Here is a 72089-nt window from a genome sequence, read left to right as displayed (position 1 = left end):
AAAGCATAGCCATTATTTCCGGATCTGATTGCTACAGTCCCGGAGGCAGCAGCCAAATCTTCCTCTACAGAAAGCTCTGGCTCACTCTGCGATGCAGCAATCGACATTCGGTCATCGGGAGGAGCGCCAAAGGATACTGCTGGTACGCTCCTTGTAGAGGGCCCAGCACGTTCCATTGGCAGCTCAACTGGTTGCGGAGTGCAAGAGGAGCGATGGTCCCCAGAGGGTTGGTTCCCTGGAGGGTTTGCCATAACTGTTAACATCAGACCACCCATGCTACTGTCTGAAGTAGCCCCCGCCATGACGAGAACTAGATCGAGGCAGAGGCAACAGAGCTCTGCCCCTTTGAGGTAACGGAGCTTGGCCCGCGACTCCAAGATGATCATCTTCTCGCAATGAGAACATGACTCATCCACAAATGTAACCTCAGCATGCTAAATGCCCAGGCATGTGAGGCAGCGATCGTGACCATCACCCAAAGCCAGGTAACGACCGCATCCAGAAACGACCGGGTGATACATTGTCTGTAGTAAGACCCACATCGTCTGTACAAAGACGTAACGTCGAGTTTGCTAGACGCAACATCGTCTTTAAAAAGATGCACCCGTGAATACTCTTTTTGGGAAAAAGCTCTTTTAGCGTGCTGAAGTACACAGGGGAGATGGTCACCTGCAACACAAACAGGGGGTAGTGCAGCCTGATGTGTGCAAACCACTCAACACGGGAAACCACCACCGCTGAAGCACCGTACCGCCAACACGAAGAGCTCTCAAAGAGCGCGCTGAACTTGTTCAGTCTTCTTCTCTCAGTAGAGTAGTCAGGAGCAAAACGATGTGATCGCTCGGCTCTGAAGCGAAAAGCTGAATATGTGTTGCACCTGCTGCCTACTTATACTCACGCTGTGATCAGCGCCAACTGGATGCAATAATCGCATGCCAATGTGCATTGGCTCGTTTAGTTTACACTCGAAGTGGATTGGCCTCTCTAAGCGAGATCCCAATTCGTCGGTCATCCAGCGTGACGTCGAGAGTGACCGACTGAAAGGGAACTCTTTGTTTGTAACTTTTCTTAGTAACATACAATCGCAGAAATTACAGAAAATGTTCCAGAAAAGGAGGAAAACACTGAGGACAAAGGAAAGCAATAACTCAACTGAATTACAGGTGCGCGCACACATATCAGATCCACAGGAGAGTACTGGCAACTTTGTGGCAAAATAAAATTGAAAAATAAGCAATAATATCTTTCTGCAGCTCGAGTAGGCATGGAGAGCAAACAGTTCCACAGACGGTCATGCCAGAAGGTGCAGATAGTCTTCTGTTGAAGAAAAATCCCCATTGATACTGAACAGTAAGGGTGGGCGGCATGACAAAAATACTTTGACAAAGTATGAGTCATTCGATATCAACGATAAGCATCTGCTAAATGACTAAATGTAAATGTAAATGTAACAATATTATTTTTGCTGGAAATTATGATATAGGAAAATTGGTTGTGCCCGCACATCAGTTTAATTCTACATTAATTCTGTATAAAAATTGTGGGATTGTAAAGTTTATTTCATTTATTACATTTCTATTCGGCATTAGTATTTTTAAAACCATCACAGAACATTTCCTACAGCTTAGTATCACAATATGATATCATCATTTCATGTCAGACAACTTTGGACAAACTCATCTAAATTTGTCTCTATTCCCTGTATTGTGACAGAATAGTCATGATATTCACAATGATTTTGCTGGAAATATAAAAATAACATTTAATTTGTTTTTATTAGGCTAAGTTCCACAGAGATCATTAGATCAGATCCCTATAGATCAGCATGAAACAGAGTTGTTCACTGACATTAGGGGTCTTACTTGGGAGCCCCAATCACCTCTGAGGATTGCAAGAAACGGCCAATGACTATTGGTGAGTGGAATTTGCATGCCAAGCCACTCCCCGTACATACAGGTATATAAGATGGCGGCATGCATCCACTCATTCAGATTTTTGCTGCGATTTTCGCTTCGTGGGCGCCTTTTCAACTAGAAAAGAACTACAAAAACTACAAGAATGATGGTCTGCAGGAAGTTGGATTGTTACATATGAGACCGCTTCAGCACTGGTTGCACAACCGAGTCCCGAGATGGGCATGGAACTACAGCATGCACCGGGTGGGCGTTACCCTGGGTTGTCGCCACCTTTTCAGCCCCTGGTCAGACCTTGCTTTTCTACGGGCAGGTGTGCCCATGGAGCAAGTGTCGAGGCACGTTTTTGTCACAACAGATGCCTCCAGGACGGGTTGGGGTGCTGTATGCAACAGGCATGCAGCTTCGGGCTCCAGGACAGGACCTCGATTGCAGTGGCATATAAATTGCCTCGAGGCAATACTGCTTGATCTTCAACAGTTCCATCTGCTGCTGCAAAACAAGCATGTACTCATCTGTACGGACACCACTGCAACAGTTGCATATATCAACTATCAAGGGGGGGTACACTCTCGTCGCATGTCGCAACTCGCCCACCATCTCCTCCTTTGGAGTCAGACATGGCTCAAATCGCTGCACGCCATTCATGTTCCAGGGGAGCTCAATTGTGCAGCCAATGCTCTCTCATGACAGCTTAGTCTTCCGGGAAAATGGAGACACCATCCCCAGGCAGTCCAGCTAATTTGGAGTCAATTCAGGGAAGCCCAGGTGGACCTGTTTGCTTCCCAGGATTCATCCCACTGCCAGCTGTTCTACTCCCTGACAGAGTCCCCCCAAGGCATGGATGTGCTGGCATACAGCTGGCCCCAGTGTTTGTGCAAGTGTGCCTTTCCCCCCAGTGGGCCTCCTTGGACAGACTCTGTGCAAGATCAGGGAGGACAAGGAGCAGGTCCTGTTGGTTGCGCCATACTGGCCCACCTGGACCTGGTTTTCCAATCTCATGCTCCTCACAACAGCCCATCCCTGGATAATCCCAGAGGAAGGACATTTTTTCTCATGGGCACCCACGTCCCGATCTGTGGAACCTGCATGTCTGATTTCTGGATGGGATGTGGCAGACCTCACTTGCCAGACACTGACAGACAGTGACAGACAGTCACTGTTAAGACAGCGCTTGTGGTCATGCTCACATCCATCATGAGGGTTGGGGACCTGCAGGCATTTTCGGACAACGAATCATGCCTTGAGTTTGGGCCGGCTGACTTTTACGTTACCCTGATACCCCAGCCTGTTTATGTGCCCAAAGTTCCCACTACTCCCTTTTGGGACTAGGTGGTGAACCTGCAAGTGCTGCTTCTGGAGGAGGCAGAACCAGCTCTTTGTCTGCTTTGGAGGTCAGCAGAAGATAAAGGCTGTCTCCAAACAGAGGTTGGCCCACTGGCTAGTGGATGCCATCGCCTTGGCGTACCAGACACAGTGCCCCCTGGGGGTGAGAGCTCACTCCACTTGGAGTGTTGCCTACTCCTGAGCATTGGTGCATGGCGCCTCTCTAGCAGACATCTGCAGAGCTGGTTATTTAAGGAGAATTGGCCTATATGAGATGTTTGTACAAAATGTCCCAGAACTAAAAAAAACCAGGTGAAATCAGGTCCCCAGTCATAGGCACATGGGCACCCATTGTCTCGCCACAGTGAGGCATTATGAACCAGATATATTGATGTTGAATTCTCGTGCAGATCTAAATTGTCCAAAATAAAAGCACTATCTGCTATATGAGAACTGTTCACCACTGTTCAGAGTTACTGGAAAATGCAGGGAAGAGTGCAAGACAACCCTAGAGAAAGTTCATTTCTCAGTAGGGCTGCAACAACAACCAATTATTTTGACAATCAATTAATTTAACGATTATTAGAACAATTAATCGACTATTCGTTGATTATTTCACAATTTAATCAGTAAGCTTTGATTGATTATTCAGCTTTTGCAATTATTAAAAATATTGAGTTCTTATATTCTAATAATCGAATAATTCCAATAATCAATGTACTACATTATGTTAATGTCGCACAACGTCGACAACATGAACTCTGTTTCATCGGCTCCCAAGAAATGCGATGCTTTCTTCCCCGCCATCGTTCCTAATCTGCGTATTACTGCAGGTGTGTGTCATGTCATTCATGTACGTCATGAGCACATGTGCACTTTGGTCAGAGTGGCAATAATGCGATTAAGGTGTTTACATGCCTGCATATTTAGATTAAAATCGGCGTACGCCACCTATGTTAATACGATTATGCTTGCTGCAATTATGAGCTTAATAGCATTATTTAGATTGAAGAATTGTATTTAGATGAGGTAAATTTGAATCGCAATATTGCCAAAATCTCATTATAATCGCATTAAGAGTGTGCATGTAAATGCACTCATTGTGAATGTATAACATTATATAATCAGATTTTCCACATATGTTTCACCACATGTAGTTCGAAATCCTTGAGGCATCCTTGATAAACGTCTGGTTGTAAATATTCCACTAAAAAGGTAAAAGTTTCCAGGTAAAGGCATGACAGATTTCTTAGGTAGACGGTTTGTATTTCGATTGGTTTGTCAATCAAGGTCTATCAGATATGGATCCAGACTCACATGTATAATTTCCTATTTGTTATTTTAATCTTGCTTCAAATTTTTCTGTTCTTTCTCACCGTTATGACATATACTGGTAACAAAACCCTGGTATAAACACAGTAGAGTCTGAAACATTACGTTACATTAAGAGCAGTAAGCTATAGGCCTACAGTCTGTCTCAAACACTCATTATAGCCTCCTGTTTAGACACCAGTCTACCCTAGTCAAGTATGAAAACTATTCACTGGCAGTGGACTTTAAACCTCAAAATGTTAGGTTTCTGTACTCAAACAATAAAGCAAACACAAAGCCAAATTAAAAATGCAACTTAAAAAGTTCAATGAAGTGGAAAATGAGTAGGGATGCTTCGATCTGCCTTTTTCACCTACAATACCAATTCCGATACCTAGGGGTCAGTATTGGCCGATACCGATCCGATACCAGTGAAGGTTTTTTTTTTTTTCATTTAAATAAATGTAGAATTTTTATATATCTGTGTGTGGAACTGATAATCATTCTTTCACAGTCTACTAAATACAGACTTTATAAATAAAAAATAAACAATAATTACAAAAGAATTTAAATTAAAAAAATACAAATACAGTCTCTCGTCGTGTACTGATGTTGTAACCCGCTGTTCGGTGAGTCTAGTCAAGTCTGTTCTTGTCAAGTCTGTTTATGCCTAGTCAAGTCTGTTCATGCCTCGTCAAGTCAAGTCTGTGTATCTAGTCTTCATCTGTTTGGATATTGTTTGGATCACCTGTAAATAAACTGCACTTGGGTTCTTCACTACGCTCGCCTTCAGTGGACTAATTCGTTACAGAATACACGACCCCATAATGAACCCAGCAGATCGCCTAGTTCGCCTCCATCAAGGTAATCGCTCTGTTAAGGAATATGTGGCAGATTTTTGTGAACTGTCTTAAAAAGTTCAATGAAGTGGAAAATGAGTAGGGATGCTTCGATCTGCCTTTTTCACCTACAATACCAATTCCGATACCTAGGGGTCAGTATTGGCCGATACCGATCCGATACCAGTGAAGGTTTTTTTTTTTTTCATTTAAATAAATGTAGAATTTTTATATATCTGTGTGTGGAACTGATAATCATTCTTTCACAGTCTACTAAATACAGACTTTATAAATAAAAAATAAACAATAATTACAAAAGAATTTAAATTAAAAAAATACAAATACAGTCTCTCGTCGTGTACTGATGTTGTAACCCGCTGTTCGGTGAGTCTAGTCAAGTCTGTTCTTGTCAAGTCTGTTTATGCCTAGTCAAGTCTGTTCATGCCTCGTCAAGTCAAGTCTGTGTATCTAGTCTTCGTCTGTTTGGATATTGTTTGGATCACCTGTAAATAAACTGCACTTGGGTTCTTCACTACGCTCGCCTTCAGTGGACTAATTCGTTACAGAATACACGACCCCATAATGAACCCAGCAGATCGCCTAGTTCGCCTCCATCAAGGTAATCGCTCTGTTAAGGAATATGTGGCAGATTTTTGTGAACTGTGCTACCAGGTGGCTTTTAACAATACCTTTCTGAAAGACATTTTCCATTTTGGTTTGGAAAGAAATATATCACAGTTAATGCCACGCAATGCCGCACACTGGTCACTTGAACGATATATAGACTTTGCTCTGCAAATGAGTGACTCTGCCTTCACCGTGGGTGTCATGGAGGAGGAACATGACACTTCCCAAAAGTCTGCTCATGTCAAGCCTGCTAACGCCATGCCTGCTACTCCAGGACCTGCTCACATCATGCCAGGGTCTGCTCACGTCACGTCTGCCAAGCCAGAGCCTGCTCACATCATACATCATCATCACACTCAGGAGATTCTTCACAATATGGCCGCCATTGAAGAGCTTCGTTGCAAGATGGCCGCCACACAAGAGTCTCTTCACAAAATGGTCACTCTTCTAGAGTCTCGTCACGTCTCAACTGATCTTCCAGAGTCTCATCATAAGATGGCCGCCACGCCTGAGTCCCCGGCCAAGATGACCGCCACGCCTGAGTCGGACACGGAGCTTGGGCCAAGACTGAAAGGTTTGATTTCTAGTGTGATGGACCCACCTCTGATCTCGGTGCGAGCTGTAGGCATCCCGGTGACGTCAGCACTCTCAAGCCCCGCCATCTTAGAGGTCATGCCACACTCTGCTGCCCTTACTGTAATGGCAGTCGCCATTTTAAGCGTGTGGGCTGCACACTGCGCTCCAGAGTCCTCTCCTGTCCACGAGTCTGCTTATGAGGCCTCTTCTGTCCACGAGTCTGCCTCAGAGGCCTCTCCTGTCTATGCGTCTGCTCCAAGGGCCTTTCCTGTGCCTCCAGAGGTGGTGGCGTCCACTTTCGAACTCACTGCCTGCCCTGTCACGGCCATGGAGGCCGTTCTTGAACTCACAGTCTGCCCTGTCATGACTAAGAGGGCCGTCCATGAACTCACAGTCTGCCCTGTCACAGCCATGGAGGCTGTTCTCAAACTCACTGTCTGTCCTGTTCTGCCTGATCCACCATGGCTCCCTGATCTGCCTGCACCGCCATGGCCCCCCACTCTGCCTGCTCCGCCATGGCCCCCCCGCTCTGCCTGCTCCACCATGGCCCCCCGCTATTGCCTGCTCTGCCATGACTCCCTGCTCTGCCTGTTCCGCTTCATGGGCCTGGCCCTCCGTCCCTCCCAGTTCCGCCTCCACTCCACCACCCTCCTGGACATGTTGGGTTTTGTTTGTGTTTGTTTGGGCATCTGGAGCCGCCCATAGAGGGGGGGATATGTAATGTGGGGTTTGGTGTTTGGGTTTTGTTTCATGTTCATGTTTTCCATGTCTTTTATTTTGTAATTGTTTCATGCTGTCAGTGTCATGCTTCCCTGCCCTCATGTATCTCTGCCTTGTGTATGTGTCATGTTCTGATTGGTAGTCCTAGTCATGTGTCTTGTTTCCCATTGGTTTGTTCTTGTCATGTGACCTGTATTGTTTGCTATAAGTAGCCATCATGTTGCCATTGTCTCTCGTCGTGTATTGATGTTGTAACCCGCTGTTCGTTGAGTCTAGTCAAGTCTGTTCTCGTCAAGTCTGTTTATGCCTAGTTAAGCCTGTTCATGCCTCGTCAAGTCAAGTCTGTGTATCTAGTCTTTGTCTGTTTGGATATTGTTTGGATGTTTGGATCACCTGTAAATAAACTGCACTTGGGTTCTTCACTACGCTCGCCTTCAGTGGACTAATTCGTTACACCGGTGTGCAGAATGATGCGCTTGAAGCAACACGGAGTCACAGCATGCAGCGCTTTGCATTAAAAAGTGCAAAGCACAAAGGGAAGAGAAATTGATGCGTAGTGTATTATATATTCGCAACAGTTATTGAGCCTTTCATTTAACAGTTTTAAATTTCAGTTACTGTGCGCGTTAAAAACAATTTATAGTTTTTTTTACGCCAGTGTTTTGTTCTCACAGACAACCGGTAGCAAGTAACAAAACATTAAACTCCGGCAAGAAGATAAAGTCCTTTTTGCAAAATCATAGACATTTATTTACAAATCAAGTATAATAATGGGAACACAGAATGATATTGGAGAGAGCTTTACCGAGCTGACTGTCGTAACCCAATGCGACCAGGGTTTAAAGGCTGAACGAATGACTGACACCCACAGCGGAGAAAAGAGTTTCTGTGAACTTTAATGTAAGGACTTAAATATTCATATGTAGCTAACATTAAAGGGATACGGTTTCTACGTGTAGTTACGCTTTGATTTGAACGAAAACAGCGCATCCGTGCCACGCGGCTGACACAGAAGATGGCACAAAACAAAATGGCGCTACAGTGATGCGCAGAGACACGGAGGAGACGAATTGTTGAATAAAGTCGTTATTTTTGTTTTCTTCTCGTACAAAAAGTATTCTTGTCGCTTCATAACGTTACGGTTGAACCACTGATGGCAGATGGACTATTCTGACGATGTCTTTCATACTTTTCTGGACCTTGACAGTAGTGCTGGGCGGTATTTTACAAAATTATACCGGTTTCACGGTACATGACTGTATTTTTTTTTTCATGCATGACCGGGTGTTAACCATAATTTCTACTGATTGAGAGAGGAAATACTGCAGTATATTGACTTAGAATGCCCTATTTTTCTGTCATGATGAGTGAATATTGTCAAAAAATACCACACTAAATAGTGACTAAACACGACCCCTTTTAATACATATTAACCAGGAGTCACTCTCATTTATAATCGTGGCATCGTCTGATAAAATCAACAGCAATCTACACTATGCGGTTGTTTTGCCTATATTACTTTTTTTTGTCTCATGCAGCACACTGCCTGCGTCTGAGTAACAAACTAAAAAAAACAACAAACTAAAAAGTGCATGTGATATTAACAGACGAACTATGCTCATATTTATAATTCCAAACAATCAGTAAGCGACAGGTGCTAGGAAACGCTGTTTTGTACTCATTTATTGACGAGTCTGCTGTGGTGCGGCCAACTGAATGTGCTGCTTCTCTGCCGCTCACTGCACAGAACAGACACCGAGAGAGGTGACACTTCTCCGGGAAATTGTCCGCGGGACAGCACTGGTGAAATCTTCCAACTGAACCATAGCTAAGGTTTATCCAAAAAAGTCGCTAGGTTTGTCAGTATGAGTATTCTATGGAAAAAAGCTGCTAAAAGGGTGTGAAAGTGGCTAAATCTAGTGCTAAAGTCGCGCTCGTGTGTGTGTGAGATGCGGGAGCTGATGGCAGGGGGCGGTGGATATTTGTGGCGGTCAATGTGGATATTGTGAATGAGTTCTTCTGTGTCATCATGTTCTATTAGTTCTACAGCTTCAGTTTCTGAACTCTCACGCTAAGTAACACACACAGCTGTTCCCTCACCACAGTGCACCAGTGAAAAGGGACGCCTTTCAAACAGTGTCGCATTCCGAACATTGTTTAAGCGACATACACTGGTATTGCGGTATTTTAAAAATTTTTATTATAACAAAAATAAACACCGGTATTCGATATGAACCGGTATACCGCTATGTGTGTGTGTGTGTGTGTGTTTGCGCGTGTGTGTGTGTGTGTGTGTTTGTGTGTGTGTGTGTGTCTGTGTCTTTGTCTGTGTCTGTGTCTGTGTCTGTCTGTCTGTCTCATCTACCCAAATCTGCCTTGTTGTGTCTACATTAAATATCTTTATTGGAATCCTCGTCATCCTGCCTTCCTCCACACACCGTGACAGAATAACCAACCTAAAAAGTAAAGTATAGCGGCGTCTTTCCCCTAGTTTGTTTTCCCGGTTTTTGTCAATTTTTATCATGGATTACCCCGCCTTCCAAATCCTCCTGCTGGAGCAGGGGGAACACTCTCTTGAGGACCACACAGACGACTTTCTGTCCCTGGCCCACCTCACGCACTACCCGGACAACTGTCTCTGTACCTTCTATCAAGTTGGACTAAACGCCACCACACGAGCGCAGTTGTCTGGGGATGGTCTTCGAGAGAGCCTCGCCACCTTCATCGAGTGGGTGCTGGTCCGTGGACATCGCGGACAACAACACCAGCCCCACTCAGGATCCTGAGCCCAGCCCACCATCCCCCCACAGTATGGAGCATAAACCTGAGCCCACCGATGACGGAGAGCCATTTCCCGCTGCGATCTACGAGCCGGAGCAAAGCCCCAAGGCTGAGTAGAGGATCACCTCGGATGTTGAGCCCAATGCGTCAGACCAGTTAACGCGTGGACAGTGTGAGCGCGAAGAGGAGCTCTGCCCCCGTCATCATGGCTGAGGGTGAGCTCATTTTGGCCCTGAATACCCTCCATAGTACGGAGGAGAGACCGCGGGATCCCCAGTCCAGCCCAGGAAGGGCTCCTGTTCCCCAGTCCAGCCCAGGAAGGGCCCCTGATCCCCAGTCCAGCCCAGGAAGGGCTCCTGATTTATCGTTAAGCCCAGGAAGGGCTCCTGATCCTCAGTTCCGCCCAGGAAGGGCTCCAGCCCAAGAGCTCTTTCCAGTGCCCGCTCCTCAAAAATAACCCGCCCTCCCACCCGCTCCGGCCTCCTGCAGCATCACCACGGTCGGAGTCTCCCTCACCTCCGCCTCCAGGCTCCGAAGCCTGGACTCCACCTCGGTCCGTAGACCCAGTGGCTCTACCTCGGCTCCGAGCGCTCTCGCCTCCATCGTCACCCATCGATCCATCAGCTCCACCGGGCTCCCTCGTCCCTCCGGCTCCGCCTTGGTCAGGCGTCAACCCACCATCGCATCTGGACTCCTCTCTGCTGGCTGCGCCTCTTCGCTCTGTCCTACCATCTCCGTTGGGCTCCTTCCTCCCGTCAGCTCCACCTTGGTCCTCAGTCGCTCCGGCTCCACCGCGGATCTCTGGATCTCCGCTTCCGCCTCGGTCGCCAGAGCCCTTGGCTCCACCCTGGCCCCCCGGATCCTCGGCATCCCCTTGGCTCGTTGGTTCTCCGGCTCGGGCTCCTCCTCCACCTGCTCCGCCGCCGTTGGTCGGCTTTCAGGAGTCGGTGGACATTCCTCCTCCATGGCTCCTCCTCCTGCTCCGGTTCCCTCCTGTCGTCTCCCTGGCTCCTCCCTCCATCGGCACCTCCCTGGACTCTGTTAGCCGTCCTCCTCCTGGAAGTCCGTCCTCTGCCGAACCTCCACCAGTCTGGTCTGCCTGCCCCATCCCCTGTCACCATCTCACATCCACTGCTTTTTCCCTCTTCCTAGTCCCCCTCCGCCCCTCCCTCTGTTTATTATGGAGGGGGGAGTAATGTAACGCCCCTGTGGACTGTTTATTGTGGTTTCTTCCCCTTTTGTTGGTTTAGCCCGTTCAATCATTAGTTAATTATCCTCAGTGTGCTCACCTGTCTGCCCCTCGTTATATGCCCTATAAGTTCCTGTCTCTTGTATTGTCGGTTATTGTGAATGTTACCCAGAGTGTGTGTGTGTCTCATCTACCCGAATCTGCCTTGTTGTGTCTACATTAAATATCTTTATTAGAATGCTTGTCGTCCTCGTCATCCTGCCTGCCTCCACACACCGTGACAACCGCCCAGCACTACTGTAATTTACTAGGCAGTCAATGGGACAGTCGCAAGCTTCCCGGTTTTCATCTAAAATATCTTAAATTGTGTAAAAAAAGCTTTTGCGGGTTTGGAATGACATGGGGGTAAGTGATTAATGACAAAATTCTCATTTTGGGGTGGAGTAACCCTTTAAAAACAACCAGCAGCTGTAAAGTGGATGTTACCAAAGCAACTACTGTGTGTTTGCGCTTTCCAATCAGTGGTAATTTGAGGAATCAATACCCCCTACCACGACCCAACAGAAGTGTTGTGTCTTGTCTCAAGATAGGAAATGGCTTTTCCTCTAAGCTCACCTCCACTCTTTCACCCCAATTTCAAAGAAAGACATTTCTTCTGTCACTGCCTCAGTCTTATCTGCTCCAATAAATCCAAATCTCAAACAGCTCAACGTTTATGGGACGCAACGACAGTCTCTCTGCAGGAGCGTTCCTTCAGCTCTTGCTTCAGTGCTCTTTTCCTCCATCTCAGCCAGCCTGCTGGCGGCCGAGCGAGTGTCTGAGTAATGTGACAGCTATGGCCCTGTGAGCTCAGTGTTTCCAGCCCTGCGAGCTCCAAGAACAGCTCTGTTGTCATGAACACTGGTAAAACAGTCTTCACCCTCACTAACACGTTAAAGATGGCAAACACTGTCTATGGGCTGAAATGGTCATCACAGAACTTCTGAAGTGTAGTGCACCGCTTGTTTTCTTAAGGAACAACGCTGCTGAAAAATATCTTAAACAGGTTTGTCCCTTGGTCTCCCATCTTAATCAGGCTGGTCTGTTTTCTAGTTTTAGAGAGATTTGGGGCACTATTTAGCTGGTCAAATAGGGAGACAAACTGGGTGGGCAGCTAAACACTGGCTTAGCCAAGGCTAGAAGACCAGCTTAAACCAAATTAGACAGGCAAACCAGTTTAGGCTTAGGCATTTAGGCAGGGTAAGTCATACGAAATGCATCATTATTTCTCACCATCATGTCATTCCAACCTTGTATTGCTTGCTTTCTTCAGAGGAACATAAAAGAAAATATTTTAAAGAATGTCTGTCCAGTAGTTTTCAAATCTCTAGCAATTGGGTGGTGCAGTTTGGTTGTGAGAAACACAGGAACTGTTTGGTGTCACTGGAATCAAACCTAGCACATTGTGTCTTCATGCACCAAGTTTGAATATGTGGAAAAACACATCGGAAAGCGATGTTTGGAGGGGAATAGCAACTTCAGTCTTAAAGCTATCTTAGGCCTTCAGAGGATTTGGTATATAATTCATAAGGACTATTTTTAGTTGTTGTTTTTTTTTACCTGTTTTAAACATTTTAACCCAACATTTTCATAACTTATATATATATATATATATATAATAAAAATGATCTAAAAATGTTTTTAAAGATTTTTATTTAAAAATACATATTTTTAAGATTCAATGGTAAAAGTATTTTGAGGTCATAACATAGAATTGTGCAAGAAACGGTGCAAAAATAAGACTTTATTAACTGATAAGCTGCATCTGTCATAATAATTTGTGCGAAAACGATTAAAAGTCATTGGTGTTTTACCGAAACTACTGTTGAATTCAGCTGGAAACTGTATGTTTTGGAGTTTTGCAAAAAGGTAGGTAAAGGCACGTTTTTCCAATGACCCTATGTTGACTGTGGGAACCCATAAAAGTAACTTTTTCTGATACTTTTATAGTGTTGTGTGTGTGCACTGGTTTGGGTGGTTTATGAGGGCACTAATTTGTATAATAATATGGATATGACATAGGTATTACAATGTGAAGGTGGTTTATGAGGACACTTCCTGTTTCCCCGTAATTCAAAAGGTTTAAAAAACATACTACATGGTGATTTTTGAAAATCTAAAAATGCATAAAGTTTTCTGTGAGGGGTAGGTTTAGGGGTAGGGTTGGTGTTGGACGATAGAAAATACAGTTTGTACAGCATAAAAACCATTACGCCTATGGATAGTCCCGGTAAACCACATATACCATGTTTGTGTGTGTGTGTGTGTGTGTCCTTTTTAGAACTGTACAGTCCCTGGTTACTGCTGCTGTTATCATATGGAAAAGAGCAGTGTGAACATTCTTCAAAATGTCTCCTTTTTCAGTTTTTTAAAAATTGAGTTAGTGATGACAGGTTTTCCATTTTCGGCTTAGCTTTAAACCTACTGTATGGAACAAACAAAGCACCCTAATCACAAACCGAACCTAATTATCTAATTAAGATCATTAAAGCACATCATGCAACATTACCCACATTGCCAAGGGGGCGGATGGATGGAAGAGGGGGAAAAGCAGCTCAGTCTTTCTCCTGTCATTTTACGTCAGCTCTAAGTTCTCACATGCACCCTTCCCCAATCCATGTTACTTCCTTCCTTCCTAGATCAAATTTCTGGGATTGCAAGTTTCTACATTCATGTTCAAAATAAATGCATTGAGCCTAAGTGGGTGAACAATGTGTAAAGGGTGTTTGAGAGAATATCCACCCTCTTTTTCACCCTCTCCTCTTGCATACTTCCAAACAAATGACCTTTCCCTATCCAGATGTGTTTCACAGTTGAGTGAAGGAGACTGAAGTTGGGGGTAGGGAACACACTCGTCTGTCTCAACAATGTTTATTTCCTCCTTTCTCTGTCTTTCCTGTGCTGTACAGAACGTGTACAGTATAATATCTTCTCAGTTCTTATTAAGAGTTTCCTATCAGCTCAAACTCTTGAAATGTCAAACCCTTAGGGGGTAGGTTACCTGTCAGGAAATATAAAGACATCGGCTGCACACAAAAGTGGCTGAATGGACTCGAGTCAAAGTTTGTTCGACCCAAGCACAACTGTAAAATTGTATCTTTATCCACTCAGTTGGTCTGCTTCTCACACAAAGCAATCATATGGCATCAGAAGATTTGGAATATAGTGCATGGGTTGTATGAACCACTTTTAGGATTTTAATCATCATTTATTTTAATTGTAATTGCAGGAGCATCTCCTTTTGTGATTCATGAAAGAAAAAAGTCATATTGGATCTAATAGAAGATGAATAAACGATCCCTTTTAGTCTCAGTTTCAACCAAAACATACACTATAAAGTCACATTGGTCAGGATAAGCAGTTCTGGTGAACTAATGTCAGTTTTTCTGGAGAGCGTATATGGCTGGATGGCCTATGTAATGGCAAAATATACATAACACAATTCAAGTGAAAGCAATCGTGCAATACACTAAATTGCTGAATTTACAAATAAAGTGCAATTTCTGCACCACTAACATCACAGTAAAAATAACTATTTTCAAAAAGGCCCCTCATCTGTTAAGACTCAAACAGATAGTCTTTCCCCAAACTCAGGGTTGAGCTAATGTTGGTGTTGAGCTGCTCAGGATGTTTAGACAGTGTTACAGAGTCACAGTGCTTGCACTTTTCAGAGGACGAATGGCTTTCTTATAGTTGCATATTAAGATGGGATACAACAACGTATTTTAACATTACATACTCCAGCTTCACCCAAGTGAAACAAATTTTACATCATATTCATTCAAAAGTCATTTAAAATGTATTATGTTTATAATCTTACTATCTATGGCTGGACCACGGCCAAATGAGTGACAACTGATCATCTTAAAATATTAGTCTGTCACTGCTCACTATTAATTAAACTATTCATTTGGCCGTGTCATCTTAGGGTATATGTTTTAAAATGGACGATACTTTTGAAAGAATTTTGGTATGTTAATTCCTTGCTTTAAAGGTTGCTTTAAGAGGAAGACGAAAGTGTGTGTCACCTCAAAGGACCCCAGAGGCAACAGCAACCTTCTGTGTACTTCTCTGATAGGGGCCCCTTAATTAACACCAGTGATGAGCTTAGTCAGCCACTGAACTGAACATGAAGTCTTTCAGCTCAGTGAGAATGCATATTCTATATAGCGGTAAAAGCCATTGGGAGAAAATTCTGTGTTATAATCAGAGTAATTTTAACTGCACTTTGCAGTCTGTTAGAAACATGAAAACTAATTTGGAGCAATTTAGCATTATATAACTTGCCCACCAATGGATTCTCTGCAATGTTTGTAATAAAATAAAGAAATAAAAAATAAAAATCCATCATTAAGGCCTTTTTTAATTTAAACTGTTGCTATTATGGAGTCCATAATCCATAATAACGCTTCCTCCAGTGGAAAAAGTCCATCCCCTGTTGTCTCTCACATCAAAATCCACCCACATATTTGTTTAAAGCTGCTCTGGACTGTTTTGAACTTCTTGATCGGTGCATAATTCTTTCCTGCTTCAGACAACTTTTTCAATGAAGAAAACAATATTATGGATAGAGGACTCATATTTTAGCTGGAAGCAATGGTCTGAAGGTAAAAACATCTTAATGATGGATTTGTTTTTTACAAACACACAGATTTTGGAAGACAACAATTGATGGACTGGAGTGGTGTGGATTACTTGTGGATTATTGTGATGTTTTTATCAGCTGTTTGGACTCTCATTCTGACGGCACCCATTCACTGCAGAGCATCTATTGCTGAGATGCTGAGACATTTCTACAAATCTGTTCTGATAAAGAAACTAACCTACATCTTAGATGGCTATTTTTTTATTTTTGGGGGAACTATATCTTTAATGAAATGTTTTAAGTTTATTAAAATGTGTCCATTCTTAACAGCAAAACAATGTAAACAAGCAGATAAATATGTACGTAGGTTAGTATGTATGTGAAGATAGCTATACTTTGTAGACAAACTTGTTCCTGTAAGTTATAGTTCAGTCTACCAAAACCTCCCTTTGTTCTCAATGTCAAAATAATTAATAAACAGTGTTATTTTTTTAAGTTTTGAAGAAGCAAAAAATATTTCATCCATAGCAAGAATAATCTGTAGTAATTATCAGGAGCTTTATATAGACGCAACGAATTCTGTGCTTTGTCCTCATTTGCAGAGCTAAGTAAACAAGTACGTAGTTGTTTCCAGAGTAATTTAGTTGTTTGCGTTAGACAAAGCGCATTAGACTAAACTCTTTACTGTACGGTTTAATTCTCACATGCGTTTAGTTCTAGTTCTGATCACTGTGAGAATGATCTAGTGATATAAAGAACAATTTATCGTAAAAAGAACGTCATTTTTTTCCAGTATGAAAACTAAATGTGAGGAACTGTTCATTGTTTCTTCCAGCCTATAATGGGGAAAACATCTAAACCGAAATGAATACAGTAAGACACAAATAAACAGCAGGGTAAGCATGTGCATGGATTGAGAAACAGCCTTTATTCTGCTCAGGGCTCGGAACTAGAAAATACGTCCAAACAAAAGGAAACTCTTAGCTGGGAATATCTGGGATAATTATTCATTTTTTCCATAAGGGCAGAACTGCTTACCATACATTCAGAGCTCAGCTCAAATCCTGTGTGTAGCTAAATGAGTTTATCCAAAAATCTCACTGTGACCAACTGTGCAAGTAAATAATAAGCTTTAGTCTACCACACCAGCAAACAGTCAATACACAATACTGAAGAACGCTGAAACAGGGACAAATATTCTCCACACTCTAAGAAAAGTCTGTAAAAATAGGGCACAACATGCTGTTAGTTTATTTTTACCAGTATTTAGAATTGTGCATTGCATTCTTGTGTGTTTTAAGCTGAAAGGAAATGTCCAATTTAACAAACAATGCCCTGGCAGAAAATCATCAGTAGGTCTACCTTTTCTGTTTTTCTACTTTTATTTTCCCCACAGAATGTGAAGGTGGTAAAGACTGGCCTAATTCTGGGCATTTATAGAATCCAAAAATGCTTCCCAGCAATAAACAGAATAATATATTTAACCTTTATTATATTATAGTTTCAGTCAGCATATGGATATGTTTATATTTAGATCATAACTTTAAATGTCCCAATAAAAATCACATGTAAATAACATTCTTTGAATCTTTGGGCCGTGCGTTGGATTTTTCTTTTTTTTTAAGTTTACATAAGTCTGGGTGTCGACTAATCCTTTGCAGTCTTGGAATGCCTTAATTTGCCCTGGCAGAAAATCATCAGTAGGTCTACCTTTTCTGTTTTTCTACTTTTATTTTCCCCACAGAATGTGAAGGTGGTAAAGACTGGCCTAATTCTGGGCATTTATAGAATCCAAAAACGCTTCCCAGCAATAAACAGAATAATATATTTAACCTTTATTATATTATAGTTTCAGTCAGCATATGGATATGTTTATATTTAGATAAATAAAAATCACATGTAAATAACATTCTTTGAATCTTTGGGCCGTGCGTTGGATTTTTCTTTTTTTTTAAGTTTACATAAGTCTGGGTGTCGACTAATCCTTTGCAGTCTTGGAATGCCTTAATACGGCATTTTATTTAGTTTGTTTTCCCCACGCAGTGCATTAATGTAGACTGAACATTATTAATAAGCAATCACACAGTGGAATTAGGTGCTGTGAATTCCATCAAATGTGAAAGCTATGAAATGTTTTCAGTGGTTTATTTGAGTGAAATACTCTTCAGAGAAGAGTGCCGCATATAGTTGCAAGGGGCTTCCAATAGAAGTCACAGTAAAATATCTTCAATTATGGATTTTCGAATGTTATTTAATAAGACCAATAATGCACATTAATGTGGCAATGTCCACTTTTACAATACGAAAGGTTGCAATAAAAAGAACAATTAAAAAACAACTGCCAAAAAAAGTGATTTCAAATAATTAACCTGACCAAACAAAACGTAGATTAAAAAAAGAGAGAGACATAAACAATCACATTTAAAAAAAAAATAACTTTCAAATAATGAAAAATGGAAGAATGAATGACTGCAAATTACATTTTTGCAGTTATTATGTCTGGTCTTGATGTCTTGGGCTCAGTGCCTTTATGTAGACATGAAAAAAAGAAATGTCAACCGCAATCATAAAAGGCAGCTACAAAATGATTTGAAAGGTTTTCCGGTGTGCAGATTTCTAATGCACATTTAATGGAAAAGGACAAATTTGTTCTTTGAAGCATAAACTCTTTTGTACCTTTCTTTCTGTAAGTGCATAAGTCAGATTACATAATAGCCATCAACATTAAGCCATCAGATGTCTTATAAAGCATATCATTGAAAAAGTAGATTGAAACGTTTGTAGACAAACTTTAAGTTGGCTTCAGAAAGCCTAGCTAGAAAGTTTTAAAAGCGTGCAGTCTGAAAGTTTTCAGTTTGAAGTAGTTTGAAAGTTAAAATAGTTTTAAAGATTAAAGTTTGAATGTTTTCAAGGCAACACAGTCTATCAGAAAAAACAGGTAGGTATAAAACAAATTGTTGGGTACCTGGGGTGGTTACTAGGCTGTTTCTAGCATGACTAGCATGTTTGCTAACATGTTTTAGCATGATTAGCATTTTACTAGCATGTTTCTAACATGATTGGCATGTTACTAGCATGTTGTTAGCATGATTAGCATGTTACTAACATGGTGTTAACATTTTGTTAGCATTATTAACAAGTTACTAGCATTTTTCTAGTATGACATGCATGTTACTAGCATGTTGTTAGCATGATTAGCATGTTACTAACATGGTGTTAACATTTTGTTAGCATTATTAACAAGTTACTAGCATTTTTCTAGTATGACATGCATGTTACTAGCATGTTGTTAGCATGATTAGCATGTTACTAACATGGTGTTAACATTTTGTTAGCATTATTAACAAGTTACTAGCATTTTTCTAGTATGACATGCATGTTACTAGCATGTTGTTAGCATGATTAGCATGTTACTAACATGGTGTTATCATTTTGTTAACATGATTAGCAAGTCACTAGCATGTTTTAACATGATTAACATGTTACTAGCATGTTGTTAGCATGATTAGCATGTTACTAACATGGTGTTAACATTTTGTTAGCATTATATACAAATTACTAACATGTTTCTAGCATGATTAGCATGTTTACTAGCATGTTGTTAGCATGATTAGCAAGTTATTAGCATTTTGCTAGAATGATTCAAGCATGATTAGCATGTTACTAGCATGATGCTAACATGTTTCTAGCATTATTTACAAGTTACTAACATGTTGTTAACATGATTAGCTAGTTACTAGCATTTTGTTAGCATTATTGGCAAGTTAAAAGCATGTTGCTATCATGATTAGCATGTTACTAGCATTATTCTAGCATTATTAGCATTTACTAGTATGATGCTAGCATGTTTTTCTGACATGTTTATCAAGTTTGATAACATTTTGTTAACATGTTTAACAAGTCGCTAAAATGTTTCTAGCATGACTAGCATGTTACTAGCATGGTGTTAACATTTTGTTAACATGATTAGCAAGTTACTAGCCTGTTTCTAACATGCTTAGCATGTTACTAGCATGTTGTTATCATGATTAACAGTTACTAGCATTTTGCTAGCATTAATCTAGCATGATTAGCATGTTACTAGCATGATTCTAGCATGATTAGCAAGTTACTAACATGTTGTTATCATGATTCTGGCATGATTAACAAGTTAATAGCATGTTGCTAGCATGATTAGCATTTGACTAGCATGATTCTAGTAGGATTAGCATTTACTAGCATGATGCTAGCATGTTTCTAACATGTTTAGCACGTTGCTAGCATGTTTAGCTTAAATACACCATAAGTCTTATTGTATAAATGTTTTCAGCCCCTCAAGAAAGTCTATGAGATTTTATGTGGTTTTGATAGTCTGGTTTACGAAAACCGTAAGCCGAATCAGTTAGAAAAGATACAGCAACCCGAGTCAGACCAATCTGAAGGTCTGACCCGAGTTTGGTGGTTGTAGCTTGAAAAGTCTAGGAGGAGATACATTTTCAAATTTGGTCTCAAGAAGAAAAAGAAGAAGTTTAAATAGGATTTCAGTAAGTTGGCTTTTTCAAGCCAACTTAATTATATGTAGCACATTATATAACTTTTTGTAGATCTGCATTCATTTCTACACAATAAATGTAGCCCGTAGCAGCAGTCCATGTGCCTGATTCCCCACATCCTCCCAGTCCCCTGCTTCACCAAACAGTGGAGCGTGAGGAACCATCAGGTCACATAAGTGTGACTTGAAATGAAAACAACCACTTTTAACCAGGGAGTGATATTACAACCTTGGACCTTTTCTCATAATTCTATGTGACTGAACTCTATTCTGTTCTATTCTATTCTATTTTATAAGACTATATTTGATAATGGAACACATTCAGTAATGCAATAAATACCAATGTTACACATTAGACTTAAACTGAAAATGAAAATGGCTTGAAAATGGTTATATCCTTTCCTTAATTGCATACTAAAATGAACATATTTGAGAGGTTATGCATTAAGATGAGATAATCAATATTACTTTGTACTATGGTACAGGCATATATTTCCCCGCTCTCCATGTTATGAGTACATTGTGTTCTATCGCCCTTATTTGACTTCAAACTGTGAGATGTTTCAGGCGTGGGAAAATGCACAATGCACTCTTTGTCTCAACAACTTTAAACTCCCCCGGAGTTGTTGTTTTTGGAAAGTGCTACCTGTCTCCTAGAGTTAGGCTTTTGTAAGTCCTTGTCAAAACAGGATAAGGGGTCGACAAGATGCAACAAAAAGTGAGGAAGTGCCTTTGAAGTCAGTTCAATGTTAATGATCCTTTAATAAAAATTAAATAATAAATAAATAAATGATTGTAATTGTGGCAGCCTAGCAGGCTTGCGTTGTTATGTGATCTTTACCTAATATACAGCAATGAAAGACCTGTATAGAGGTAGATTTTATTACTTGTATTATATAACTGTCTGAACCTCTGTAGTATATTAGTTATGGTATTTGTGTGAAACGCATAGTATATGATGCTGCCATCCAGTGGACAGAGGTGGTAAAGCATACAGTAAGGCCTGATTGTCCACATCAAGCTGTTATTAGTTTCCAATTGTACCTGAATATGAATCTGAGCCTGGTGACAGAGAATAGGGTTTAATAACAAACGGCAATTTAGAGTTTACTGATTAAAGTGAGTAAAGAGCAGCTCCCTCATTCTCTGGGTCATTCAATTCACAGCACTGACGTGATAGATGCGAGTTTGTCAGAACGTGTCTTGCACATTTTCTTAGACCGCATGCAGACCTCTAGATGCTATGAGCAGCTCTTTGTCTGTTTTAGGGAACAGCGGAAGGGGAAGAAACAAACAGAGAATTGCACACTGGATTGTGGATGCCATTGCCTTGATATACCAGGCCCATGGCGTTCCATGCCCTTTAGGAGTCCGAGCACACTCCACGAGAACTGATGCATCTTCCTCCAACAAGTGCCTCTCCAACAGACATCAGACACAGGTCTAGACGCAGGGTTATTTAATACACAAGGAACTCAGAGCACAAAGTAACAGAAACAGAGCAAACAGCCACCATTACATTCTACAAATGACAAAGTAACAAGGGAAACACAAGGGCTATATATACACATAGGGCAACACGCTTAAAAAGATAACGAGTTAACAAGACAAACCTGGGGAGACTGATCGAGGGGAAAGACTACAACTGACCAGAGATTAGCTGAGTCCTAAAGTTAAGTGCGCACACTTCGAAGGTCAGGCCTCCGAAGTGCACGGAGGACCCTCTGAAGTGCGTGAGATGCTCCGCCTTTGCAGGATTTCCTAATTCCGCCACCAGGTGTTCTCGATTACTGCTTTGTCGCATAGCAACGGTGGGAGAGGAGAGCTGCCATCTTAACAGGATAGGTGGAGCCAGAATTGCTCATTTTTGTTTTTATGTTTTATATCACAATGGAGGAGATGGTAGGAATGCTTCACCCCCGGCGGCATCGGTGAAGTACCTCAAGCGTAGCCAAGACCGAGGCCAGGTAAACTGGTTTGCTGCGTCCTTAGTTGCTGGATTACAACTTTAAATGCAGGTATTGGCTTGGAGCTTACTTCAATAATGTAATCATACATTTGAAAAACTACAAAACACACACACACACAGCAGTTCAAATGCTGAATGATATCTTACAAAGGTGCGATTTTATATAGTTTATTGTATTGACCATGGTGATCATATGTAGACAGGCTTGCAAAAATAAAACTGTGAATAAAAAAAATAGAGCATTGTACAGCTCAATGTTCAGTGGCAGCTGTCACAGCTGAACAGTGCTCTGTTTGACCGGTCCGAGTCCTTCAGATGCAGCCTTTGATATAGTTAGCAAAAATGTGTTAATATTCTGACATAAATGTTGTTACTTTCATTTTCAAAATAATCAGTAGTGGACTGTAAGGAAGTACATTTGTTAAGTATTCTTGTACAAATGTGAAGTACTAAGTTTTTTTTTTCCTCACAGAACAGCAACACTACAAATATATGGTTTTTACAACATGATGCATTGATGTAGATTAAACTACCCAGCAGTCTATGAAGTAGGCAACTTTAAATTTAAGGTAAGACCTACCGCAGTGACTTCTTTCCATGTGTGTATGTATTTTCCACATGTTAACCTCCCTTTGGAAAGGATGTGGCCCCTGTAGTGTTCTTTTCTCTGCATAGAGAAAGGATTGCTTCCATAGTGCTAACTTCTGGTCCGCACAGCTTTAAATTGAAAAACAAGAAGAAAAAAGCTGAAGCAACCTATTCCCATTGTAAGTACTGTCATTTTTGTCCCTACGTGGTACAAAGGAATAGGCTTTGGGAAAGTTGCACTGGTCACTCTGCACACAGTTGCTTGTGACATCTGCATTGCCAAAACGTTGTAGCACGGTTCAGCTTGTTGTGACATTTTCCATAAGGACCCCTGGTGTCAGTACATTGACACAATGCCAAAGTGTACATTTCTGAACAGCACACATTATAACTTAGTGTGGCAGGAGGAGCAAACGACAGGCACAGTGTGTGTGGCATCAGGCATCGAAGAGGCTTTTATTTAACAGAAATAGGGGAATAAAGGGGAATAGAGTGTCCAAGTGGAAGGAGTGTCAAAAATAAACGGGGGATCTGGAGTTCTCGTTGTGCTGGGGAATCGTGAAGGAAGGGCAGAGTTCAGATAGGAGGGGTCCAGGTAAGGGGCAGAGTCCAGCAGCCGCATGTGCTCCTCTCTCTCTGGTCCGGGGCGCAAGGGGCTGAGGCTTCCTCACAGCAGCTCGTCTTCCCTCGCCCATGGTGCTTGAGGGGAATAGCGGCCCAGCATCCTGGCTTGTCAGCGGCATCACAGGTGCTCTTCCAAACTGACGGTGGGTCCGGTGGCTCACGTCTCATGAGGCGTGGGAGTCCCTCCACACTCCTTTCCTGGACCCATGAGGACATCACCGTGCATGCATGGGGAAGCAGACCGGTCTCTCGAGGAGAGGTGCGCTTGACATTAAACAGCGGTGGTGACGAGGCTCGTTCAATTCAGGTGTGCCTCATCACGTGCTGCAAGCCCTGGCTGTTACTGTGCCCCTCCTCTCTCACACACCCACTCCAGTTGGGAACCTTGTGAAGGGCAGCATTGACAATGATATTTAGGGGGAGGCAGCCGTTCCATCACAATAGTTGAAACAGGCTGTATGCGAGTGAACTGGAGAAAACAACCACAATTTATTTTTCTTATAACCAAATCTAACACAATGAAGAGCAGAATCATGAGCGGGTTGTGCCGGCTCGCTTGGGTATGAAGTGCCTTTAACTGCTTATCCTCACAAAAATCTTTCTGCAAATGTCTCCACTGTGTCACCAAAGAGGTCGGTTGGGTTCACAAGCGCATCCAAAAGCAAAAGCATCCAAAAATCTATTCCTAGTCCCTCATCTTGGTTAAGTTCAGCTATTAATAGCAGTCCAGGAGATCAAGGGAACCCATACTGGAGCCAGGTCTGTGGTGCTGCAAAGAAGTAAGTATGGGCAAACCCAAGGCCTGGGCATGAGGTACCTGGACATGAGGTGTGCCAGGCCTTTGTAATATTGTTGTGCTATTCGGGAAAGAAAGAGTTGGGCTCTCTGATAATGGCCTGACTGGAGAAACCATTTATTCAGACAACTGTATGAAGATTCAGCAGGGGTTGACCACTCAAGACCAAGTTCCTCCACAGCCTAGGAAAGCACTCTAAACAGCTTTGCTTCTCTCCTGAGAGGGAGCTCTCCTGAGTTGCTGTGAGGGTCAGCAGAGTCCTCCAGGGGGCTGCTGGACCAATCCTGTCTATATAAGACCACCACACATGGCATTATTTTTATCCCCCAATCCACTGAAAAATTTACATTCAACCACTGGGTTCCATTGCATTTTTCCTCCACAGTTCCTGGGAGGCTGAGAAGGATGTTTGCGGAAGAACATAAGCAGCAGGCTTATCCCCCAAGATGAGAGACATTCTTAGGAAAAGAGTCCAGAAACTCAGTCCTTCACAGTCTATAGTTAACAACATTAGTATTTTCCTGGTTTTCCTGTAGGCACAATTCTTCCATGCTTAATCATGGAATAACATAAAGTTGTGCTCAAAATTATTCATACCCTTGGTAAATATGATCAAAAAAGGCTGTGAAAATTAATCTGTATCATTAATCCTTTAGATATTTCATTTAAAAAATTTACGAAAATCTAGCCTTTCATTGGAGAATAAGAATTTAAAATGGGAGCGAAATCTCATTGTTTTGTCAATGAGATTGACAATGAAATCTCAAATGTTTTTTTCTCATACACATTGGTCACAATTAATCATACCCTTTTATCCAATACTTTTTGCAACCTCCTTTTGCCAAGAGAACAGCTCTGAGTCTTCACCTATAATGCCTGAAGAGTTTAGAGAACATCTGACAGGAGATCAGAGATCATTCCTTCATCCAGAATCTCTCCAGACCCTTCAGATATCCAGCTGCATGTTGATGCTTCTCCTCTTCAGTTCACCACACTCATTTTCTATAGGGTTCAGCTCAGGGAACTGGGTTGGCCAGAGCAGAAGATTGGTTTTGTTCTCAGTGACCCATTTTTGTGTTGATTTTGATGTTTGTTTGTGGATCATTGTCCTGTTGGAAGATCCAACCATGGCCCATTATAACATTTCTAGCATGGGCAGTCAGTTTTTAATTTTTTATCCATTGGTATTTTATAGAATCCATTATGCCATCTATCTGAACAAGATATCCAAGGCAGAAAAATAGGCCCACAACATTAAAGATCCAGCAGTATATTTCATTGTACACATGCGGTACTATTTTATCCCTGTGTGCACCAAACCCATCTTGAGTGTTTGCTGCTAAAAAGCTTTTCTTTTTTTTTTCACCTCACCATTGAACCCAGTCCCATTTAAAGTTCCAGTCGTGGCTAGCAAATAAATATGCTGGAGTTTGTTTTTGGATGAGAGCGTTTTCTTTTCTAGTTTTTTTCTTGAAACCCTCACAAACAACATTTTTTTTTAGGCTTTCTCCAGCTTTTTCTGCAGTTCTCCAGCTGTGAACCTTGGAGTCTTTGGCCACTCAAACTCTCCTCCTCACCGTGCATTAGGACGATATAGACACACGTCCTCTTACTATATTAGAGAAAAATATTTATTTCATTATGTGATTTTCCCCCACTTTCACATTTTTTTTAACTTTAATTAAAGGTTAGATTTATTTTTATTTTTTTCTGAATGAAAGATCAAGTGGATAAACAATGCAGATTTATTTTCACAGCCTTCTTTGATCATATTTACCAAGGGTATGAATAATTTTGAGCACAACTGTATATTATCCATTCCTGGAGATGTTTGTTTGAATATTGAATTTGACAATGATTTCTGAGGTCTCTATTGTGCTGTTTTCTATATAGTCTCATTTCGTGTGATACATTACCAGAGATTGGAAGTAACGAAGTACAAATACTTCGTTACTGTACTTAAGTAGATTTTTCTGGTATCAGTAATATACTTGACTGTTTTTTTTCTGACAAATTTTTACTTTTACTCCTTATATTTTTACATAAAAATCGGTACTTTCTACTTCTTACATTTTCAAACCAGGCTGGTTACTTTAATTTTAATCTGTATTTTCGCCATTCGATAATAAATAATCAATAATAATAGTAAATAATAATAAATAATGAATCGATTAGTCTTGACTGGCAACGCTCAGATTCGGCTTACGCTTTACGGTTTTGATCAGGGAATGTCAGACTCGAGAATGGTGTGGATAAATGGGAGGGGTAAATCCTGCCCATACCCAGCTAGGGGGGAAAAAAAGATAAAATCATTGATGTTCATTTACTGCAGTGGTATTCGTTCAAAAGTTTGTAATTCAATGGGTCAGTAACTTTTTTGAAGAAGAAGAAGAAGAAATCAATACTTTTATTCATAAGGATGTGCTAAATTGATAAAAAGTGATAGTAAAGACTTGTTATAAAATATTTCTATTTTGAATTATATATTTTATTTTATTTTTAATCATCAAAACATCCTATATCACAGGTTATAAAATAAATATTAAGCAGCACAACTGTTTCTGACATTGATAATAAAGAAGCATATTAGAATGACTTCTGAAGGATCATGTTACACTGAAGACTGGAGTAATGATGCTGAAAATTCAGCTTTGACTCAGAAATAGATATGTTAATGTATGGTAAAAATAGACTAGCAAATAAATATGCTGGAGTTTGTTTTTGGATGAGAGCGTTTTCTTTTCTAGTTTTTTTCTTGAAACCCTCACAAACAACATTTTTTTTTAGGCTTTCTCCAGCTTTTTCTGCAGTTCTCCAGCTGTGAACCTTGGAGTCTTTGGCCACTCAAACTCTCCTCCTCACCGTGCATTAGGACGATATAGACACACGTCCTCTTACTATATTAGAGAAAAATATTTATTTCATTATGTGATTTTCCCCCACTTTCACATTTTTTTTAACTTTAATTAAAGGTTAGATTTATTTTTATTTTTTTCTGAATGAAAGATCAAGTGGATAAACAATGCAGATTTATTTTCACAGCCTTCTTTGATCATATTTACCAAGGGTATGAATAATTTTGAGCACAACTGTATATTATCCATTCCTGGAGATGTTTGTTTGAATATTGAATTTGACAATGATTTCTGAGGTCTCTATTGTGCTGTTTTCTATATAGTCTCATTTCGTGTGATACATTACCAGAGATTGGAAGTAACGAAGTACAAATACTTCGTTACTGTACTTAAGTAGATTTTTCTGGTATCAGTAATATACTTGACTGTTTTTTTTCTGACAAATTTTTACTTTTACTCCTTATATTTTTACATAAAAATCGGTACTTTCTACTTCTTACATTTTCAAACCAGGCTGGTTACTTTAATTTTAATCTGTATTTTCGCCATTCGATAATAAATAATCAATAATAATAGTAAATAATAATAAATAATGAATCGATTAGTCTTGACTGGCAACGCTCAGATTCGGCTTACGCTTTACGGTTTTGATCAGGGAATGTCAGACTCGAGAATGGTGTGGATAAATGGGAGGGGTAAATCCTGCCCATACCCAGCTAGGGGGGAAAAAAAGATAAAATCATTGATGTTCATTTACTGCAGTGGTATTCGTTCAAAAGTTTGTAATTCAATGGGTCAGTAACTTTTTTGAAGAAGAAGAAGAAGAAATCAATACTTTTATTCATAAGGATGTGCTAAATTGATAAAAAGTGATAGTAAAGACTTGTTATAAAATATTTCTATTTTGAATTATATATTTTATTTTATTTTTAATCATCAAAACATCCTATATCACAGGTTATAAAATAAATATTAAGCAGCACAACTGTTTCTGACATTGATAATAAAGAAGCATATTAGAATGACTTCTGAAGGATCATGTTACACTGAAGACTGGAGTAATGATGCTGAAAATTCAGCTTTGACTCAGAAATAGATATGTTAATGTATGGTAAAAATAGAAAACCATTATTTTAAATTGTAATAATATTTCACAATATTATAGTTCTTTCTAATTTTCTGATCAAATAAATGCAGACTTAATGATCATAACTTATTATCGCATGACGATGGAAAGCACACAACGCAGGAGTAGCAATAAACAAGACATTCCTTTGAATCTACAGGCAGGAGAAACACAGGAGATGTGTGTTGAACACAAATCAACATCAATACTGGAACTAAGGAGCAGGGGCAAAACACAGGGCTTAAATACTAGAAGGCAAACAAGATAGTTAAATCAACACAGGTGAACAGAATGAACTAATCAAGGGAGCATGGAAAACTAGGTCAAAGAGGAAACACAGGGAAAAAATAAATAAAAGTCTGTTACAGTTCACCCCCCCCCCTCCCGGAAGGCATGTCCTCGCGTGGGGGCTCAGGAGGCAGGCGTGGGGCAGGTGAGGGGCAGGCAATGGGAAAGGGGCATAGTTCATAAGGCCAGGGAGGGGTAAATGGAGGGAGAAGCCCAGAGCAGGAGGAGCCAGGTGTTGGTCCGGAGACCAACCAGGACGAGGCCCCAGGAGAAGTCTAGGGAGGGAGGAGTCATGGTGGAGAAGGCTTAGACGACACCCTGGGGATGAGCGACGGAGACTGAGCCTTTGGAGGTGGAGCCAAGCAGATGGAGAGCCTGGACGACACCCGAGGTCCGGAGGGCCAAGGCAGAGCTGACGGCTCAGGCGACCAAGGCGGAGACAGGGGCCCGGAAGACCACGGTGAAGCTGGAGTGATTGAGGATGAAGGCGGAGCCGGAGGGAAGGAGAAGCCTGACAGAGCCAGAGGGACGGAGTGACTAGGCAAAGTCAGAGGAGGGAAGTCCCGAGGCGACGAATAGTCGACGACTGACCAAGGCGCAGCCGGAGGGATGAGGGAGCCCGGTGGAGCCAGTGGGAGGACGGGCCACGGTGGAGACGAGGGAGCTAGGAGCCAAGGCGGAGTCGAAGGGTCGGAGGACCGAGGTGGAGTCCAGGACACGGAGGCTGGAGGCGGAGACAGGGGATCCTCACACCTAGGTGGAGCTGGAGACTGGAAGTCCCGAGGCATGTCAGAGCGCCCAGATGGTGCTGACTGAGGGTGAGCTGAGGGACTGGCAGGAACCAGCTGATGAAAAGACAAGAAAAAAGTGAAAACAAAGCCGGAGCTGCATCACTTTCAGGCACATTCATAATCATGTGAAACTTTTTTGGCTGTTGACGTTAAAGGCTGTAAAGGCATAGCTCTATTCTGGAAAAGGGGGCAGGGAGCAGCAGCTCATTTGCAGTTAAAGAGACAGGCCCGAAAAACAGTGTGTTTCTGATTCCACTCAAAATAGGCATTTTCAAAATGATATAATAAATTATCTGTGGAGAATTTTGAACTGAAACTTCACCGACACATTCTGGGGACACCAGAGACTTATATTATATAATTGTAAAAAGGGGCATAATATGTCTCCTTTAAGTACACATTTTCAGTACTCTTTCCACCACTGCAAAACACTGTATCAACCCTCCATGAAAAGATCAAGAGAAAAGTGTCATTCTACAGAGACCATCCTCCTGCTGCTGGGGTAAGAAAGACACTCTTCCTCTTCTCTCACAGCTGTTCAGCACCTAAATGTGCCTCCTCAGCACTGTCTGAAAGAGTCCTCTCCACAGCTGGGGAGCTGTTCGGCCACAGCTCATCGGTCTGAAAAGTGAGGTGTACACTGATTGGCCAGCTATCCAGTGCGTTGCGATTGGCCGAATACCTCAAGCGTGTGACGGAAATGTTACGACCCTTACCATATTGTGATGCCGTGTCCCAGTGTGACGAGACAAAAACAATAAAACTCATTATAAACGAGGCATTTGTTGCATCCAGTGGGGACATAATTGCTGATTATAATGACTCATACTGTCCTTTTAGCGTTGCGTTGCATCGCGAAGCGTAAACATAAAACCATGTCTGCAGTTGTGAACAGTCCTTCGTAAAATGTGTTGCACACACACAAATATTTGGGTTGAACTGTTCTGGAACAGTGTTGTAAATACAACTTAACCACTCATTTCTAGTTGTGTCCTCTTTTGGAAGGCCAAACAAAGTATTTTCGCTTTCGCAATGAAACACGGCATGGCAGCGGCGGCGGCAGCAACAATACCACAGCAAGAATAAAAGTTACGCCTTCTTTCTTTGTGTAAACATTTGGGCGGTGTTATGCAAATCTTCCCACACAGTGATGTAGACATGTGGGGGCATGTTTAAACAAGCCGTTTCAGGAGGGCGTGGACGAGTCTTAACTTTTAAATAGAATATCTCTTTGGGTTTGAGACGTAAGTCTTTGCAACTTTAGATAATTTATCTATTCACGAACAGCTTGTAAAAGCTTTAAGTTACGCCTTCTTTCTTTGTGTAAACATTTGGGCGGTGTTATGCAAATCTTCCCACACAGTGATGTAGACATGTGGGGGCATGTTTAAACAAGCCGTTTCAGGAGGGCGTGGACGAGTCTTAACTTTTAAATAGAATATCTCTTTGGGTTTGAGACGTAAGTCTTTGCAACTTTAGATAATTTATCTATTCACGAACAGTGAATAGATAAGAAAGGAAAAGAGAAAGGAAAACTCGAAATCGCATCATATGACCCCTTTAAGGGACATCACCACCAGACATTTGTAGCAAGTGCCTCATTTACAGGACATTGAGGAAACAATATAACTTATTTCTGCAAAAAAGTAATAATGAAGTAACTACTGAATTGTTTCTTATCTTTTTAGCATGTCTTTATTCTTTTGCACCAAATTATGGGGAGTTGTATCAATAAGAGTAATGATAATTATTGATAATTTTCACTGATAAAATCATTATTTAACTATACCCATCCTTAATGAGGAAATTAAACTTTTACAATAAAAATAATATAACATTTTAATCAATGGTTACATGGTTAATTTATTATACTGTTTAATCTATGAATTGATGTGTTCAATTTTCTGTGCTCATGACTTGGTAACTCCTTATATGGTTAAAGAATAGGTGTAGCCTAATGTAAAAAATGCATCGGCTTAGTATTTGTAAAAAGTAACACTGAATAAATGCTGATTATTAAATGAATGCAGTGTGTTTTTGTCCATTTTCTTTAAGAATTTAATGATTTTTAATTGGTTTGCATTGCATGCATATGTAATGAATGTATTCACTAAAAATCCCCTATAACAATTAAAACCATTAGAATTTATATCGTTTTTTACAGCAGAGAATTTTATGAGTTTTTTAGTTTTATATGGATTTCAAGGTAAGGGTCTGAGCACATACTCAGGACCCGGACTAAAGGTGAGAAGTAAAAATAAAGGTGTATGTGGTATTTTGATCGTTAGGACATACTTGCCTCATTCCAGCAACGTACCACTATATTGTCGTCAAGACGAATATGGGAATCACAAAGTTACGTTGCTGGTACATTTGGTACGTCGCTGTGATGAATATAGTCCAGTTCAGTTATGCCGTCACAACGTAACTGTGTTAGCTGGGGTGTATACCAGTTTAAGTGGACCAGTGTACTCACTTCTTGATTTGCTGTTAATAGTCAGTCAAACTTATGACTATTTGAGGAAACTAACCAGTAGGCTATCTACAAAAACTAGAGATGGACCGATCATAATTTTTCATGGACTATTCCGATTGTCAGCAAATGGGCTGTTAAAAATGCAAATTCACTCTCTGCCAGCAGGTGGCACTTATGGAACAGCTGAAATATAGCGTTTCCTTGGTTACCACTGTAAACAAATAATCAGTGCTGCAGGCAATGCTTTAATATGTATTATACGGAGGTAAGATGAAAAGAAAATCCTATCTAAACTTTTCTGAAGACAGTCAGTTCCCTTCAGAGAAACAAATTCCCCAAATTCAATGTTTAGAATTTTCTTCCATTATTTCGGGCATCGCAAACAGTGAGCTTGCTCTGCCTGAACAGTTTATCTGCTGACGCGTCTGTTCTCTCCTCTTTTCATCTCTCTTTATCATGTCCTGTCTCTGGCCTCTGTTAACTTCCTGTTTACAGGCTTCATAATTTCCTCATATTTCCAGGGGTGAAGTAATATATAGGCGGAGCAAGATACTTCATCATTCAGTATATGGCACACTGGGTTTATGCTTTCAATACAGAAGACAAGCTACAGTACACCCTACCTTCCACCGACTGGAATTTATAAAGGGAATTTTACACTTCAGGAGAACATGGTTCCCTATCGAACAGTCTCTCCTGTTGCTACGCATATGGGAAACTTGTGTTTACTTTGAATACTGAAGCCTTATTTGTTCACGTTCGTGTAGCTGCACAAACAAATGGTGCTTCAACCCGTCAAAAGCGGTGGAGTCAACTGCTATATAAGTTGGCTGAGTGCCATTTTGTCAGAATTTTTCGCCTTCAGCGTGAAGATCATCTCCTTACTAGACTTTGAAGCAAGAAGCTTTAAGCCTGCTACTCGCCGTAGAAGAGCCTCCTCTTTAATGCCTTCTCCCCTGCGGCTATACAATGATCACAAAGAGCAAATTCTCTAGAACAAATATCCTCTGCATTATTGCAAATGCCGCGCCACTTATGTGGCTCATGCAGGGCACCCCTGCACACTTCAGACGGGCACCTCTGTTGACGGCACTGAGAAAAGAAAAAAAAGGGGATATAGCAAGCTCCTCCTCTGAAGGAGGCGATTGCTGCTCATCTCTGCCTGCCATTTGCCCTGGGAGTAACAGCCAAGTCTGTGCATCCATCCTGGTCCAATAGGACCATTTTGGCTGTAATAGGCAGGGCTTATCCAGTGGCTGGCCAGGCAGGCTCAGCGCTTCACACAATGGCGGTGCTTGAAGTGTTCAGGTCGCCAGAAGGCTCTGTCTTCCCAGCAGCATGTGAGCCCTCCAGGTCGGCCTCGGCTAAAATCAAAGCCTGGGCTCCGACAGCACACTCAGGCAGCTAAATGCTTAGCTTCCCAGTTGCCTGTCTAACTCTGGGCAATGGAAGCGTTCTTCATGCTGGGACCCTCCTTCCCACTCAGCGTGTGCCCGTGCAAATTACTGCTGTAATAGTGGACCTACTTACTCAAAAGAGCAGTACCGTGAATTTCAGCTCCCTACCGCAATGCGGCGACCTGCCACTCAAAAGACTAGGACCACTTGCCACTCGGCTCCAGGATTTTGGCACGTCAAGTTAAGTTCTGCAGACCATAGAATGAGGTTACTTGCTCCAGTTCGCTCACAGGCAACCTCGCTTCAGAGGTATTATTCAAACTTCCGTACAGGACAACAATGCTCACATTCTCCGGTCCGAAGTACAAACTCTGCTTGCAAAGGAGCTGTGGAAACTGTTCCTCTAGTGAAAAATGAGTCAGGCTTTTACAGCCGCTACTTCCTTGTTCCAGAGGAAGATGGCAGGCTCAGGCCCGTTCTCAAACTCAAGGGGGTGGCTTATCAATATACAGTCGTGCTATTCGGACTGTCTCTGGTCCCGCACACTTTTAAGAATTGCGTGAACATGGGCAGACCGGCATTTGGTTCCTGATCAAACATGGAGCAACACTTGCACATCAACTGCCTTGATTTGCAAGTGATGGCGGTTTTTCTAGCCCTAAAAACCTTCCTGTCAGCCTTAAGGGGGCACCAAGTCCTGGGCCGCTCGGACAATATAACGGTGGTAGCCTTTATAAATCACCAAGGTGGCCTCAAGTCTTGCATTGCCAGATCTTCAGACTGTTGGCAGAAGGTCTGGGAACCTTGACCACTTTGGATGGTCAAGGACCACCCAAGAGGCCATATGACTGACAGGTAAAGCAACCAATCAAGTTTTGTTTTGCGCCACACCATTTTTAGTGGCTTAGAAATGTCCCCACAATAACAGACTAGTGTGTAAAACTCTTGGACATATTTTAAATATGGAGGAATCAAATGTGGTTCCCCGATTTGATTCATCTTCTATCGGCAGCTATTAGCCATGGCCGATACCATTGAGGACGGACATTCTCTCTCAAGGGAGAGGAATGATTCGGCATCCCCGTCCCAAACTGTGGAGCCTTCATGTTTGGCCCCTCGACGAGAGTCTTTACAGCTCCTCGCAAGAGTGACTAACACCATTTTGGAGGCTAAACCCACCTCATCCTCACACTGTACTGACATGGGACATATTCATAGTTCTTAGGGCCTTGCGATGGCCACCGTTTGAGCCTCTCCCCTGTCGCTTAAGACCGCACTACTTCTGGCACTACTCAGTCAAGTGAGTGGATGAATTACAAGCACTCTTAGTCAGTGCTTCATGCCTTGATTTTGGGCCTAACAACTGTGGAGTCGTCCTCAAGCCAAGACACGGCTATGTGCCCAAGGTGCTCTCCACTTCAGAGCACAAGTTATCACCCTTCTGACTTTTCCTATCTCAGAGGATGGGCAGGATTCAAATTTCCTCTACCCGGTTTGGGCCCTTAGAGTTTATATAGAGCACTCTAGCCACTTCTGGCATTCAGAGCAACTCTTTGTTTGCTTCGGAGGCCGCACTAAAGGGCTGTCTGTCATGAAGCAGAGACTCACTGGATAGTTGCCCATATAGCCCTGGCTTACGCCTCTATGGACTTGCACTGTCCTATTGGAGTAAGGGCCCATTCTACCAGATGAATGGCCTCCTCCTGGGCTTGGACCAGCTGTGTTTCTATTAGTGATATGACATCTGTGCGGCTGCCGGCTGGTCTTCAATGTCTACCTTCACCAGATTTTATAACCTGGATGTCCCTGTCCTTTAGGCACAGATTTTGTCCCCTCTGTGAGTGAAGAAGGTCTTGTTATATATATTATCTCATAATAGGCTCATGCTTCTTAGGAGCCCTCATTATGTGTGCTCTGGGGCTGGGCTTGGAGAGCGGCATCATTCTGCACTTGCTTATAGCATGGCGCTATTGGATGCATTCCACATATGCGTTGCAATGCAACGAGATAAGGGAATGAGCGTTGCGTAACCTGCCGTGCTATAAGGCTGCACGCGAGTCGATGACTGCTGCTATCAGTTGAAAGATTCTGATGAAATGGCTCAGAGCTGACTTATATAGTAGTCGGCTCCACCCCTTTTGTCAGGTTGAAGCGCCATTTATTTGTGCAGCTACATGAAAGTGAACAAATCAGGCTTCACTATTCTGAGTAAACAGGAGTTTCCCATATGCATAGCAATGCAAAGCTCATTCCCTTATCTCAGGGAACTGAAGTTATGTTAGTAACAGGAGTATTTTGTATATCCTAAAACTTTTGAGTGTACGCATACTTTTAGGATTAAATTTACACAATGTTTTATAAGGAGCCAGGCTTTTGCCTTCCAGGAGCCTCAGGAATTCATAATCATTATGATAATAAATATATTATGTTTCCGCTTACTACACACACAGGACACTGAAATGGCAATGTTTGAAAAGATAAGTGCTGTAAGTAAGGGAAAGCATGAATGCAGAGGTAATTTTATTATTTTCCACATCATTCAAGTTTTTCCAAACCTGTATGAGTTTCTTTCTTCTCCTCAACACAGAAAAAGATATTCTGAAGAAATTTTGGTAACCAAAAAATGTACGGTAGCCATTGACTTCCATGGTATTTCTTCCATGGCAGTCAATGGCTTTCGTCAACTGTTTGGTTACAACATACTTCAAAACTTCTTCTTTTGTCCTTTTTCATGGCTGTTTAAAATTTCAGTGCATTGTGTCAATAATTTCTTGATGTTTCTCCTGATTGTCCTTGGCTGTCTGTTTTAGAGCAAAACTGGCATGGTTGGGCAGTCTAGGATACCTTGAAAAAATTGTTGAAATGTTTCAACAAATGTAGAGCACGCTGCTCAGCCAAATCCCTTTTATTTGGCATGCTTATCTCATAGTTCCTAAATGGCAGCTCGAGATAGTAATGGTCATCTCTCAGAGAAACTGAAGTTTCTGTTATACTAATCTTCCACAGACAGCTCAGTTTTTCTGGACATTGCTCAGTAAGATCCTGGTTGTGCTATTTCTTAAACAACTCTTCTATTGCATACTTCCATTGTTTCCATTCAGAGGCCCATTTACTACTCATCCAAGAACCCCAAAATACACCGTTTTTTTTCAGAAATGTCTCCTGGGAAAATTCTAGATATTCTATCAAATATCAAATTGAAAGACCTTATGTAATTGCTTGTTGTAAGAGAAATATTGGTAATTTGTGTATCATTTACAACAATTTAATTTCTCCTTCACCTACCCCCTTACACTACAATAATTCCACTAAAGTTTTCTTGTTTTCAGCCCAACTAAGGGCCATGAGGTGGAGGTAGGCCTGGGCTCTCAGAGAAGACACCACTCCGTGGCTGTGACAGAGAAGTTGCGAGCAGATGTCACTACCTCAAGGCCAAGATGTCAGATGGGGAAGTGTGTGCAGCCCAAACACACAAGATGGTGGTTTCAGTCATAAGAAGCACTGACAACACAACTAGGTACTTCCAGGACCACCAGACTTGGAGGTTTTGTCCTCTTCTTTTCCTCACTGAGGCCTTTGTGAGTAGCAAGCTTGAGGGAGTACAGGGTAATAAAGTGCTGTGAGCCACTGTGGGAGCAGTGATATATACTTATACCAACAACAGAGATAAGCACTGGTAGAATAGCAGGGTATGTTGTAGGGTATTGCGAGAATGTGACTTCATTGCATTGCAGTAAGTAGCAGTTCAGTGTTGTTTAAATTTAAAACCAACTTGCACATAATTTGTAAACAGGGGTGTGAAGTAACGAATTACAAATACTCATGTTACTGTAATTAAGTAGTTTTTATCCGAAATTGTACTTTTTTGAGTAGTTTAAAAATTATGTACTTTTATTTGAGTACATTTTAATTGATGTATCTGTACTTTTTCCTCCGCTATTTTCCCTCTGTTTGTGGTCATTACTTGTTACATGCTTGTTTTAATTGTATTTTTATCCATCAGCATGATTAGATAGGGAGAGAGTAATCCGTCTCTTGACTCTCGTCAAATCAAATTGTTCATAGAAAACTTTAACTGCAAACTGCAGATAACAATGGCTGCTGGAAGTGCATTCTTCAAGCATCAATTCAGTCGAGCTAACAGCATCTTCCTCTGATATGTTAAGGTAAATTTCAGATTTCTGCTTAGAGGGCCTGAAATTTGGCGTGTGGTTGTGGATATTGCGTACAATGTTAATTACTCCCGCAAATGTCACGCTCAATGCGGTAAATTCCACTCCCATATACTTCATATAGAGACGTGCATTTGTGTCTTCTTTTGAAAAAGTTTCCCCGGAATTATTTCCCTATTTATTTCATTCAAATTTTTCCTTACAAATTGTATTATCAGCATAACAATTTGAGTAAATGCGTAAAAGGTAGGGGATTATGCCCTCCTTCTAGAACAATGTGCATTTATGTTTAAATTGTAACATTTATTATAATGTTTACAATTTCTTCATCAAAACACTTTTAAATTGGCACCATTTTGGAGAGAAATTGGCTCTTTTTTATCTCTCTTTTTAACCCATCTCATGGTGTGTGATGCTGAACTCTTGTATGAGTTTCTAATGTTTTTGTATTCTTTGTACTGTTCTAAACATTAATATTGTATGTGCTCTGTCGCAGTGGTGTAATGTTGGAGGCATGACAACTGAGTTGAGAATCCATCTGCAGACTTTATTCAGGAGCGTATTCAGAACAGGCAGGGTCAAAACACAAGCAAGCAACAATATCCAGGGCGAGACAAAAGAGAAATCCAAAACAGGCAATAGTCAAGGCAGGCAGCAAACAATGTGATTACATTACAAAAATTACAAAACAGAGGCAAAAGGACAATACACAAACAGGCGATGGTCAGGGTAGGCAGCGAACAGTCACAAAAAAACAGGTAAACAGTCCAAGGAACAAACACGTGAAGGCAAGGCAAGGCAAGGCAGAACATACAAAGACATTATGTAGAAAGTCACCTGACCAAACCCGGAAAACAGGTCTCATCGCTTCCGCTTGTCGGAGAGATTGTTAACAGCCATAATAAATAATAGAAATATCTATGGACTTTTAAGATAATCAGTTACACTAGTATGCTGTTTTTATTGTTGACATTTTATTAATTTTTAATAAGAAAAAAAAAATTACTTTTAGATATCAGTCCGCTTATGTGATGGACATTGGTTATGATAATTTTTGGTATCTACTTTGAAGGCATCTTGAGTAAAACTGGTTCATATTTAACAAAGCATATGCAAAACGAAGCAACGAAACCCAGTTAACAGAATACGGAAGTCTGTTGCGCATAACCCCTATAATCAGCAATGTGTGTGAGTGTGAGTGCAACCTTTATAGTCCTCCTGATATGGAACAGGTGTCAACAGATAATGAATTCCTAGGCAGAGGGAACCTTGGAAATGGAGTCCGGGGTGAATGGCAAAGGTACGGCATGGAGTGCCCTCTAGAGGAGTTCATGGGCACTCCAGCTGGTGATTGTAACAAGCGGCCTTACACCTGATTTTAAATCTATTTTTTCAAACATTATGATTTAAATGGTGATGAGTGTACTGGAAATAACTTTCATCTTTTCATCACTTTAATAGTTTTTCCGTGTTGTTTTGATGCATTTTAAAGGGATCACAGTCAAAATTAAAACTGCTGAATGATGGAAATTCTTCATTCTTTCTGAAAAACAATAAAGGAAAATGTGAATTACAGTATGTATAATGTTTTCTACATTTTTAAATTACAGTCTAGAGTGTTTATTACGAGGGGTAGAATCCACAGCTCAGTATTCACTACTCACTACTCACGAGTACTTTTAAATAAGTTACTCTTTTACTCTACTCACACTACTTGTTTTGGAGTGTAATGGTAATTTTACTTGAGTATATTGTTCAGTACTCTTTCCACCACTGTTTGTAAATAAAAGTGTTTAATAACAGTAGCTCAAGTAGAGAGGAAGAGGAGCATCTAAGAGAATATCCTAATAATCTATGGCCTGTCCCTATGTCCTCTACTACTTCATTTGGTCTCTGGAACTGCCAGTCTGCTGTAAGCTAAGCAGAATTTATTCCTTCTATTGCTACTCATTCCAGTCTCAACCTCATGGCCCTATCTGAGACTTGGATCAAACCCAAGGACATTGCCACTCCTGCAGCCCTCTCCATTAATTTCACTTTTTCCCACACCATTTGCGCAATGGGGAGGGGTGGAGGTACTGGTCTACTTATCTCAAATGAATGGAAATTTGATCTTCTACCATCTATTACAGGCAATAGTTCATTTGAATAACATGCAATTACTATTACCCACCCTGGTCAACTGGGTAACTTCTTGGAGGAGTTGGATGTGTTACTATCAAACTTTCCTGAGGACGGTACTCCTCTGGTACTGCTCGGTGACTTCAACATTTACCTAGAAAAACTCCAGGCTGCTGACTTCAACGCTTTGCTCGCCTCATTTGACCTCAAGTGCATGTCTACTACGGCTACTCACAAATCAGGTAACCAAATGGACCCCATCTACACACGCTATTGCTCCACTGACAACACTTTAGTTACTCCATTACACACCTCAGACCACTTCCTCATCACTTCTAACCTCACACTAACTCTTGACATAGCACACATTCCTCCGCAGGTCACTTTTCGGCGTAACCTACACTCACTCTCTCCATCTCGCCTATCTTCTATGGTTTCATCCTCACTTCCTTCACCCTCTCAGCTTTCAGCACTGGACACAAACAGTGCTACTGACACTCTCTGCTCCACTCTAACATCTTGCTTAGACAACTTTTGCCCCCTTTCATCCAGACCAGCACGTACTACCCCCTCTGCCCCCTTGCTGGAAATGGCGCAAATATAAAAACTCAGCCAACCTTAGTGTGTATCAGTCACTCTTCTCTTCCTTCTCTGCAAATGTCTCCACTGCTAAAACAACATACTACCACAACAAAATTAACAACTGTTCTGACTCTCGCACACTTTACAAAACTTTCTCTTCTCTGTCCTCCTCCCCCTCCTTCATCAACTCTTACAGCTGATTACTTTGCAATATTCTTCATAAATAAAACAAGAAACATCAATGACCAATTCTCCACACCAGAAACTCTCTCTCCTCCTTCTCTCCACTCTCGGAAATGGATGTTTCCAAACTTATCCTTTCCAATCATCCTACTACCTGTCCACTTGATCCTATCCCCACTCACATACTTTAGGCCATTTCTTCTTCAGTCATACCTGCGGTTACTCACATTATCAACACCTCTCTTCACACTTGTACATTTCCCACAGCATTTAAGCAGGCTCGGGTAACCCCACTACTTAAGAAACCCTCTCGAAATCCAGCACTGTTTTGTAATGCTCTCTTGGTGGGCCTTCCCGTATGCACTATCAAGCCTCTGCAACTGATCCAGAATGCAGCAGCAAGAGTGGTCTTTAACGAGCCAAAAAAAGCTCACGTTACACTTCTCTTCATCAGTTTATACTGGCTACCAGTAGCTGCTCGCATCAAATACAAGGTACTGATTTTTGCCTACAAGACAACAACTGGCGCTGCACCAATATACATAAACTTGCTAGTTCAAACTTATGAGCCCTCCAGAAGCTTGCATTCTGTAAGTGAACGATGCCTTGTGTTACCATCCCAAAGAGGCACAAAATCACTATCACAGACCTTTTCCTGGACTGTGCCCAGCTGGTGGCATGACCTCCCGATCTCAATTCGAACAGCTGAGTCTTTGGCCATTTTCAAAAAATGTCTAAAGACACATCTTTTTCGCCAGCACCTGACCAACTAATACTAGCACTTACCTATTATATTCTATTCTGTTCTATTCTATTCCATTATTTAAAAAAAAAAAAAAAACCTAGCTATGTGTACTGTGCTAGATTAACTGAGACTTGTCACAGCACTTGTATACTGTTGCTCTCGCGTTCATCTGATTGCTTCTATTGTTCTCCTCATTTGTAAGTAGCTTTGGATAAAAGTGTCTGCTAAATTATTAAATGTAAATGTAAATGTAAGAGCAGAGCCCCGAGAAAAGAGAGCCATAGAATTGTAAGAGCCATGGGTTGTAACAGGTACAGTATACAAAGTTATTTGTTACTTTTAAACCCTACAAGAGAAACAATCTACAACAATTGTAAATATTTTAAAGCTGATTTATTTTATTTATGACAACTTGTTTACAAGGAAAAAATATTTCCAAAAGTTAGAACTTCAATACATTTTGTCCAAAAAATGTGGCATTTTCAATATGATTGATTGAAACAAAAACCGAAGATTAATCATTCAAATCTGTTCCGAGATAAAGTCATCCTTTGCTTTCTGAAAACAAGAGCTAAAATATGAAGAGGTGCACTGAGAAAAAAAGCATACATTTTAAAAGTTTAAAATCAACAAATATTATTATAGGCAGTTTGTGAAAGATTTGGTGAAGTGTGCCATGTTTCGTATGTTTTGCACTCAACTTTCTATACACAAACAAATGAATTGGTAAGTTGATTTCTCTGAGAAATTGTGGTTACACATTTTTATCAAAACTAAAATTGATGTTAAACTTTAACATTTAAATCTAAATATAATCACAAACCATAAGTTTTTTTTTCCATAGTCCCACATTAAAATAAGTACTACACACTTTTTAATATATGCGAGTATCAGGACCAACACAAGTGCCTTTAGTGTGGTACTTTATATACTCGCTTCATATTTGCAGTGTATACGCATGAAAATCACAAGACAACTTCAGGCTAAAACATTTCATTACAATTCATTACAATTGAACATCATGAAAGCCCATCACCTTAATTAAAACAATACCAATATATACAGTTGTGGTGACAAGTTTACATACACCTTGCAGAATCTGCGAAATTTTCACAATTTGAACAAAATAAGAGGGATCGTAAACATTTGTTACTGTCCTGAGAAGATGTTACTGTCCTGAATATGGTATTTCACATAACAGATGTTTACATATACACCAGAAGACAAAATAATAACTGAATTTATCAAAATGAGCCCGTTCAAAAGTTTGCATATGCTTGATTCTCAATACTGTTACCTGGATGATCCATGACTGTTTTTTCATGAGTCCTTTGTTAGTCCTGAGCAGTTAAACTGACCGCTGCTCTTCAGAAACATCATCCCGCAAGTCCCACAAATTCTTTGGTTATTTTTTCTTCTGCAAAACATGTAAGTATCTTCTGCAGCTTCTGATGGGCCATACTAAATGGAAAAATATGATCTTTGAACAAAATAAGAACATTTTGCACGTTATCATCCCTTTATTTTGTTAAAATTATTAACATTTAGCAGATTCTGCAAGGTGTATGTAAACATGTGACCACACCTGTATATGGTGCCTGCCAAAAGTATTTTGACCCACTGAAAATGTTTTGGTAACACTTTACAATGTTTCATTTGTGAGAATTAGCTAACCACATTAGTGGCCGTGATGAAGTGTGTTCTTCATGTATGCAGGTGTATAGAATGAATACACCAAAGAAAATAATGATTTGTAATTTCAGCGGTGTAAACATGGATCTCCAGAGCAGAGGGGTTGCATTTTTTGGAAGATTGTATGTTTTTAGTTTTTTATTTATTTTGTTAAAACCAACTTTCAAATTATTAATTTTGAGATTTAAGATTTGCTTCACACCGAACAAGAGTTAAATAGTTTATTTTTCAGTAAACTGGTCAAGGGTCTGAATACTTTTGAAAGTCACTATATATAAAATAAGTATATTACAATATCATAATCAATCAATGGCTTATTTGTAAACATTTGGCTTAGATGTGCATTTGGGAACATCAATAAAATCTTCATTCAATGCCTTTGGCCTTCAACTCATCCTTTACTCTCTTCAGGTAGTCAGGGTCTGGATAGCCATAGCTGTGGACAGAAAAATAATAGATATACATGTTCAGATACACTATTTTATTTACATGAAAGCCAAATAAACACGTAATGTTTGATTACTGATTTTGCAGGACATGATGGACAATTGAACACAGACTTTAAATGAAATCATACTTTTGAGGCCCGCCGTGTGTATTGGTCTTATGATGAATATCATTCCAGGTGACAGCGTTCTCTAAACCGGAGGTTGTAGAGGTCCCAACAGTAAAGATCAGTTTCTGATCAAAAGCCCTCTGCAGCAGTGCGAGCACTTCATTTCCTTCACGGTTGTCAGGCAAGTACGCATGTCGTGATGTGCCATGAAAAATGTTTCCCGGGTTTGGATGCCTCTTCTAAAAAAATGATAAATATGATGTATTACTGTGCTATAACCTTAACCAAAACTACATGTAAATCAAAAAATAAATAAATAAATATATATATATCAATAAATAAATTAAACATTTTATACTTTATATTGTGTGTTTGTGTTTTCATTGTTTTTCTGCGTTTTGTGTCCACTCCTTCTCCTGGAGGGCCAATTTTCAGCAAAGTTTAGCTCCAACCTGCTTCAACACATTTGCCTTAAAGTTTCTAGTAATCCCAAAGACCTTGATTAGTTGGGTCAGGTGTGTTTTTGGAGCTAAACTCTGTATGACAGTGACCCCCCAGGAAACGGACTGGACACAGAATAGTTGGTGTTATAAAGCCCAGGTCTTCCAGCCTAGAGGAATGGTTATTGGGATCACACAGTATGTGTAGAGCTTCTGCAAAGTGCTTTGATTTTATATATTGTGATTATTATTAGTAGTAGTAGTATTATTATTATTAATCATAAGTCAATCACAATTCAGTTTTACATATTCTTACCGTTTGAATACCGCTGGATATGTCGTAATATATTTCAATAGTGCCACACTGTGGATATCCAGGTCTTTGAATTGTTGTTCCACTCTTGTTGTCTCTCTTTTAATCATGTCTGTAAATTTATTTGGTCCAAAGAACCGGCAGTTGCTGGCAGACATGGTCAACATCAACTTTGTCTCCTCTAACTGGATGTTACGAATTGCCTCCTTCACAATATCTGAATTCATGTCATTATGATTAATGGTAACATCACTAAAATTAACCACACAATCAGTGACAAGATTCTGAAAGTCCTCCGAGGCTTTGGAGACAGAATCAGGGCTTGAGTTCTGGGTGGATATGAATGAGACTGACACTTCTGCATGCATATTGACTCCATGTTGTTTCTCAATTTTCTCTACCTCCTTTTTGTAAGCATGAAGCATGTACCAGAACTGATGGAGGGGGACAGTAAATCCAGCTGAGGTCTCTGGGTATTTTTCATCCGTTTTAATGGTCTTAGTCTTACTTGGAACATCTGCATCATTATTTTTGTCATCTGATGCAGCAGAAGTCACAGGTTTAGTCTCGTTCACCTAAAAACATATCATGGGATTTTAAGGAGTTGATACCAACAGTGACTTTTACAGTAATTGTGTAAATCCCAGTGTATAAAATATAAATGTAAGCTCTATAAGTTGTCTTCGTTGGCTGCATATATGTGCAGCAATCCTCATGTAATGAGGAAACAAATTACGTTTTAGTGAGTCAAAAACACACAGTAAAACCAGTGTAGCTCAATTTGTGCACAAATGGACTGTTTTCCATGTATTTGTTAATCAGACAATTACTGTTTTTCTGCTAATTCAGAGGCCCTCTGAGAAATCTAATCTTCTAATCGCACTTCTTAAGTCACGACCGCGCAGAAGGTTACATAGAAAGAGTAGAAAAATTTGTGCTAAATGAATCGCTGTAGAAATCGAATACTTTAATGGCTGAGGACAAAATAGCTCAACATGAGAGCCAATGCAAACACAATGACATGTGAAAGAAAACGTCATCATGTTTTAAAGAAGAGTGGTTTGATTAAGTGGTGGAAATAGCGGATGATGTGCACAGAACTCAAACAAAACTCTAATAAAAGATATTTAGTCACACACAGATGTAGTAGTGTGCAAACTCTACTACTCTAAACTCTACTTAGATAACTGTATAAGAATTCACATGCTCACGTTTTTTGAAAACATTTAGCTTACAGATCTGTTAAAATTCTTCAGATTGTTTTCTGTTCTATTCTATTCTATTCTATTCTATCAGTTTAAATGCTTCAGTTTGTTATTATATTATATTATATTATATTATAGTATTATATTATTACAAAGAATTTAACTGTTCTGATTTTTTAAATACATTTTTATAGAATTTCTTGGTAACAAAGCACTGTAAAAAATATTTAAAAAATCTCTGGTAACCTAAAATGTGCATTATTTAGTTACATCAAAGGTCAAATCAAATATAAATAGCACATTAAAGTTAAAAGTTACACAATTGTGTGTGTGTGTGTGTGTGTGTGTGTGTGCGCGCGCGCTGTACAGGTCTAGTATAAAGAATGTTTTTGCTCAAGTGGCCAAAATGTCTGTTCAACAGAGAAAAGTTTTGCTCAGTAAGAAAATAAATAAAGGGAACATAGGATATATACCTTTTTGCCATCTAAACTATGTTATGATGTTTTGTATTTTATTGCTTTTCTTTTATGATGTACGGTGTCCTTGAGTGTTTTGAAAGGCGCCTAAAAATTGAAGGTATTACTATTATTCAAATAATAACAATATTAATAAAATTAAATTAAATAAAAGCAATAAAAAGATATTGAACATAGAAACTATAATAGTAGTAATAATCCTAATTATTTCCTTTAATTTTATGCATTATGTGAATTAGTCACATTTAAGTCATAATTCACCTGAATTATCATTTGACTGACTCTCTCATTCAATCTCGTTTAGCAAAGTGAACTTTATTTTATTATTTATTATTCTTTATTCAAGTCATTTCATCCATTTGAGTGTTGTTAAATGTTATATTTTCAACAGCCTAATTCCCCAAACACATCCATCTACGTAATCTCGATCATAATCCAAATTAAGAAATCATTATAATGCAGTCAAGGATCATTTATGAGGGACATAAATGAGTAGTTTACCTCCCAAGACTTTCATTCATGTCACATGATAGGCACAATGAACAAATCGTTCTTTAATGATCATCACTACTTGAGGGCCAGTTGCCCAGCACTGATCTAGGCTACGTCTACACTAAAAGCACATTTTTTTCTTTACATGTTGGCCTTTCGTCCACACTGAGACAGTGAAAACTGAGCTTTTTGAAGACACTCCCAAGTACAACATTTCATATTGTAGTGTAGACTATGAAAACTGCGATATTTAAAAACGATGACGCATATTTGTGACACATATTGCACTGATTGATATGTTTAATACCGCTATTCACTTTCACACTGTTGCTAAAGATATATCTTACTTTGTGCAATCTTCAAAATACATTCTTGCAAAGATGACAGAAAATTGAGACACATCTTTGATTCACACTGCATTAACAACTCGTTGTTAACTTTGGTTCAGTACACACTGCATAGGATTTTGGTAAATGCGGCTAATTCAGTTGTCATTTCTATAAGTTTCTGAACTGTGGTGATTGATAACCAAATTCAGCTGCAGTGTGTAGCCTCTGTCCTCAAGCCACCCCCTTCCCACCCTTTAAAGACACCCTTATGGTAAAAATCAAGTATTTAATGTTGTTTATGTCTATCTGGGGTTTTTAATATGCTTAAAGTCAAACCATGTGCAAATGTATCAAATTTATCATTGCTGAGTATTTTTTCCTTAAAACTGTGGTGCACCAAAATCAAAAACATGGATTGAAACCACCCGTGTTTCCTACATCACAAACATGTAACTAGTCTTCTCATCGTGCAGGGCGGGGCTTTTCATACCTGCTCAAAGGTTTCTGTTTACAATGTGCTTTTGCAATGTAGCCAATCACAGACATGATGAGTTTTAAGGGATAAAATTAGTGACTGTAGGGTGTCTTTAACTCATTTTCTAGATCCACCCCTGGTTCTCGAAGCAATCAATACCTTAAAAAGTAAACTTGATACCTTTGATGATGGATTTCTGTTCGTGTCCGACGTGGAGGTGTTTTGTGATACAGTCACAGAATGTTCTTCATCCAGAAAAATCTGCGCAGTCGCATCCTTATTTTCATGTTTAAAATGCAAATATACAGTCCCATGATTTTCTAAAGTTTCTAGAGCTATAGAGAAAAATATATTTAAAATATAAAAGTCCACTAAGTGAAATCAATCAGAAGAAACCATTCAACAGCAAGAAATCATTTTGTTTAGTGTTTTCACTTGAATATAGTGAACAGCAGAAAAGCAATAGCGAGAGTCTCTCTGACAGAGCTGTGAGCGATGCCTGTTTCACATGATCTGTCTGCAGTATTTATTTTTTTTCCAGGTTAACAGATTAGAGCATTCACACTGCATTCACACTGCACACACACACACACAGACACGGTGGGGCAGATGCATTGCAGATGCAGTGATCGTCTCCATTCTGAAACTATTGTTGTTGCACAGCAAGCACTGAATCACAGCACATGTTCGTGGTCAAAATGAACATGGATTGACACAAAAAAAAAATTTATTTTCGCCATAAATGCAGTTATTTTTTTGGTTTGAACTGGCCTTAACAGTTAGCGTTATTTGTAACTTTAAAATTAACATTTTACTTAATACTTCACTCATTACTTGACTTGAAATGTCATCTGTAATATGTGTTTCTAGTAATGTATTACCACCAACACTAGTATTTGTCTTTGTGTAATATAACAATACTAAAAAAAAAAAACTTAATGTATTTTAGCTATTTATATATAGATACTATCATCTACAAGATTTAAACTGAAAAGGGCATTAAAGTGAATTATCATAAATCATCTCACCCGTTGATGGTGTAATCTGCACCTGTGCCCATGATTGATCATCCATGAGTTGAATGCTGTGGACAGATGGTGCTCCTTCCAGTTTGGACAACCATCTCTGAATGGCCATCTCTAAGTTTTTACTCCATTTATCTGGAAATGGTTCTTTCCAGTGCACTTTGATTTTCAAGTTGGCAATATCCAGTGGTGCTGAGGGTTGTGATTGGGTTGTGTTTATATCACCATTTTTACAAATGGCCTGTTATAGGAAAAATCATAATGAATGCAGAGTCATATTTCTATATGAAAAATTAACTATACTCACTCATAGCCGAGTTATGTTTAAAAACTATTTTATGATGAAGAATAGCAAATGCAGACAATAAACTAAACCATAACAAAAATTTTATGTTTTCATATTTTATATTGTTTCTATTATAAATTCATTTAATTTCATAATTTTTAATTGGACAGCTGGCTACAATTATAAAGAAATATCAAAGTGCTTTGACTCCTATCGAATTCATTTAAATCAGACACTGTAGCACATCATCGGGAGCAAAAGTATTGAGGGAGGGAAAGACCTGGAGAGTTATACGGTCTAAACTCTAAAATGATGTGAATGATAATGTGTTTATATGTAGGAACAAAAATCATTGTGTTAATTAACACATGTTAATGTGTTCATTCTTCTTAATTCTATGCACTGGCATTTAATCAGTCATATAAACATAATTACTGATATTCTGGTGACAATGTCCCTCAGAAAATCTATGGCTCAAGCTCTGCTCTTTAGTCAGTACCTCCTCTGGCTGTGAGTCTGATTTGTTTGTTGTGATATCCTGATGCTTCTGTTCATCCAGAGATGATCTAGAGTCTTGACCTTCAACACGGCTTGATGGTAAATTCTAAAAACAAGAAACACCATGTTAAAAATAATTTTAATGATATATTTTAAGTCTACAAAACAATTCGTTTAATATTTTTCAAATCAATATCTGTCACAAAGGGTTGCAGGAAGACGAGGAAGAATCAGATTCAGAACAGATTAAATAATATCCACAGGTCAATCTAAACAAAGGAATGCATGCAAACACAAACATAACAGACAAGAAAAGACAAATGAGAACTGAAAACACAGGCACTTATATACACAGATCAAACAAGGTCATTAATAATGAACAGCTATCAAATCAGTGACCATGGTGAAAATGGCAAACAAAACATAACTGAACCGAGACAATATGAACAGAAGAGAGGTTTTGGATTTTGTGTACCTTAGAATCAACAAAAGGTTTTTATTGTTATTTATTTATTTATGTATTTATTTAAATTTTTTAGTATCTTTTACATTCACATTTGGCAGATACTTTCTAAAGCAACTTACAGGTACACATGCAGGTGAATTCTAGGCGTACATTGTATCAGTTCTTGTAAACCCATAACCAAAGCCATGTGCCGTTGTTTTAGCTATAGGATCGTGAAGAGAGTTGCAAACGAGATTACACCTCAAACATGTTATTGTCATATCTGTGACTGAGCGGGTTATTCCACCACATGATGGAGTTCGTCCAACAAACCACTATCTATGAAGTGATTTCATCTTGATTTTCAAGTGGTTCCCAAACGTTTTCATTCCAGGACACACTTAGACAAGTACAATCTATCCCAAGACCCACCTAAATAATTTTAAAGGGAATATGGGGGAGAAAGTGATTTATATATATATATATATATACAGTGGGTATAGAAAAGAATCAGGAATTTATGACAAAGGCTACGTTCACACTGCGAGCCTTAGTGCTCAATTCCAATTTTTGCTCAGATCCGATTTTTGCCGATTCCAGTGTGAACAGATCATGGTTCTGAACTGAGGACATAAAGTAAACCGATTATGCATTTATTTATAGTGTGATCTGCCGCAGAGGCCAACGGAAGTATGCACAGGCAATATGAAATATAAAGACAAAGATGTGACAGAAGAGAGCAGAGTTTTTAAACTTTTATGATACAAGCCCTTGTGTTGTGCTTGTAGAGTTGTCACTGTAGTACTTTTGAGTTCTGGCACATCACTGTACTTCCACTGACTACCTTTCGCAACTGTCTTGATAACTTTGGGTGTGTAAAATCTTAGAAGTGACTCCCATGAGTGCGACGAATGTTGATCTAGAGTGACGTAAAAGTCGCATGAATTCCGATATGACTGTTCACACTGCAAAACATCTGACCTGAGTCGGATTTAGTGCCACATATGGAAGTGGCACAAATCAGAATTGAAAAGATCAGATTCCATGGGGTTTGTGCTGCTCACACTGTCATGAGTAAATCAGATCTGAGTCACAAGTGAGCAAAAAAATTGGATTTGGGCCACATTTGCCTGCAGTGTGAACATAGCAGTGGTCATTGTGTGCACGTGAAGATTCTGAGCCCACGTGGGAAAAGGTGTTATGGTCAGATGAGACTAAAATTAAATTATTTGGCCTCAACACCAAACGATATGTCTGGCAGAAATCCAATACAGCTCAGCATCCAAATAACAGCATTCCTCCAGTAAAGCATGGAGGCGGTGATGTCCTGTTATGGGAGAGTTTCTCTGCAGCAGGCACTGGAGCACTTGTCAGGATAAGAGGAAAAATTATGGGGCAAAATACTGTCAAATTCTTGAGGAAAATCGGCTGCCTTCTGGCAGAAAGTTCTCAATGGAAAGAAGGTTTACCTTCCAACATGACAATGACCCAAAGCACACAGCAAAACTGAGCACACAGTGGTTGAAGGAGAAAAAGGTGAATGTGCTTGCATGGCCTTCAGAGCCCAGACTTAAACCCCACTGAAAATCTGAGGAAGGACTTGAAGACTGCAGTCCACCAACGCTACCATCAGATTTATCTGAACTTTAATATTTTCATGAGGCACATCACTGTACTTCCACTGACTACCTTTCGCAACTGTCTTGATAACTTTGGGTGTGTAAAATCTTAGAAGTGACTCCCATGAGTGCGACGAATGTTGATCTAGAGTGACGTAAAAGTCGCATGAATTCCGATATGACTGTTCACACTGCAAAACATCTGACCTGAGTCGGATTTAGTGCCACATATGGAAGTGGCACAAATCAGAATTGAAAAGATCAGATTCCATGGGGTTTGTGCTGCTCACACTGTCATGAGTAAATCAGATCTGAGTCACAAGTGAGCAAAAAAATTGGATTTGGGCCACATTTGCCTGCAGTGTGAACATAGCAGTGGTCATTGTGTGCACGTGAAGATTCTGAGCCCACGTGGGAAAAGGTGTTATGGTCAGATGAGACTAAAATTAAATTATTTGGCCTCAACACCAAACGATATGTCTGGCAGAAATGCAATACAGCTCAGCATCCAAATAACAGCATTCCTCCAGTAAAGCATGGAGGCGGTGATGTCCTGTTATGGGAGAGTTTCTCTGCAGCAGGCACTGGAGCACTTGTCAGGATAAGAGGAAAAATTATGGGGCAAAATACTGTCGAGGAAAATAGGAAAATCGGCTGCCTTCTGGCAGAAAGTTCTCAATGGAAAGAAGGTTTACCTTCCAACATGACAATGAACACAGCAAAACAGCAAAACTGAGCACACAGTGGTTGAAGGAGAAAAAGGTGAATGTGCTTGCATGGCCTTCAGAGCCCAGACTTAAACCCCACTGAAAATCTGAGGAAGGACTTGAAGACTGCAGTCCACCAACGCTACCATCAGATTTATCTGAACTTTAATATTTTCATGATGCCACAGAAGAACCTTTTTGTCTAAATGGTTCCATAAAGAACCTGAAGAACCTTTCTGTTTCACAAAAGCTTCTTTGTTGTGAAAGAAGGTTCTTCAGATTATAAAAAGGTAAGAAAGAGATGGTTCTTTAAAGAACCTTTGACTGAATGGTTCTTTGTGGAACCAAAAATGGTTATTTTATGGCATCGCTTGAAGAACCTTTTGAAGCACCTTTATTTTTAAGAGTGTATAACCTATTGTGCACTTGGATTGAAATAAATAAATATATCTTCTGATTAAGGACAGATTTAGATAAGGGTCAGATGCACTATTCCCTATACTTAAGAAGTGGAGACCAAATATAACACTATAATGAATTTCCCATATTTGTCATAACATTACTACATTATATTCTATGGGTTTAATGCATTTGCAGACAATGTAATTACATGTAACTGTCATATAATTGTATATTCACTGTTTGAGAATGCCATTGAATGTGTAGCTATAGAGTTTTCATGAAAAAAAAATCTAACTAAAATAGAACTGAAAACAAACACTGGATAAAAAAAAAAACTCCCAATAAATGTCCAAACAGTGATTCTATCAGAGCATTTATTGTGTTATATCTTGCATCATTTACGTCTATTTTTGCATTTGATGTTGATTTGATTGGAATTGTTACTATTGCCATCATACCGACTGAGAATTTATTGCAATTATTTTAAATTCAGTTGAGGTATCTGACATATTATGACATAACATTGATCTTTTATATGAAGTCTTTAGAGCCATAGGCTATAATATGTTGTTTTTACATCAATTGCTCAGAGACCAACCAGTTGGACAGAGGTTATAGGCTATGTACAAATCATCCAAGCACCCAATTCAGCCATTTCTAATATAGGCCACATCTCATTAACATTGCTAAATATTATTAAACTGGAAATAAATTAAAGATCCATCTCTGATTGTCAAAAGAATTCCAGGTTCAGTTCCCTCTCAGCCAATTAGATTTCACATAGTATTTTCATCAGTCAGTTGTGGAGGTCTGATTGTTGAAAGCTTTATTTATATAGTGCCTTTTAAAAGTGTTTACAAAGTATTTTACAGAGAGATGCATATGCGCAATCACAGAAAAGACAATAAACAATACAATAAAAAACAAGGAAAGGCCTTTAGTGAAAAAAATCAGTTTTCTTTTGACAACGTTTAATTCAGGTGCGAAAAGAATGAATATCTAGCGCATGAGCACAGAGAGATTTGCGAGTGCACAGGACACAGTTTGAGTGAGAGGAGAGACACGTTTTAAGTGCGCGCACACTCTCTGGGCGAGAGCAGCGAGTATCTGATTTATATTAATGTGCTTTCGCGCTACAATAATGCGCTCTCGACATTTGTCATTAAAATAACACCATAAATTTGAGCAGTTCTGCCGAGAAGTGTGGACAAATATTGCAAAGTCTAGATGTGCAAAGTTAGTAGAGACAAATCCCAACAGACTAAAGGCTGTAATTAAAGCAAAAGGTGCTTCAACAAAATATAAAATACTGACACAAAGGGGTGTCCCTTCAGGACATCTACAACACCCGTCTCACCCGCAAAGCCCTCTGCATTGCAGGTGATCCCACCCACCCGACACACAGCTTCTTCAGTCTGCTGCCATCAGGGAGGAGACTGCGGAGTCTCCAGGCCAGGACCAGCAGACTGAAGGACAGCTTCATCCATCAGGCTGTCAGGAAGCTGAACTCCCTCCCGACCTTGCCCCCCCCTCCCCTCTTTTGCCCCACGCACCACTGAACTCTGACCCTCTGACGGACTCTCCCACTCCCCCCTCCCAAATACTCACACACACACACTGTCACTTTAATCAGTCTGAATAAGCTCTTTTGCACTACAAATCATTTTTTTGCACTACAATCATTATATCTGCACTGTTGTTTACTTTACTGGTTTGCACTCTATCTGCCATATGCCTTGTGCTATATATATTTTTACATCTTATTTGTATATTTGTATAGTTGTATTTTGTATTTAACTTTCACTGAGCATATTGCATGGTCTGCCTTATTAATTTCTAAACGAGCAACCATAATCAAGCTTTAAACTAAGCATCATGAGTAACAGTCTTGCATTCTCATGCAGGAGAAAAATACTACGCATATAAGCAGTAGAATTTACGCAACTGTATTTATAAAGCTGCAACAACAAGCAGTCTAGTGTATGTAATCGCCGTGAGGACACACAGACAAGCTACAAACATGAGAACAGGTTTAAATGAAATAAGCATTTGTACTTGTATACACTTCAACCGGGGTTCACAATATTTAGCTGCGTAACCTCAATGTCACATTCATTTATTTAATACATATGAATTCTCTCATTATAAACAACAAAGTGCAGATGTACGTGTGATGTAAGTATAAGAGATTTAATCATCACATAGTATAGATTCACTGAGTTTAACAGGAGTGGTTTTAAAGTGCATAAACTCACGCTAGACTGAGCTTGTGATGATGTTCTTTGGTAATGTAATGTTTTTTGCTCGTTTTCTGTAGCTGCTTTTTGAATAACTGAGGAAATGTAAGCATTATAATTAGTGACTTACGATGTTTCTATTCATTTGTTATCATGTTAAATACAAATTCAGTCATATTTAAAAACATTAGGCTGCTTTTAGCCTTACGCTGGAGTTGGTTCACTTTCTCGCAATGAAACTAAGTAAATAATTACATAAATTAGCACGATAATATTGTGTATCGGCGATCTCACAAGCTGACGATAAGACAATATGAAAATTGAGCATATCGCCCAACACTAGCTTGTATTTTCCGTTTCTGTGTCTCCTGCTTTATGGGGGTTATTTCATGTATGTTATATGTGCAGCAGCAGTATTTCTTACATGCTCACAGCAGCATGTCTGTGGCTGTATTGGCAGTAGCAAGTCTCGGTAATTGCTCTGCAGCAGCAGAAGCTTAGAAGATCTATTCTGCCAAGACTAACACGTTAACACTGCCATGTATATTACCATGCTAAACTCTCAGAGAGTTGTCATGACAGAAAAGGGATAGTTCACCCAAAATGAAAATTAGCTATTAATTTACTCATCTTCAGGCCATCCATTGCTCTCATTGGTTGGATCGTTTCATGTGACGCCTTTGTTTGATGATATATATATATATATATATATAGCCCTCATGTTTCATTGTCCATTGTTTAGCTTTGTTTGTGTAATCCACTGTTTGGTGAGTTTGTTTGTGTTTTTGCCAAGCCAAGTCTTATTCATTTTGTTTCTGCTCACTTTTGGATTTTATTAAGCTGCACATGGGTTCTCATTCAACTTGCCTCCAGTGGACGTTTGTTACAGTTTCATATCACTATTGGCTGCTTTAATAATATAATTGCCTATACGTTACATCATTGCATGATTAAATAAACTGGTGAATCAGGTTTTTGAACCAATTCATTAAAACGAACTTTCCAAAAGAACCAGTTTGTGGAAAAGAATCAGACTTCCCCATGTGCCTGAGGCTGTGGATTACAGGTAATAATGTTATGCAAATAATGTTTCTTGCAAAGACTGATCATTTCACTGAAGGCCCATGGGTATTAATTTTGTTTCCCTGATATGCTTATTTTTCACTCTCAGAGTAATGGTAGCCTTTGATTTGCATATTATATCACCAATGACCACTGTTACTGTTCTACTGAAGAAAACAAGTCACCCATACCTTGGATGGCCTGAGGATGAGTAAATTCACAGCAAATTGATATTCTATAAAATGTTTATGAAAATCTATTAGAAAACTTTATATTAGAAATCTATTAGAACTTAGAAAATCTATGGCTCAAGCTCTGCTCTTTAGTCCATACCTTCTCTGGCTCTGGCTGTGATTGGTTTGTTTGACCCGATGTGATGGTTTGATGCTTCTTGTGATCCGGAGGAAGTCTAGAGTCTTGACTTTCAGCACCTGCTGCACTGAAGCCCTAATGTCCACATAAAAAAATAATTAAATAAATAAGAAGAATATTCTCTGTTTTAATATCAATACAATTAATAACTGCTTTCTGTGAGGGCAAGTAACTCAGCAACACGTTGAGACACCTATGTCTGTGCATATCTGCAACACCTTATTTTATAATATAAATGTAGGTTAAATAAATATGTCAGGATAATTCACTCACACCAGTAGTTGACAACTGTGTATGACACTGAAGGCAATACATATCAATATTCAGTATCGACTGATATATCAAACATGGGCAGTGAACTGTTCCCATGGCTAAAATATAATTATTTTGTGAACAACATTGCACAGTGACTGGTACTCACCTGATCATTAGATTGTTTTATCTGAGCAGGTGAGATCTGTTGAATAAAGAATAATGTTCTATATATATTAATATAAGTACAATATATAATTGCCATTGTAATTTGTTCTAACTGACTGCCACAAACCTACAACCCTTCTCGTTATGTCATAAATATATTTTTCTGTTTATTAGCTTGATTGCAATCACGTGATTCTGATGACACATGAAATTCAGATGGAGGGCAGGAAGTGACAAGCAGAATGGATGAGATGGAGGAAAGTCCATACTGTACTGGTTTAGACACTATTCAACAGGAAGGTATAAACAGAAAATCACAACATATGTTGTACATAAGGACGTGATCCTTATGTAATGAAGAGGAGCACATTTTCAACTAAACTGAAATACTTTCCTGCCATCGGGGCGGTGGATATAGGCTAAGTAACTCACCCTGATGGCAAACAAGCGATTTCAAAAGTGAATCCCGCATTTAAATGAGTGATGCGGGATATCCTGAAACTGTGCTGCATGTACAGGGTATGTAGCCATTGGTCCTGTTAGCAGCATGTAAAATGAAAATCTGGAATCCGAGGGTCCAAAAAAATCTAAATATTGAGAAAATCATCTTTAAAGTTGTTCAAATTAAGTTCTTAGCAATACATATTACTAATCAAAAATTAAGTTTTGATATATCTACTGTAGGAATTTTACTAAATATCTTTATGTAACATTATCTTTACTTAATTTCCTAATGATTTTTGGCATAAAAGAATAAAAATGTTTGACCCATACAATGTATTTTTGGCCATTGCAACAAATATACCCCAGCGACTTAAGACCAGGGTCACATATCTTATTTCCATCGTGTCTATGTGTGAATTCTGAGTGTCACATGCTGAATGCATGAGAGTTGTCAGCCCTGTATCTATTTATATATTTCTGTGTTAATATTTTAAAGGGGTCATATGATGTGATTTTAATTTGTCCTTTCTCTTTGGAGTGTTACAAGCTCTTGATGCATAAAGAAGATCTGTATAGCTGCAAAGACTAAAGTCTCAAATCCAAAGAGATATTCTTTATAAAAGTTAAGACTTGTCCACGCCCTCCTAAAACGGCTCGTTCTAACACGCCCCCACATGTCTACGTCACTATGTGGGAAGATTTGCATAATGCTGCCCAAATGTTCACGCAAAGAAAGAAGGCATAACTTTTATTCTCGCTGTAGTATTGTTGCTGCCGCATGTTGTGAATACGCTGTGTGTTTTGTTGTGAAAGCGAAACTACTTTGTTTGGTCTTCCAAAAGAGGGCGATATTCGCTTCGTCATGCCTGGAGCTGATCCGTGCTGGTCGCTGAGGAAATACTACAACTTTGCGCTGTGGATCGCCGGATCGGCTTTCACCGTGGATGAAGCGGAGCCCAGCCCGGGGTCGTCACATGTGGTTGCCACAAGCCCGCCGGACGCTCACTCTAGCCCGCCGTGTGTGACGCTGTGTGATGCATTTTATGGAGGACTGTTTCCTGAACCTGCAGAGTAGCTGTAGAAAAACTGTATTGGACATTACATGTATTGGACACTAATTTTACGGTAGTATACCGTTTTTGGAAGTGAAAAAGAAATAAGTATAATTTACAGTGAATAACCGTAAATTGACATTCCCACAATTCCCTGCGTTACATTTCAAATTTGATGTTTTCTTGTTGAAATAACTATGTTTCTTCTTAGTTTTTTCTTATCAGTTTTGTATATTAGGGTTGTGTGTTACACCTAATGTTGTTAAATGAATGTTTATTGCATTATTTCAGTGTCATGTGTGTTACCGTGATGGTGTTTAGTGTTTGTGTGAATGACACACTGTGCACCTTCTATATATGTGTTAGTATTTAAAAGCTGCTTGTGATGGGCTTTGGTTCATCATGTGACTTTCTCATCATCATCTGCATTTGGTGGTTATCAGTGTATTACAAAGATACAAAACAGATTTCAGTACTTCAGTAGGTTGGTATATTAACATTATATCAGTTAATTAAATTTCGGTATTTAACTGGATAGCTGGCCAATCACAGCACACCTCGCTTTTCAGACCGATGAGCTTTGTAAAAATCGACGCGTTTCAGAAAGGCGGTGCATAGAGGAGAAACAATAATGTACAGTATGTGGAAAATAATGTGTTTTTTTAAACCTTAAACCGCATAAACACATTTCATTACACCAAATACACAACATAATGTTATTTTTAGCATCGTCATATGACCCCTTTAATATATTATTATATCTTATATTAACCATTTGCACACACAAGCATTATCTGTCTCGGCTCCTCCCGGGACACTTTTTCCTGCATTTTTCAGTCAATTTCTTGTCTTTTCCCCCCTTTTGAACAACATATTTTCATACACGATAAAAGCTCCTTGTGGTTTACGGTTGAGCATCCGTAAACAATTAAAAACATAGCCATATTGAGTTTCTGCTAGCGATTCCTTTAGAAAATTCACTTCCTGTCCTCCAGCTGCATTTCACGCCACAGCAGTGACCTTATGTGCAAACAACCTGTGGGAGCCAAGTCATTATCACAAAACTCTCTGCAATATTGAACTAAAGTAAACAAACAAATATAAGATAATTGATATTCTATAAAATATTTATGACTCTTAGAAAATCTATGGCTCAAGCTCTGCTCTTTAGTCCATACCTTCTCTGGCTCTGGCTGTGATTGGTTTGTTTGACCCGATGTGATGGTTTGATGCTTCTTGTGATCCGGAGGATGTCTAGAGTCTTGACTTTCAGCACCTGCTGCACTGAAGCCCTAATGTACACATAAAAAAATAATTAAATAAATAAGAAGAATATTCTCTGTTTTAATATCAATACAATTAATAACTGCTTTCTGTGAGGGCAAGTAACTCAGCAACACGTTGAGACACCTATGTCTGTGCATATCTGCAACACCTTATTTTATAATATAAATGTAGGTTAAATAAATATGTCAGGATAATTCCCTCACACCAGTAGTTGACAACTGTGTATGACACTGAAGGCAATACATATCGATATTCAGTATCGACTGATATATCAAACATGGGCAGTGAACTGTTCCCATGTCTAAAATATAATTATTTTGTGAGCATCGTTATAAAAATGGCTTGATGACATATATTATTTAATCATTAATTGAATTATTCATTATTTCTCATAATCATTCTAGATAAGACCTATTAAATATGCGTTTAGTGGCCCATGCCACCAATAAATAAATAAACAAATAAATAAAACAAACCTCCAACATCTACATTTTGAGAGGAAATTATTGATCCTGAACAAATATTGTTTTTACTTTTGTTGATTGGATGAAACTCCAGTTGTTTCATCTTTTGTAGGACAACAGGTAAAGAAAATATTTCTCAGTGATTTTAGTCATAAATAATAGAAAACAAAAGAGGGAACATAATCAAGCCTAATCCAATTTAGCGCTGTCTCTGTGATGCCATTCTAAAGTAGCTACACTCTTAAAAATAAAGGTGCTTCAAAAGGTTCTTCAAGCGATGCCATAGAAGAACCATTTTTGGTTCCACAAAGAACCATTCAGTCAAAGGTTCTTTAACGAACCATCTCTTTCTTACCTTTTTATAATCTGAAGAACCTTCTTTCACCACAAAGAAGCTTTTGTGAAACAGAAAGGTTCTTCAGATGTTAAAGGTTCTTTATGGAACCATTTAGACAAAAAGGTTCTTCTATGGCATCGTGAAGCACCTTTATTTTTAAGAGTGTATGTGTTGTAAATGAGCAAATGTAGATCAATATTTACCTTATTATCATGTCCAATGTTTCTGAGAGGTTGTTGAGTGATTACACGTTCACCGGTACCCTGAGAGAGTGAGAATATTACCCAGTTTGTGGAATTACAATAAATGTCTTTTTAACTTTTTTTTTTTAAAGAACTTTTTCATACATATTTAATTTATTAAAATCATAAAATAAAAGTCATTAAAAAAGTAATTTTTCTATCAAAGACATAAAAAATTGCTACCTCATAAAATAGATAACACACACACACACACTCATATATATATAGTTATATACTGTATATATATTTCACTTGATGTGACTCACCTGAGCATTAGAACCCTGACTTACATCCTCCATATCTTGATCAACACTGTTTGAGATATTGATGGGCTGTGGATTTCCCTAATATTATTATCAACAAAAACAATAAGAGGCATGGTCATTTATTCGCACTTGCCACAAACCAAGAACAACCATTCTCAATAAATCTTAAATGTATTTTGCTATTTAATGGCAGCTGACCATGTTTGTGAAAACCATTTTGTGGTGACCACTTGTTTTACCATTTTTTTTAATTGTGTACCTATATTACATTAACCCTTTATGCCCTGAAGGCATTTTTGCCTCCCTGAAGGTGTTGCTTTTTCTGAGTGACATACAGTACACAAAAATAATAACTCATAACTCCAAACGTGTAACAAGAAGAGTCGAAAGGTATGTATCGTCTGATAGAAAACGTTCTGTAGTTTTAGTTTCCCCATCATGTTAACTGTATATGTTACACATTTCGTGGCGATATCATAAAGCATCCAAAACGTACATAATTTTGGAACAAAAGAGGCCTTTTTGTTTAGCCCTTGACACCCTGAAGGCATTTTAAAAACTGTTGTTTTCTGAGTGACATACACAAAAGTAAATAACTCCAAACCCGTAGCAAGGCGAGTCAAAAGGTATGTATTGCTTGATAGAAATGTGTCTGTATTTTTAGGGGGAAGAAAACCTTTACATTTGGACATTCTCCTTCTGAGAAATATGTGATCAAATGTCAGGAAAAATTTGTGTGCTCAAAGGAAATTTTACATATTTGACATTCAATATCTTAGGAAATAAGGTTGGAGAATTTTTTTTTTTTTTTGGTGATGTTCCCCAACATGTGAGCTGTGTGTAAACTAAATTGTTGTGGTGATATCATGAAGTAATCCAAAGTTACAGCATTTGGAACCAAGGTAGCCTTTTTCTTAGCCCTTGAAAGCTTGTTTTATTCTACTCAGTGAGACCTTTTAAATGACATATGCCACATAACTATCTGAGCTGTATGATGTTTTTTTGACATAGAGTACATGGCACAAAAAAAAACATATTTTGCAAATCATAAATATTAATATATTCAAAGATAAATGCTAAAGTTACTCTGTGACTCACATATTCCTCACAATCCATTCCATCATCCGACTGTCCCTCTGACATGACTGTGGGAAAATCTCCAAACACCAGCTGAAAGAAAACTTTAGGTTTGATTAATAGCTTATAATATACAAATAAATATTACAACTGAGCGTTTTAAGTTTGTAAACAAATGCTCCAAGTAGCTAAGCAATGCTTAAGTGTGCTCCGAAAACTGTAAGTGCTCAAAATGCTTTAGCAAATCGTTATTGTTCAAATGTAAAAGATTACATTTGAAATCACTTTGAAATCGAAAATTGAAATCACTTTGAAAAGTAGGAAATCTTGCTTAACACCGAGAGAGAGAGAGAGAAATGGCAAACTTTTAAAAATGAACACTAAAGTGTAGGCCTAGATGTTAAATCATAAAGTTGTCAATTGCTCGATCTGTCAGCATTTTATACTTTATGTAGTTATTCCTAAAGTTGTCTTAAAGGGGTCATATGATGCGATTTCAATGTTTCCTTTCTCTTTGGAGTGTTACAAGCTCTTGGTGCATAAAGAAGATCTGTGAAGTTGCAAAGACTAAAGTCTCAAATCCAAAGAGATATTCTTTATAAAAGTTAAGAGTCAACCACACCCACCTAAAACGCCTCGTTTAAACACGCCCCCACATATCTACCTCACGATGTGGGAAGATTTGCATAACGCCACCCAAATGTTCACGCAAAGAAAGAAGGTGTAACTTTTATTCTCGCTGTAGTATTGTTGCTGCTGCCGCCATGCCGTGAAGACGCTGTGTGCTTCGTTGTGAAAGCGGAACAGTTTAACCCAAATATTCAGATGTGTGCAGCACATTTTATGGAGGACGAGGACTGTTTCCAGGGAGAGTAGCCTACAATGCTGGTGTTCTGACAAATAATGCTGACTCACAGCCTGTAAAGTATGTTTTCATATTTAAGGGATTTGCCACTGATGATTCAAACTGAGTTTTGAGCAGTGTAGAGCAGTGCTAGTTGTTTGTCGTTTCTCTGATCACAAATGCAGACATGGTTTTATGTTTACGCGGCGCGATGCAACGCAACACGTAAAAAGACAGAATAAGTCATTCAGTAAGTATGTCCCCACTGGATGCAAGGAATGCCTCGTTTATAATGGGTTTTAATGTTTTTGTCTCTGTAACATTTCCGTCACACGCTTGAGGTATTCGGCCAATCACAACGCACTGGATAGCTGGCCAATCAGAGCACACCTCGCTTTTCAGACCGATGAGCTTTGTAAAAATCTACGCGTTTCAGAAAGGCGGGGCATAGAGGAGAAACAATAATGTACAGTATGTGGAAAATAATGTGTTTTTTAACCTTAAACCGCATAAACACATTTCATTACACCAAATACACAACATAATGTTATTTTTAGCAACATCATATGACCCCTTTAAAGACTGAAGCGACTGAAGAGAAATGCGTTTAGTTTCATTTTCGTTTCGTACAAAACGCACACACACCGGTTTAAAGATTTAATTTCATTTTGATCGGTCTTGAAGATGAATGCCCGTCTTCACACATATGTGTTCGCATTAAGCTTCTTCTTTGGACAGCAGATGGTTTGTTCAAAATGACGGTCTAGAGATTTGCAGAGCAGTTCCAGACTTTTACTGTCGACAATGACAACTTTTACTGACACAGCCTACTTTTTTTCGACAGTAATGTCGAAACATTAAAGAGCAAATAAAAGGACAAATCTGCCCCTTAATCTTGCACTTACCGGAAAGCGAGAGCTTCGTCAAGAGTGAGCTGTCGACTTCTGAACTGCGCGGTTCAACCTGATGCCCTGCTTTTCAGCCGAAGCTAACGAAAGCGAAAGTTGCTGGAGGACACGAGACTGCACATGACAACAATCCAATATACTGTGCTAAAACTGTTCATTTCACATCTGTGCAGGCTAATACATTTGCTGTAGCATGTGTTTTTCTCATGCATTAACATCCACATGCCATCTGTACAGAACACACACCCTCACAGCACACATGCAGCTCAAAGATAACACAAGTCCTGTGTTCAGTTAAACACTATCCTTCTGCATTAGGCTAAGTTCAACCATGTTCAACCCACTTTGCATTGTTACAGTGTTGGTGACATATGTAAAAGAGCAATGTTTATTTTTTCTCAGTTTATTGGTCAGCAAAACTCTACAGCATGATGCAAAACACAGCATACTGTCATTTTGATGATTTTTTTGTCATTTTATCAAAACTCGTCATTTCATTTTGCGTCTGAGTGTTGCTTACAAATAAAAGTGGACATATAGGTACACATAACATAAAGAATTGTTGAATAAAGTTTGCAAATTGCACATAAATAGTATTCTCATGGCTTCTTAAAATGAAGGTTGAACCACTGAAGTCACATGGGCTATTTTAGCGATGTCCTTACGACCCTTGTGGGCCTTGAACGTGGTAGTTACCTTGCTGTCTATGCAGGCTCAGAAAGCTCTCGGATTTCATCAAACATAACTTCATTTGTGTTCCAAAGATGAACGAAGGTCTTACGGGTTTGGAACGACATGAGGGTGAGTAATTAATGACAGAATTTTCATTTTTGGGTGAACTATCCCTTTAAGTCTCCGCAAGTGAGCATCCTGAGATAGAAACAGGAAAGCAAAAGGAGAAAGATTAGCATAGCTGCTGTTCATATTATTTCAGACAAAAGATGATTTATTTCATCACATATAACTGCAGTGCAAGGCTATGAGATGTGTTGTGTGAATACTTGGCTAAAACGATGTATTTTTTCATCTAATTTAAACTAAAAGAGTGTGTCTGAGTTCCAATCATTATCATGAAAGCTAGTTCAAAGTCTAGGAGTAAATACAAATAAAGCTCTACTTCCTTTAGTGGACTTTGATATCATTACAGGTCAAGTACCATAGGTGCTGTTGCCCCTATTTTTGCTTATTTTGCTATTATCTGGTTTAATCACAATTATTATCAATGTCTTTAATTATCAGTTATCACAAGTTAGAGTAAATATTTCTGTTTCAAATAAATCTGTACCTTTTAAAAACATTTCATTCATCAGAGCAGCACAACTGTTCTTAGCAGCAAATCATTAAAAATGCATAGAAAACAGTTATTTTAAATTGTATTAATTTCACAACTCATTATTACTGTTTTACTGTATTATTAATCAAATACATGAAGCTGTGGTGGGCAGAAGAGACTTTCAAAAACATTAAAAAAAGCATACCAATCCCAAACTTATGAAATAGTGGTGTATGTTTGAGATGTTTTAGTCTTATGGTTCATAGCACCTTGGAGATGCTGTCTGACGGGAGGTTCGCTGGGCTGCAGCAGGAAGAATCCAGGAACAAAACAAGCAATTTATCACAGAGACAACCATATTTAGTATGCAGTTCCAGGTGTATTAGAAGGAAACAAGCTAGAGGTAAATTGCAGGGGGGGGGAAATAAATAATATCCTCCTGAATACCAGAATCTTTTTTTTTTTTGTGGTAAATTTAGTATTTTTTTCATGTAATTACATTGTTTAGAGCTTAAGAAAAAAATTTGATTTTTTTTTTTTGAAAAATGATATTTCATTCATGTTATGCTATGCAAAAATAAAAAGACATAAACAGGGTGACCGTGATTTCACCAAGTACAACTTGTTCCTGGATCAACATCCATGAAAAGGCAAAAACAGTGGGATTTTTTTTTAAATCACCAATCAATTTTTATTTGTTATATACCAAACTTTGTATAAGGATGATTCTCAACTATGTAATGAAAGATATAACAGAATGATTTAATATACCATTTTCCTTTATGCAATATGTGTGTAAAATGGCCATGAACAGGTTTTCCCATTATATACAATGTATCTACACACGGTATCTAATTTGCATATTAATGTGTTTTTGGGGCAACCTGTAACGAAAATAATAATAATTATTATTATTATTAATAATAATAATTTCTTAAGATAGCAGAATTTATGTTTTTAGGTTTAGGTTGAGTGTCACTTATGTTTGGATGTCAAAGCCTTCTTAAAAATAACTGTAATTAAACTATATATAGAGAGAATTTAGCATTAGAAAATAACAGATGCATGGTGGCATGGGTGAAATATATTGTGAAAATGCATATGAAGTTGTTTAATGAGCTTTCTCAGCTCTTAAAGGGTATTTAACCAATTGCTAATATTGCTCATATTTCGAAAACACTCAGGAAAGTTAACGATATGTTGAATTTATTCCTTGGCTTGGACTAATATGGGGAAGCACATGACTAATGAAGAATTTCAACAGCACCTTTTCCTCATTCTCTAGCTGAGAAAATATCCAGAAGGTAGAAACATATTGTGGGGGTTTATATAGCAGGGCATATAAACTTTGCATTGCCGTTGCATAGATGGATTATAACTGAAAGTGTTAGAATGTGTTGTTCCAATGATACAGATAATTCATTTTGCAAACAAACAATAAATTAATTAAAAAGAAAGAAAGAAAAAATTACTGTACAAGTTTTAATATTTACTACAATGTCATGAGACCTTCCAGTCCACTTCATCTGTGGCATTTCATTACTAATGTAATCAAAAGGTTATGTACTGTAATTTATTTGTATTAAATTATAGATATGCAAATGTTTTTCTTTTAATTTTAAGTATAATTATTAGTGTAGTTCTCATAATGTGATAAAGATTCTATGAGCTGTTTGACTAGAAGACTTGATGTTAGTTATGTGTGTTCATCAACAGCTAGCATACACTCGTTAAATAACACATTTTACAGTGATGGGATAAAGTAATGATCCATTCTGACTAACTCTCCTGTTCATGGTACAGCATTAGAAGATCAAGACTTAGATATTAGAGGTCATTGTCTGTCAAACATATTTTGTTTTTGTACTGTAATCGTTGTGGAAATCGTTCTACTCTGTTGATCCCCTCCATTTTGTTATAATTTAGTCGGTGTCTGAATAGACCAAATTAACATTAAAATAACACGCATGATACCTTTTTCACGGTCCTGACTACAGAGAGACTGAATAGAGCTGCTGAGAACATCTTTGGTCTTTTGATCTTTGGACAGTTAAATTGCTGTTATCATAAAAAAATGTCGCAATGCACCAGTAATAAGATATACGACAACAACTGAGTGGTGAAATAGTGTACATAGACCTCTGAGAAGAGCAAGAGATGATTACAGAAATGATTAGCTGAATGGGCTCTATTCAGAGGTGTAAAGTAGTTGAGCAATTGTACTTCACTATTATTTGGTAATTTGTACTTTACTCAGGAAACTGACGTCATCCATGTCACATACCTACATTCATGTGAATAAGCTAGCAGCTAGCAGTTACTTTATCCATGATTAGGTTAAGGCTAATACACTGACATGAAGTTAACAAAAACACTTGATATTAAGTTAACTAATGTAATCTAGAAAGCTTGTAGTAAAGCTTACAAACTTTCTTTACTTGCACGCTGGACTGGTTGCATGCTGAGCGTGCCTCAACAATTAAGGTAACTTCTATTTGTCACGGATCTGCTGGTGTGCCCTAGTTGGCCACCAGATGTCTCTCTGTGTTTGTTTGAGCACATGGCTTTTTGTGTGTGTGTTGGTGCCATGACCCTGCCCGTCTTGTCACCTCATTATTGTTTCAGTTTCTCCACCTGTGTCGCCCTCATTACCCTCCTCGTTAGTCTCCCTATTTATTCTCCTGGGGGGTATTCCAAAAAGCAGGTTATGTGACATACCTGGGTATGAGCACATGGCTTTTTGTGTGTGTGTTGGTGCCATGACCCTGCCCGTCTTGTCACCTCATTATTGTTTCAGTTTCTCCACCTGTGTCGCCCTCATTACCCTCCTCGTTAGTCTCCCTATTTATTCTTCAGGGGGGTATTCCAAAAAGCAGGTTATGTGACATACCCGGGTATGTTTGAGGATAAGCGAGCGGATAACCTCAGCTTTCGGTTCCAAAATCGGAGGTTACTTTCAGGGTATGTAAGTAACCATAGCAACTTGCTCTCTGACGATAACCTGCTCCGGAGCAGCTTCTGTTCCCGGGTTAGTTTACTTCAGCGCTATCAGCGCAGGTGTGATCTACTGACGAGCCTTCAGTGGGCGTGACAGATAGCGCACAACATTATATAATATTACAATATGTAATATAGCCTATTATATATAGATATTTATATTTATTTTTTTGTATGATATGTTAATGATGAAGCGCTAATATAAGGTAATATATTATTCTAATATGGTTTTATTTTATTGGTATATATAAGAGTTATCTGTATAAATTATAAAACACTATGACAAGGTAATGTTTAATTTATTATATTATATTTATTACATTTTATATTATCATCTCACACATGGATCGGCATTTTCTATAATGTCTAAATTCTAAATCAAAATACATATCTGATATGACTTAATATATAATTAGCATCAAACAAACAACATAATTAATATTCTCAATGATTAAAGATTAAACGGAAAAATAAAAATGATTGCACAACCATCAATTAGGTGGCGATATGCACTAAGCATGTAAACGAACATTGAACAAAAGAAGAAAGAAACAGCATGGTGCGCTTTTTCTTAGCGTCCGTTTCCATAGTGACTCGTCGATTCGTCGCTCTGTTGAGAATGTCTTGTGTCTTAACCAGGAACATACTCTTGAGTTGAATGAACTTACTCCCGGATGCGTTTTTGGAACCACATACCTCGAGTAAGCAAGGTTTGGGGTTAATCAACCGAAAGTTCAGGGTATAGCTGACGGTAAGTTAACCGTGCTTTCTGGAATACACCCCTGGTGTCTGCAGTCCTGTGCTGTTTCACGTTTTGTCAGTGAGTATTCATCGTGTGTGAGTAACCCCTCTTTCCAAGGTACTACTCGCATCCACTCCGAGCAGTACTTGAACACGGGTCTCCAGCATGGGAGGCGGGCACACTAACAAGGAGGCTAAAGACTCTAGCGTCAGTTGCTAGTGTGCCTCTTGAGATCAGGGGAGTGAGGCTACCCACTGGCCTCCGTTACAATCCCCCCCCCTAAACCACAGTCCCATCTGGGTCACGGCACCAATGTAACCCCTCTCTCCAGCGTCCTACTTGCATCGAGCGGTACTCGAACCCGGGTCTCCGGCATGGGAGGCGGGGGAGTGAGGTTTACCTGCACAGCACCTACCCGCTGGCCTCCATTACATGTGATATGTTCGCCCTGCCTTGCTGTACTGTTCCCTGTCCTGGCCTGCCTGTTTTTCCCCATTGGGGTAGTTTTTGTTAGTTTTGTTTTTACCATTAATAAAGAGCCCAGACTTCCTGTATTTGAGTCCTCGCTTCTTCCACTCTCCCGTCCCTTGACACTATTGAGTTGAAATGCAAGTTGTGTCCTCCTCAGACATCCGGAAACAGACTTGTCTTTCTCTAGAATTTCAGAAACATGAATCTCAAAGTTTCTTTCTGAATGTACTTAAGCAAAAATGTGCTTTCAGTCCAGAAAACAGAACCATGAAATTGTAAGATATGCTCATTATATGGGATACAACTAGGGTTGCCAACTTCTCAAAAGGAAAATATGGGACAATTGTGGTTTTTCATAGAATAAATAAAAGACATTATATATAATTCCCCCCCCCCCTTCCAATTAAAGAGAACATATTAGATTTAATATGGGCTGCTTTTGGTGCTTGACACTTTTTTTCTTTTCTTTTTTGTCATTTTGTGTTTCAAGAATAAGGTCCAAGGTTAAGAATACCCTAGGCGAAAAAAAAAAAAGAAACTTACATGTGTATTTATATAACACACACACACAGGGTAAGTGACGTGAGCATGAGGGCCTGGGCTTTGCACTGGGCTGGTTCCACGCTGCACGTCATGCTTTTTTTAATGCATCTCACACATATACGTCTATAACAAAATTAATAAATGCAAAAAAATAATAATAATATATATATATCACTCACTCACTCACTCACTCACTCACACAAATCATGTTGGCTGTCATATATGTTTTGTTGACCTTGCTTATTTTGTATTTGATTTGTCAGCGGTAAATTGTATATTATTGTTTGCATTATAATAATTAAAAAAAAGAATACGCTAGAAGTTACTTAAATGTAAAATGGTTTTCTCTATTTAACATTACAATAGTGAAAGATGACTTCCCTTATTGATCATGTCTTCCCTCAGGTAGATTAGCCTACATGTTTTCTTGCATGGCTGGATGTTGGGAGTCATGAAAAACAATCACGTTGTTTGCATTCGCCAATTCGGTAATTGACCATTGACCGATCGACCAGCTGGCAGAGGATTCCACTTTGTCTTAAGCCTTCCTTGAACAGTTATGTTCACGAATGTGATTTACTCAACACATACGGATCATGCGTGTGAGGGGGCTGTGACTGGATGATGACAGGTGTAGGTGATCATTCTCAAGTGCTCGTGATCAGCGTAGCAGTCAATAAACGAGATAAGGGAGGTCACGTAGGGGACAAATCAATTAGGCCTAATATACAGGACGTCCCGGCTAATACGGGACAGTTGGCAACCCTAGATACAACACCATAATCACTGGTGTCCGAAAAGTGATGCAGTTCAGCAGATATCACTCTTTCAATCCCTTCAGGCTTCAAACACATTCTGACCTCAAACCTCTCGAAGACATACAGTTCCACCAAATTTGTCCATACACTGTATATACACTGTAGGAATGACAGTGTCCAATCCAATTTTTCTACTGCATAGATCTTGAAGTATTATCTCGGCAGATACAATTACATAAAAAGAGACGAAAAACCAAGCAGAGAACTAACTACAGATTTAAATTTGCTCAGGTATGAATAGCAGGATATGTGGGGAACCGTTACGTGAATGTGACTGCAGTAAGTAGCACTTCAGTGTTGATATTGAAACTCAAAACCAGTTTGCACAAAATTACTTCCAGAATAAAATACTTCCAAATTAGTTCACTTCCAGAATAAAAATTTCCTGATAATTTACTCACCTCCATGTCATCCAAGATGTTCATGTCTTTCTTTAGCGATCTTTACAACACGCGTTACATTACATATTTCATTGCACACTGGTTTTATGAGTATTTGGTGGCACCTATTGTTGTGTGTGTATTATTGACATGTCAAAGTCTAGACCCCGAATATAAGACGACCGCGTTTTTTCAGATGTATTTCCAAGAAAAAAACATCGTCTTATATTCGGGACAATATGGTATATACTTTTTAAGCACAAATGCTCATCTTGCACTAGCTCGACTTCACGCATTACATAATCACGTCGGAAAGGTCAGGGTGCTCTCTCACTGACTGAATTCTGCTCACTCACGAATTCTCTCATCTTAAACAACAAAGTGCAGATGTACATACGATGTGAGTAAGAGATTCATCGTCATACAGTGTATAGAATAGACAGCTTCAGTGTTTATAACGGGGGAGTTCTTAAACGTAAATTAATATTCTTTGATAATGTAGCTTAAATGTTCTTTGCCCTGCTTTATCTATATAATTTATTCGTTGTTTGAATAAATGTGGAAATTAAATCATTACAGTTAACAGGCCTAACTTACAATGTGTTTTTAAATTGTGATCACATGGTTACGGTCAATTCGGTTATATTAAACATATATATATTTTATGACATGACACACATTATCTGTTAATTGCCCAAAAAAAAGGGTTTTATGATGTGCATTGTTAACAGGACATTGTGGATATATATATTGTGTTATAATTCCCGCTCATGGAATACACCAAAAAAGGGGCAAGGCCTGGTTGAGCTGCAAAAGAGAAGATAAAGAAGAATATGGAAGGCAGACAGGGCCAGATGTCTTTAAATAGAACCCGTGAAGTTTGTCTGCGTTAACGCAGCAACATGCATGACAGCCAATGAAACTGCTGTATTTGAGAATATATTTGCATATATGACACAATAGTACGCTGTATATACGTATAAAAACATCAGACGTCATATTTATTCATAAAGGATGTCGTAATGGTACACCTTATGCACGAATGCAAACATCAGACATTGTATTTGTTCATAGGGATAATATATCAGTACGTTGTGTCAGTCTTATGTCATGATTTGTCATGTCCTTTTTAGTTGTTTAGTTCAACATTCTTTCTCAAGTAGAAAAGTCTTCATTTACATTGTAACATTCATTTATTTACTCGGTCCCACTTTATATTAGGTGGCCTTAACTACTATGTACTTGCATCCAAAAATAAGTGCAATGTACTTATTGTGTGCATATTGTATTGCAAAACACTTTTTCTGCTATTGAGGTGGGATATGGTGAGGTTAGGTTAGGGACAGGTTTGGTGGTATGGGTAGGTTTAAGGGTGGGTTAAGGTGTAATTATAAATGTAATTACAGAAATTAATTACAATCAGATATTTTTTTAAATATAAGTACAATGTAAAAACATGCATGTACACAAAAAGTGCATTGTATCAAATGATTAATTTAAATGTAAGTGCATAGTAGTTAAGGCCACCTAATATAAAGTGGGACCATTTACTCTAGTACAGTAGATATCAGTAAAGCAATGCCGCAATAAACTAAAAGGATTAATGCGTGGGTAAATCTAGAGGAAAATCTGCTTTAAAAAGTATTACACATTCGAACACAACCAGAATGTGTGTGCGTTGAGTTCATCGTCTTAACGCGGTTAAACTCGACCCCCTTAACAAAAATAGCGTTTTAATAAATG

At 39.1% G+C, this 72089-nt stretch overlaps 2 protein-coding genes across 2 annotated transcripts; both read right to left on the bottom strand.

Annotated features, from left to right (window-relative positions):
- Positions 1-41630: 41630 nt before the first annotated feature.
- Positions 41631-44211, bottom strand: LOC107550340 (E3 ubiquitin-protein ligase DTX3L-like; the record flags this gene model as incomplete). Its single annotated transcript, XM_016231612.1, has 3 exons — positions 41631-43278; positions 43420-43637; positions 44155-44211. Coding segments are annotated over 3 exons (345 nt in total), but the record flags the coding sequence as incomplete, so codon positions are not given.
- A 2-nt stretch (positions 44212-44213) lies between these two features.
- Positions 44214-63376, bottom strand: LOC107550323 (uncharacterized; the record flags this gene model as incomplete). The annotated part of the gene is made up of 11 exons (XM_016231595.1): positions 63120-63376; positions 61392-61474; positions 60294-60371; positions 59989-60048; positions 58876-58989; positions 56203-56238; positions 55743-55856; positions 48939-49043; positions 48157-48394; positions 47309-47463; positions 44214-44726 (listed from the first exon to the last, which is right to left on the bottom strand). Coding segments are annotated over exons 2-11 (1458 nt in total), but the record flags the coding sequence as incomplete, so codon positions are not given.
- Between the last annotated feature and the right edge of the window lie 8713 nt (positions 63377-72089).

The sequence above is a fragment of the Sinocyclocheilus grahami genome, unplaced genomic scaffold, assembly GCF_001515645.1.
Source record: "Sinocyclocheilus grahami isolate Dianchi unplaced genomic scaffold, SAMN03320097.WGS_v1.1 scaffold396.1, whole genome shotgun sequence".
Classification (NCBI taxonomy): Eukaryota; Metazoa; Chordata; class Actinopteri; order Cypriniformes; family Cyprinidae; genus Sinocyclocheilus; species Sinocyclocheilus grahami.
Note: the sequence above shows the minus strand (reverse complement) of the source record. Positions and strands in the feature narration are given on the sequence as shown.